The sequence below is a fragment of the Rhipicephalus sanguineus genome, chromosome 2, assembly GCF_013339695.2.
Source record: "Rhipicephalus sanguineus isolate Rsan-2018 chromosome 2, BIME_Rsan_1.4, whole genome shotgun sequence".
NCBI lineage: Eukaryota > Metazoa > Arthropoda > Arachnida > Ixodida > Ixodidae > Rhipicephalus > Rhipicephalus sanguineus.
Window position 1 is genome coordinate 195,212,331 of NC_051177.1, and position 72,089 is coordinate 195,284,419.

Consider the following 72,089-nt stretch of genomic DNA (forward strand, 5'->3'; position numbering starts at 1 on the left):
ATGCACTGTATGACTTAAGTGCCACGCTCATGACGCGCTCGCGGCCGTTTCGCTAGCTTGATATACACCAAAATTAGTATCGCGTGACGTGACTGTGTGACAAACACAAATAACAGGTGGTAACATGAAAATCATGACACGCATGTCATGCACTGTATGACTTAAGTGCCACGCTCATGACGCGCTGGCGGCCGTTTCGCTAGCTTGATATACACCAAAATTAGTATCGCGTGACGTGACTGCGTGACGAAAACAAATAACGGGTGGTACCATGAAAATCATGACACGCATGTCATGCACAGCATGACTTACGTGCCACGCTCATGGCGCGCTCGCGGCCGTTTCGCTAGCTTGATATACACCAAAATTGGTATCGCGCGACGTGACTGTGTGACAAACACAAATAACAGGTGGTAACATGAAAATCATGACACGCATGTCATGCACTGTATGACTTAAGTGCCACGCTCAAGACGCGCTGGCGGCCGTTTCGCTAGCTTGATATACACCAAAATTAGTATCGCGTGACGTGACTGTGTGACAAACACAAATAACAGGTGGTAACATGAAAATCATGACACGCATGTCATGCACTGTATGACCTAAGTGCCACGCTCATGACGCGCTCGCGGCCGTTTCGCTAGCTTGATATACACCAAAATTAGTATCGCGTGACGTGACTGTGTGACAAACACAAATAACAGGTGGTAACATGAAAATCATGACACGCATGTCATGCACTGTATGACTTAAGTGCCACGCTCATGACGCGCTCGCGGCCGTTTCGCTAGCTTGATATACACCAAAACTGGTATCGCGCGACGTGACTGTGTGACAAACACAAATAACAGGTGGTAACATGAAACTCATGACACGTATGTCATGCACAGTATGACTTAAGTGCCACGCTCATGACGCGCTCGCGGCCGTTTCGCTAGCTTGATATACACCAAAATTAGTATCGCGTGACGTGACTGTGTGACAAACACAAATAACACACTCTAAGACAAAATCGAGTATTTGGGGAGTATTTCTGCCACACAACAATAATCGTCATCTGGCTTGCTCGCGTTTCCTTTCTTGAAAACCCAGCTCTCGTCACTTTCCTGTCAAGAATGCTATGTCACGCTGATAACGCGCGCGCCGTTCGTGACCGGGAAGTGCCGCGACCGCGGTGATAACGCGAGAAAAGCACGCGAGGTGGATGACGATTGTTGTTGTGTGGCAGAAACACTCCCAAAATACTCGATTTTGTCTTAGAGTGCAGGTGGTAACATGAAAATCATGACACGCATGTCATGCACTGTATGACCTAAGTGCCACGCTCATGACGCGCTCGCGGCCGTTTCGCTAGCTTGATATACACCAAAATTAGTATCGCGTGACGTGACTGTGTGACAAACACAAATAACAGGTGGTAACATGAAAATCATGACACGCATGTCATGCACTGTATGACTTAAGTGCCACGCTCATGACGCGCTCGCGGCCGTTTCGCTAGCTTGATATACACCAAAACTGGTATCGCGCGACGTGACTGTGTGACGAACACAAATAACAGGTGGTAACATGAAACTCATGACACGTATGTCATGCACAGTATGACTTAAGTGCCACGCTCATGACGCGCTCGCGGCCGTTTCGCTAGCTTGATATACACCAAAATTAGTATCGCGCGACGTGACTGTGTGACGAACACAAATAACAGGTGGTAACATGAAACTCATGACACGTATGTCATGCACAGTATGACTTAAGTGCCACGCTCATGACGCGCTCGCGGCCGTTTCGCTAGCTTGATATACACCAAAATTAGTATCGCGTGACGTGACTGTGTGACAAACACAAATAACAGGTGGTAACATGAAAATCATGACACGCATGTCATGCACTGTATGACTTAAGTGCCACGCTCATGACGCGCTCGCGGCCGTTTCGCTAGCTTGATATACACCAAAATTAGTATCGCGTGACGTGACTGTGTGACAAACACAAATAACAGGTGGTAACATGAAAATCATGACACGCATGTCATGCACTGTATGACCTAAGTGCCACGCTCATGACGCGCTCGCGGCCGTTTCGCTAGCTTGATATACACCAAAATTAGTATCGCGTGACGTGACTGTGTGACAAACACAAATAACAGGTGGTAACATGAAAATCATGACACGCATGTCATGCACTGTATGACTTAAGTGCCACGCTCATGACGCGCTCGCGGCCGTTTCGCTAGCTTGATATACACCAAAACTGGTATCGCGCGACGTGACTGTGTGACGAACACAAATAACAGGTGGTAACATGAAAATCATGACACGCATGTCATGCACTGTATGACTTAAGTGCCACGCTCATGACGCGCTCGCGGCCGTTTCGCTAGCTTGATATACACCAAAACTGGTATCGCGCGACGTGACTGTGTGACGAACACAAATAACAGGTGGTAACATGAAACTCATGACACGTATGTCATGCACAGTATGACTTAAGTGCCACGCTCATGACGCGCTCGCGGCCGTTTCGCTAGCTTGATATACACCAAAATTAGTATCGCGTGACGTGACTGTGTGACAAACACAAATAACAGGTGGTAACATGAAAATCATGACACGCATGTCATGCACTGTATGACTTAAGTGCCACGCTCATGACGCGCTCGCGGCCGTTTCGCTAGCTTGATATACACCAAAATTAGTATCGCGTGACGTGACTGTGTGACAAACACAAATAACAGGTGGTAACATGAAAATCATGACACGCATGTCATGCACTGTATGACTTAAGTGCCACGCTCATGACGCGCTGGCGGCCGTTTCGCTAGCTTGATATACACCAAAATTAGTATCGCGTGACGTGACTGCGTGACGAAAACAAATAACGGGTGGTACCATGAAAATCATGACACGCATGTCATGCACAGCATGACTTACGTGCCACGCTCATGGCGCGCTCGCGGCCGTTTCGCTAGCTTGATATACACCAAAATTGGTATCGCGCGACGTGACTGTGTGACAAACACAAATAACAGGTGGTAACATGAAAATCATGACACGCATGTCATGCACTGTATGACTTAAGTGCCACGCTCAAGACGCGCTGGCGGCCGTTTCGCTAGCTTGATATACACCAAAATTAGTATCGCGTGACGTGACTGTGTGACAAACACAAATAACAGGTGGTAACATGAAAATCATGACACGCATGTCATGCACTGTATGACCTAAGTGCCACGCTCATGACGCGCTCGCGGCCGTTTCGCTAGCTTGATATACACCAAAATTAGTATCGCGTGACGTGACTGTGTGACAAACACAAATAACAGGTGGTAACATGAAAATCATGACACGCATGTCATGCACTGTATGACTTAAGTGCCACGCTCATGACGCGCTCGCGGCCGTTTCGCTAGCTTGATATACACCAAAACTGGTATCGCGCGACGTGACTGTGTGACAAACACAAATAACAGGTGGTAACATGAAACTCATGACACGTATGTCATGCACAGTATGACTTAAGTGCCACGCTCATGACGCGCTCGCGGCCGTTTCGCTAGCTTGATATACACCAAAATTAGTATCGCGTGACGTGACTGTGTGACAAACACAAATAACAGGTGGTAACATGAAAATCATGACACGCATGTCATGCACTGTATGACTTAAGTGCCACGCTCATGACGCGCTGGCGGCCGTTTCGCTAGCTTGATATACACCAAAATTAGTATCGCGTGACGTGACTGTGTGACAAACACAAATAACAGGTGGTAACATGAAAATCATGACACGCATGTCATGCACTGTATGACTTAAGTGCCACGCTCATGACGCGCTCGCGGCCGTTTCGCTAGCTTGATATACACCAAAATTAATATCGCGTGACGTGACTGCGTGACAAACACAAATAACAGGTGGTAACATGGAAATCATGACACGCATGTCATGCACTGTATGACTTAAGTGCCACGCTCATGACGCGCTCGCGGCCGTTTCGCTAGCTTGATATACACCAATATTAGTATCGCGTGACGTGACTGCGTGACGAAAACAAATAACAGGTGGTACCATGAAAATCATGACACGCATGTCATGCACAGCATGACTTACGTGCCACGCTCATGGCGCGCTCGCGGCCGTTTCGCTAGCTTAATATACACCAAAATTGGTATCGCGCGACGTGACTGTGTGACGAACACAAATAACAGGTGGTACCATGAAAATCATGACACGCATGTCATGCACAGCATGACTTACGTGCCACGCCCATGGCGTGCTGGCGGCCGTTTCGCTAGCTTGATATACACCAAAATTGGTATCATGCGACGTAACTGTGTGACGAACATAAATAACAGGTGGTAACAGGAAAATCATGACATGCATGTCATGTAGGTATATCATTTAGATGCCACGCTCATGGTGCACTCCCGGTCATTTTGTTTACTGGATATATACCTAAATTGGTATGGCATGACAAGAGTTCGTTACGAACATAAATAGCAGGTCACGCATCGTATATATGTAGCAGAATATACGTTTCATTAGCACGGCATATACCAGGTTATACACGCATGCATGTATGACAATCTCGCGATATATAGCGAACTAGTTGTCACGACATGAATGACTTCATAAGCCTCAATGACAAACAAGACGATCTATGCAGCTGTTTACTGGCTGCTTCGCATTATCTCGATTCCCACGCTGCGTGGGATCTGCCGCTATTTTTACATTGTTGTTGCGCTATTTAAGCCTATCATTACGACACCTTCTGGTCTGGCCTATATATTTCTTACCACAAGAAAGGGAAATCCTGTAAACAACATCACTCCTGCAAAGAAATGGATGACCTTGTGTTTCTTAGCGCACGCATTAGATTTCATATTGCTATTATTGCGATGGCACAGGCTAAGAAGTTTACGAGGGCCTGAAAAAACACTTTTACTTTGTGCGGTGTACAAACATTGTGTGCTCAGATAAACAAACTTTTGTTGGTAGTTTGCGCTCTGTGCGTCATCGTCGTCTTTCTTTAGTCCCTGTTCTGCTTGCGCAATTCAACACTACGGCTTAGCAGCCTCGCTCTTAAAAAAAGCAAACTGAATCCTGTGCTGTCTCTCTTCTGTTATTATTGCGCTCCCTGTTGAAACTTAACTCCTGCTGCACTTGTTAGTAGCATGCGCCAACAAAACAAATATTTTGCTACTTAAAACGCTTTGCTGGCGATTCCATATTCGGGCAACATCACCTAGATTATTGGCTCGGGTCCCTGTCGGGCTCGATCTGCAGTCGGGCCGGGCCGGGCCGGGCCGGGTAGGTGAGATTTTTTTCTCGGGTTCGGGCCAGGCCCGGGTCTCGCTTTGAGTCACCGGGCCGGGTTCGGGCGCGTAAACTTCAACGAGTGCCGGGCCCAGACAGGGCCCTGGCCGACTAACACGGCCCGTTCAGTGCTCTAGCTCGGTCGCATCTGCAATGGCTTTAAGTTGCGGCTGCGCTGGTTCACGCGTTCGGCGCTCATTGATTTTTTAGGGGCGAAGCTCCTTAAGGCGGCACCCGTTCGTCCCTCGTAGTCGTAGTAGTAGTCGTAGTGCGTAACCATTCTTACGCTTTGACCTCCAAGGTGGTGCCGGTGGGAGATTTTTCCTGTGCGTTGTTGAACAATAAAAAATTCGCAGCGTGCGCGTTAACTAAATGCCGAATTCTTCTGTCTCTCATTCCCCATTAGCAGCCATTGGCATGTTCCAGTAGGAAACGTTAGTAGAAGTAGAAGTGTAAGTGTTAGCTAAAAGCCGACTTCTTCTGTCTCTCATTCCCATTAGCAGCCATTGTTTACCTCCAAGGTAGTGCCTGGTGAGATTTCTCCTGTGCGTGATTAAACAATAAAAATTTTGTTCAAAACGCCGTTGATTGATGAAATAAACCAACGAAAGACGCCAGATGTTTTGTAAAAGCAAAACGAAAGAACGCCAGATGTTTCTAAAGCAAAATGAAAAGACGCCAGCTGCTTAACGAAAGACGCCACATGTTTTCTAAAGCAATGGTTTTCTAAACAATGAAAATTCACAGCGTACATGTAAAATTAAAGTGAGCTGCAAGTCGTCATAACTCATCGAATCTTTAGTATAAACGCGCCCGATCTCACGTCGGTGATGATGTACTGGGCAGAATTCACGGAAGATTCACGGTTTACCGATGAACCTCCGCAGCTTCGCCCACTCATCATCATTCACTCCGTGGATATGCTGTGATTTTTTGTTTCTCGGTTCAACTTTCTTTGTTTTATCGCGCAGCACACTGCTTTCTCTGACGCCTTTAGATGACTAGCGCAAAATTACTTCTTTCTGCGGCGTTGTATTACCCCAAACGGTTCCCATGTTTGCAGCCGCATATCGAGCACTGCGTAATGAAGCGCGATAAAAAAAAAAGCAATGCGTGCCGGGCGCGCGAGTCAGCCCAGCCGCAGCCACCACGTAAAACGATGGTACAGATACGACAGAGAAGAGAGAGCGACACCCAGTCGACATTCAGTCGACGAGCACCGTAAGCGCATCAGGCAAAGCTGCATGACAGTAAGCGTATAGGATGGGATGCGCATGCGCGCCGCTGCTCTTGGCGTCCTCTCGACCACAAGGACCACGCCGGCAGATAGCACGTCGATGCAATTTGGCACGGGCTCCCGTGATCCGTATACTTTTGCTCACGGTTGTACCTAATGATAAAACATAGGAAAACGAATTGCGATATCTTCTTATCATAATGATTAGTTGTAGTTGTGAAAGTAACAATCTATGGCGTAAACTATAGCTGCATTGATGACCACGCCTGTGGTCTTTAGAGTTCGCGCATGTTGTTTAAATGGCGCCTCTACGATGCAACACGATTTCACCGTCGACGCATGTAACCGCACAGCCTGTAGAGCATAGTACGAATGTTCATTCGAAGAAGCCGCATTTTCTTTCCGGGTTCATTGGCGATCCGCGAGCACAGTGGAAGGCTTCGGAGAAGTGCGGCGAGTTCTTGAGCAGCATGTTGCAGTCGGTGGATAGATCTCGCACAGGCTTCGCGACGTGGCACATGGCATGGCACAACATCAAGAAGAAGACCTGCGTGCGGTCGCAGTAATTAGTGAGTCTTGTATAAACAGATAGTATGTAAGCCCGTTTTCTGTTTTGTTCTTGAATAAGAGAACTGCGTTAAAGTCTTCATTGTAAAATAGCGGGCGACCTCGTTTCGGTGGACGATAATAGGAGGTCGTTGACTAGCTAATTCAAGGCTAAAATTTATGGTAACCTTGAATGTACAGTCACGCCCAATGACTTGCAACACGAGAGCGCATGGCCTTCAGTTCAAAGACTGCGCATGGGTTCAACTTGTTTTCATTTCAGCAACTAAATAATATTTTCTTATTTGAAATCATCTCCGAGTACAAGAACAGCATTTAGTTATGAAAATAAGGGCTAGTGGAAGCCATGAGCAGTCTTTGAACTCGCGAGGCCACGCGCTTCCGTGTTGCAAGTCATATTGAGCGCGACTGTACACGTAATATATAACGCAATTGATGAAATTTATGCTTTTCTTGATTATGCGAAGATTTCATATAAAAAAGGCTATGACTTCTCGATTTAGCTACTGGTCACCATAGGAAAGATGACAAGTTTTATGCAAAGATATGTCGAGTTAGGGACACTTCATCAGACTACGATTGCAACTGATCGGATAATGTAAATGGGCGTCGTTGCGAACATCGAACCTCATCTGTAGTTACGAATGGTACCCTGTTCGACTTTGCTTTCATTCAAGGTAGGATGATTGAAGTCATCCGTTGACTTTACTATGTAATCGAAGTTGTTACTAACCCTGTTCTGCTCATCTGGTACTGACATTTTAGTCTTTTCTACACGGAGCTTCCTTTTTGCTGTTTTGATGCCGCCCCTCATTTTTAAAGACGACAGTCTTTCTTGGGATACTTAAACGGAGAAATTTTGGTCTGTCTTTCTGTCTGTCTTTCTGTTTGTCGGCACGTCACTCGATTCAGCCATCCGGCCAAAGTTTAAGCCCATGCCTAAAGACCACCGAACTTGAACTGGTGTATGCGATCATACTTTCAGCGTGGTCGATTAAAAAACAAATATTACGCATATCTGAGGCGCAACATCATTACCTAGGTATTATGCAGTGTGTTTTTCACTCCCTTCACTTTTGACGTCATCATTCCCTATATTAGTTACTTTCTTCTGGTCTATCTTTTTTGACAGTTCAGCGAATTCTACATGATCAGTTGAATTAGACACTTTCATGTTTTGTGGTTTCTCCTTTAGGTATTTTGTGGCTTGGGAGAGCTTGCCTGGTTGCTGCCTTTGTCGTTTAGCTCCAACTTCAATTGCTGCTGCAGAAATGTCCGAAAATGAGTGTCGTTACGGTTTCGTTTATTGTCCCACTCTATTCTCCCATCCCGAAGCTCCGAATGTGTTCGCTGAGTGAATCATGAACTAATTCATTAAACCTATTTGTAGGTAATGCGGCACGTACGTCTAACGATAGGCACATGGCCGCGTGAAAGGGCGAGATATGAGCTATAACTTTATCTGTTATTCAAAGTGTATTCGAAGTCAGTGTCCATCGATTGCACCTACCTGAGCTTCCGTCAGGTTCCTGCTTATTGGACGGCGACTGTAATCGATGTCGTCGCCTGCGGCAAACGCCGAGTACGCAACTTCCAGCGCAGCGACGTGGGAGACGAGGTAATCTTCGGTACCGTTGCCAAGGCACTGAACCCTGTTCTGGAACTCATCCGAGTCGTAGGGTGCCATCCAGGAACCTTCCACAACGCTTTCGTTAGCTGTAATGGAGAGACCCGTCGGATCTTGCGCCTTCATTATCTGCGAGGCGAACAAGAACCCTACGCCACCATAAAACATGGCTCTCGTCCCGTACGAGTAATAAACGGGGCGAGAGAAAGTTGTAATGGCCACGTCAATTGAGTTTGAAAGGTAGTCGTAAATGAATGAGCGGGAAGATATGACGCTGTGCATACCACGACTGCTCTCTTGAAAAGGAGTGTCCGGTACACGACGCATGCACTCATGTCCTTCGATCCATATCTGCACAAAGGACCTCCCACTGTTGGGAAAGCATCTGTAGAACCTTTCGACTTCTTCTTGGGGGAGGTCCGGTGGCCACAGTCTGAAGCGCATGGACATGTACTTCTGCAGGGCTGTCGCTTTGCTTGATTCGCTTAACCAGGACGTGTTCACCTTCCTCGTGACTTGTCGCACGACGCTCTCCAGGCCAGTGTTGACAAGAAGGCGGTCGCGATATGTCAGACGTGAAGTGGAGTACAAGTAAGCTAGGAGTGGCCTGTAGACGTCTTCGACGTACATAGCGCAGTAGAGTGGAATGTAACGTGCAGCGTGGACTTCACCCCAAAGGGCTATCTCCAAGGGCGCTTTGTCCAACACGACGATGTGGGTCTGAACGAACTCCCAAGACATTTGACGGAGCAAGACTTCATCATCGTACTTTGTGAATAGTTCACCGATTGCCTCAAGATAGTAGCGGTCTTCTACAAACGCTTCGTCTTCGCCAGTGAATGAGAATCGTTCGTTAACGTGAGAGTTGAGCTGGTCCAACCACAGTGACGAATTCAGTCTTCCCGTGTAATCGCCGATGCGAGAGAGTGGAATGAGAAGCGGCACCTTCGATTTCCGTTTCATGGCGTCGAGCAGGAGATTCACAACCATCGTCTGTAGCGAGCAGCTTTCGAAGATGTCTTTTTCCGTGAGAGGGATGGTTTGGTTGTCGTAGAGCGCCTTGAAATGCATCTTCCAGTAATCCATGTAGGCGTTGTGCTTTAGCACGTGAAAATGGTTTCTGGCGAAGAAGGCGAGTGTATCTTCGTTTCCCGGTGTTATCAGCAACCTCTTTCTGCGACGCTTCTCCGTCTGCGAATCGTTACCCGCATCCACTCTAAGCGTTAGCCAGAAGGTGTCGTGCCAGTTTAAGGATAAGTCGATCAGCACGCCGAGCGCGCTAGGTATAACAGGCGGTGGCTCCGGCCACGACAGGTTGAGCTCAGAAAGAAATCCACGAAAGCGCTTGACGTCAGAGAGGTCCGTCGAACGATCTGCCACGCACGCCTCGAACAGCGCCTGCGGCTTCTTTCCCACCTCGCTGGTGCTCGCTGCCTGATCTAAAAATTCTGCGAAGGACCGTATCCACTTGATCATGATCTCGGCCATCGCTGTACTGGCGATCTGGCCGTAGCCGTAAGGGGGCTGCCACGAAGAACAGACATGGGTGTAAAAGTCATTGCAGGGGTCCACGGAAAGATTGCGGCGGAAGTCTAAGTACAAGGCATATTCGCGGCAATCATCCGTGAGACAGAGCAGTGCTTTCTCGCTGCCGGCGCGCACTTTGTCTCGCGAGAAGAACCAGGCTATGGTGAGCAGCAGGCCAAGGACAACGACGAAGACGAACAGGAAAACCCTCTTCTTCAGCCTTAAGTTATCCCAGAAGACAGAGTCTTTCTTAGAAAATGGACAAGGCTTGTCCACCTGCAGAGATGAAAATTATCGACTAAGGTTACGTGGCGAATTTAGCTGTGACAACTCTCTTTAGAAAAAACCGCCGCAACAAATTTGCCTACAACGAAAGAGTTTAGGCGTCTCGAGGACTGATTTATTAATTGAACACGGAGGTACACTCGCGTTCAATATGACTTGCAAGACGGGAGCGCGTGGCCTAGCTCACGAGCTGAAAGTTCACCCATGGACTACACTAGGTCTTAACTTTACTTGGGGTGATCCCAAATTAGAAAGTATAATTTGGTCGTAGAAACTAAGGTAAGTTGTTGCCATGCGCTATTTTTGAGCTCGTGACGCCACGCGCTTCCGTGCTGTAAGACATATTGAACGCGACTGTATAGCGGCGCCGCCACTACTATGCCACTCTGTTTCGGATTGCAGAAGAAGCGACCGTTGACTAAACACCAAGGACTGTTCGCCACATTGTAGGCCCGAATTTCACAGTGTACATCAGGCCCGTAGCCAGGTGCCGGGGTAGGAGGGGGGGGGGGGGGGGGGGGGGGAGGGGGCTAGCTCCCTTCCCCCCGAAATTCTGATGGTTTTGCAATACAGAAAATAATGAAAATAGGTGCTTTTCTAAATTAGTCAACGCCTTCATCAAGTGCCCCCCCCCTCCTTCCGGAAAAAAAATTCCTGCCTACGGGCCTGGTGTACAATGTAGCTACGGTGCCCCCCATTTCAACGAAGAGACTACTAGCGAGCCGAATGGCCGAACACGCTTTTCAGTTAGAGGGAATGATATCTTTTCGCCGGCTTTTCTTCTTATCTAACCGCACGTCCTACCTTGCACGGTGAACTTCAGATGTGTATGTAGTGGAGAATAGTAATATGATCAGGCTTACAGTAATCGGAGGTCATTCAACACACACTGTCACTAACAACTACGAAAAATGTCGATGTCGATGTCTAAATACACCCCCTTTCAAAGAAGGTGGCGGCAAATATTGGCCTAGCCTGTTTGTTCTGCATACTTTCACCATATCGCACTCCGCATATCTCCGGTATATCTCCTAACTCTACCTATGCCTGTTACGGCCTGATCTCGATCCATCTCTCCTTTGCATTTTTTTCAAGCAATATAGCAAACGTGTCTTGCTTAGCTCGACCTTTGACAGCTTAATGCTCCCATTAGCTTTGAAACCCATTGTTTCTAAAATGCTTCTGGTGAGGTGAATATACTGGCACATTTACAAGAACGTACCGAGATGTGTTCCTTTTTTTTAATACAGCAGATGCAAACACAACAATTTGATGCAAATATGCGCTCCTGTATGCCCTCGCCCTCGGGCAGGTGGCTTTGTCCTGCAAAAATCAAGGCCTTGCTTTTTTGTGTCAAGTGGTCAGTGATGCGTATCATGACATGTCTCGACAATGTACATATCGGAATGGTACTGATGTCAGTAGCTCTATTGAGTACACGCGCCTACAGTACTAGCCGAGTTCAACTCGGCAATTACAATACGTGCACAAAAGCATGCAATCAATTAAGAAGTTGATAACAGCTCTCACTTAATACTGGACGTGCTGAATGTTACCGTGAATGTTATGCAGTTTCTCAAATAGAATTATTCAAACTCTGAAGGCACGTCATAGCGGGTTCGGGGCTCGGCCTACTACGGTTAGGAAGCCTATGGTATCAAACAAGAAATTCGAAAATGTCTTTCCACCCGCAGTTCCGCCTCCTGCGGCCAGCCGTTCTACATTTAGGCATGTAGTTAGCAGGCACTGCACAGATGACGACTCGTAAAGAGAAGCAGGCAAGAGCGTCATCCTGTCAATACTTCGTTCATTTCAAAGAACGAAAGAAGAAGAATTGTTCGAGGGGCTCGTTTCTTTGTACCTAATGAATCCGTCAAACAATTAAGCCAAGGAAAGCGTAGAAAACATTATGTGATATTTTAAACCATGGTGCTATAATTATGACATAAATGGATGTGAACTAGACTAGTCGAAGAAACACCTTTGCCGTCAGTGGGTCCCTAACGCACACCCTTCGAATTACGCACAAGTAATGTTGTGCAGTATGTAATGCAACATGGTGGTCCTTGGAAATATCACCATGTTGTTAACAAGAACCCAACCGATTTCGCATTGAGTAGTCGTCGGTTTTTACTTTTATGCATTCAAGCGAGAGCCAATCGGTTCCTGTCCCCGTCACTTAGTAGCGCGAAAAGATGTCCCTGCGTTCAATTCAAGAGAAGCCTGCGCCCTGACGCTGAATTGACGGGAGTGTTCCTGGAAACTGACCAAACTGTGACACCACAGTGGTTCTTGTCTCTACATTCGTCTATCCTGCGCGTTTCCCACAACGCTGAGCTGTGTACTTACCCAGGAGCTCGGACTCGTCTGCGGACTGAAGTAAGTCCGCCCCCGTTCCAGAGGCGCGCGTTGCCGCTGCGGTGACGCTCGCCAAAAGTACGGCTTCGGAGGGCGCTGGTCCAACTTTTGTCCTGGATAACTACCTTCGGATAGCCACCTCGAGTTCGTCGTGTGCAAGTTCGATGGTGCCCCTTCTTGGGCTCCAAAGGCATTTCGTGCCACCCCGCGTCTAGTAGAGGCAATTGTCGTATTGGTTTCCTTCGCCAGCGGAAGAGCGTGATCAGAGTGCCATTTCTCCCATGGCTCAGGAGTCTTTCCGGCCGTCTGCATGAGGGGAACGTTGGTGGGTGAATGCGAGCGTCCATCGGGCGATCGGGACAATGCACGCGATCCCGTTGAGCAGTAAATGTTCGCCGGCTGTTTCGCACCAAGTGATGAGTTTTCTTGCTTACTGGATGGCGAGCTACATGCGGTGTTACGAGGAGTCAGATGACTACGCATCACTGGCGGCGGCGAACGGCTTTTGATTGCTCTTTTCGTTTTCTCGACGGTGGTGTTCTCGTGGATCCTGTCATGGACAGCCGATGTGGGCTCTTTCGGCACCTGAGGCTGAACGACGTGATTCTTCAAAGGGCGGCTCGACAACAGTGATGCGGCCTCTCTCGAGCGTGACTTGTCGTGGATAAGACTACGTTCCGTGGATTGGGACATACATTGGGTCGGGATGTCAAACGTCTCGGAGGCCGAGCATCTTGGCTCCTGCGGTTCTTTCCGGAACGAAGTGTCGGGCGGTGCTCCAGTCGCTCCGCGGTTGCGCTCTCTGCTGGTTCCCTGACGACCACGGGCGTGGCCGACGCTCGAAAAGTCTGTACGATTATCGTCCGTCATCTTCGATGCGAAGTTCTCTTGGTATGCGATCCTGCTTCCCGGTCTGTTTCTGTTTCTGTGGCGTTTGCTTGGAAGGCGTTGGACGTAGCGGTTCTGCAGGAGCGGATGTGGCGTCTGGTTCGTTGGTATTCGTGCGGCTTCTCGTTGGGCCCTTCTTCTTCTTCTTATCTTCAGCCATTGACTCATACCCAATACAGGGGATTGGCCGAGTGGTCAGTGGAATTTTCTGTCGAGTTCTTTACAGTAACACTAGTCTGCAAAAGGTAAATAGTATGTTAAATTGAATTGCGTAGCATCAGGCACGTCGGTTGTCATTAATTAAAGTGGTGCCCCGGCTACGGATAGCATACCAAAATCGCTGCTACAGTGGAGAGTATTCTAATATAATGTTTTACCACCTTTGATTATAAGTGGGCAAATTGTAAATCATGACTCAGGGGACGGATTGCAACTCATGATTACAAAATTGGACAAGGAAAGCAGAACGGTTGGTCTGAAAATTAATATGCAGAAAACTAAAGTAACGTACGACAGTCTCGGACCGCGGAGCCGAACCATGAGACTGAAGACACTAGGAGAATAATAATGTGGTGGAGCACATTCGGCAGGCATTCTCAAATCATGAATGGTAGTTTACCACTGTCCCTCAAGTGGAAGGCATATAATAGCTGCATCTTGCCGGCACTTACCTACGGAGTAGAAACCTGGAGACTTACAAAGAAGGCTCAACACAAATTGAGGACGACGTAGCAAGCAATGAAAAAGAAAATGATAGGTGTAACTCATACTACTGAAACGGCGCCACAAGGGAAGACGAATGCACATGAGAAAAAAGGAGGACACGAAAACACAAGCGCCGTGATAGGTGTAACCTTAAGGGACAAGAAGAAAAAATGGACATGCGCAGGGCATGTAGTGCGTAGGCAAGATAACCGCTGGTCTTTAAGAGTAACTGACTGGATTCCAAGAGAAAGCAAACGTGCGAGGGGAGACAGAAAGTTAGGTGGGCAGATGAGATTAAGAAGTTCGCGGGTACAATGTGGTCGCTGCAAGCACAGGACCAGGTTTCCTGGTGGAACATGGCAGAGACCTTTGCATTGCAGTAGGCGCAGTCGGGCTGATGATGATGATTACAAGTGGACTACTGAATGATAAAATTGATGCAGAGATATGTTGAAAAACGGGCTACCATCCAGCCCAGAATTGCACAGCGTTGTGTACCTTCGCATTTGAAGAAAAAGCCTCAGGGCAATCATAAAACGGCCATAGGCGTGCGCACGGGGGAGGAGGGGCAAGGGGAGGGGGGAGGGCGGCCTTCGCTCTATTCACCTAAGAACGGGACGCAAAGTCTGCCCCATATACCTTTACTCAGTCGAGCTTGTCCCGTGTTTGCTTGAAGAGTAGGGTCATGGCCACGAATGTTCTTGACGATAATGCCCCTGATGTTGGCCCCTGATGTTGCATCCAATACCTCTTTACTTCCCATCTTTGTTTAAAGTGCAGGGGAATGGCCATGCAAGTTTCTGACAATAATGGCGGCCGGCCCCTGATGTTTCATTCCAAGAACCGTTTACTTCCCATCTATACTGCCGGAAAGCCAGGGACCAAAGACAGGCAGGCCATTCTGATGAGCTCGTCATCGTTACGATCTTCATTTTTTTTTCATTCGATTTTCTGATAGAATTCGATCCCGCGACCTTTGGGTGAGCAGTCGAGCACCATAACCATTAGATCACCGTGGCGGGTGCTCCTTTACAAAGTTTTCAATTTGATCAAGATGCGTCTTTTTGCCGCGGCATGCACCGTTTTCTTTTTTGCGTTATACATACGTCGGTGTATGACGCCCGTGCACTCCCTTCTTCATATTTAGTGGACCAGTAATGAGTATTGGGGTTCGCCCAATTTTTGTGGCACATAGGTTTCTGCTACACTCTAAGAAAAAAAAAGAGTTCTTTGACTCCTTTCAGATAGTCCTGACTTGCCACGCGTACGACTCTCTTTAAAGAGGCACGTCAACTCTCTTTAGAGATCATTGTACTCTCGACGTGGAGTCGTGTGACCTACGAGAGAGTTCACGTGCCTCTTTAAAGAGAGTCATATACATGGCAAGTCAGGACTCTCCGAAAGGATTCACACATACACTTTTATTGTGATAGCAGTTATATGGACACTCTCGGCTGGTTTTTGCCGTCGGCGTCGCCGTCATGTCCCGTAAATATATGTATGTATGTATGTATGTATGTATGTATGTATGTATGTATGTATGTACGTATATAAAAGCCATAAAGAAAAATAATTTAGAAAATACTTTTCGACGCGCGGAATCCAAAGAGCGACCTCTCGCTCCGCAGCGCACAGGGTTAGACGGCTAGGGCATGAAGACTACCGTCTTTCAGCATGGTAACGGCGAGCTAGTTATATATACCATTTACTTGAGCGAGATGGCGCGAAGTGCGCGAGGGGCACGCTTTAAAGGTCGTCGCTCCGCTTGTTGCGATGTGCGCGCGCGCTTACTGCCACGCGAGAGGCGCGAGGTACATTTTGCCCTACAAGGCGTGGTCGCCTGCGTGCGCGCTTATTTCGTGACGGGTGGTTTGTATGTCTTGTGCTTTCACCGCGACGTCCGCGCCAAAGTTACAGAGCGTACGAAGGTCACTTCGCTCGCTGCAGCGGCCGCGTTTGCGAAAGAAGCCCGATGTTCAAACAGAAAGAAGTAACAACTGTTACAGCTGTTAGTTCGCGCTGCTCTTGTGTATACCTGTGGGTTCGTTTCGTGCCTCCTTCTTTATGTTTGAGTAGCGTGCTTTAAGTGTCGAGCTGTGACACTTGATAGTTCGCGATCGTCCTGTGTGTGTTCTTTTCGTGCGTCATTTGCGTTTGAGCGACGCGGTGGAAATTTCGGGCTGCTTTCCGCTCTTCACGTTACATTCCAATTTGTTGCTATCGCATTCACTGAGTCGCCGTTGCGGCGAAACTGTGACTTTTTTAAACACGACAGTGTTTTATGTCGGGGTCCGCCAAGACTTTCATGACGTCCGCGGTCCGTGACGATAGGTGACAGGCGCTCGAACCACTGCGCCACGGTAACCATACAGTAGGTGCCAAGAACGCGCCTTTTATCTCTCAGACTTTCCTCTCAGTGCTCTTGGTTTGCGGGGTGGTGTCGCCGTCTGGGAACGGTAGAGTGAAGTAATGCATGGCCTCGATTAGCTCCGGCAATGCGTCGTTGCACCGTTGCTACCGCCGTCCGATTGGGCGCGTTTCCAAAGAAAGCGTGATTTTGTCAACGCTTTACACCGCGAGGTGGTGGATTTAGCCCAAGCCTCGCTCATAACATCCATCCATATTAAAGAATAGCTCTGCGACGCTCTCCTGGCTGTCACACCGCGTTCCCCGCTCGAACAGAGAGGAATCACGGACAGACTAGAGGGGAGAGACGACACGCGTCGCGTTTCCCGTCACGTTTCTAGCCCGGTCGTGGTGTGATCTTTCTATTAACTCTTTAACATTCCACGGGATGGCGACCTTAGCCCAAGCTGAGTAAAAAAGCTCAGAGTCCAATAACCGACTGTCTTCTGGCTGTCACACGGCTTCCTCTGATTACGCTCTCCCTGTGCGAATGGAACGGCCTTAGCAACACTAGCAACGGCGCGTTGCCGGCGCCAGTTTCGGAGGCCACGAGTAATGCATCATGTCACTAACGAGCACCGACTGCTAGCATTTCGGTAGTCTCAGCGCGGCGGAGGCTTTCGCTGCAATATTGTAGAAAATTCCATGGTCGGTGAAATGCGACGTCCTCGGTGATTCGATTCGGTGACGACGCAGTTACGCGATCCGCCCTTCGTGTCAGCGTGCGACGCTTCCTCGCCAATGTAGGGCCGCTTCCAAATGGGCTAACGGTGCTTCTCCGCCGTCTACAGCTTCGCGTGCACTGGCACCGGCTACTAGGGAGCGCACACCTTGCCGTTTCTCTCCTCAAATGGCGACGCTTTGAAAGTGTGCATGCCGAGTTAGTGTTTGTTATGTGTATGGTGAAGCCATGTTTGCGCGGGATTCATCATATGCTGTGTCCAGGTGCATGTTAAGCACTATAGCTACCACAAAGGTTTAATCTTGTTCATGGATGTTAGTCGTCGGGATGGAGATGAGCCACCAGGCGTAGCTGCCAATGAGTGACCGGCAGCTACAGTCGATGGCTGACTATAGCTGCCAAACACTAACAGACATTGTGCAAGCTCTCGTATTATGATAAACATTCAACTACTTCTGCGAGGACACATTTCACTTTCGTGCTATACTGATTCCTTTGACGGAAGCTTCAACCATGTTGTTGTTTTTTTCTCTTAGAGTGTAGCTAACATACGGTATGCCCTAGCAATACACAGCTTCGGCGTAAAGCAACATCTATCGCTGTGCTCCTTCACTCGGTTACGACGATGGAGGATGATGCTCAACTCTGGAACGGACGCCTAAGAAGTTCGCTCTAAAACAACAACAAACCTGGAAACAACCTTCTTCTGCGGCGGTTTCTCGGCCATCGGCGCTATAACTAAAGAATATATAGCAGGGCGAGTCCGAATTAATCGATAACTGGAAGCCCCTGTAGCACGGTAATTATGACAAATGAGTTCTGTGGAAATTCAGAATGCACAAGAAGTTTCATTAAAAGGAAAAATTAACATACACGCGAGAGTTCCAAGACGTCACAAGACCCACCGTCTTGGCTTGGTGGTTAAGGCGCTCTCAAGCACGAGGTCGCTGGTTCAAACACCTGCATGATTCAAACATGCTGCTACGACATGGCGCTCTACAGGCCCTCATCACTGACCGAGGAACAGCTTTTACTGCGAGCGTTATTCAAGTCCTTCTTCACCACAGCCAGACAATTCACCCTAGGCCAACTGCGTACCACCCGCAGAGAAATGGTCTCACCGAGCGTCTGAAGAAAAGCCTCGCCGACATGCTGGCAATTTACATACTTCGACGTCGAACACAAGATATGGGATGTAATCCTTCCGTATGTTACCTTCGCTTACAACACGGCCGTGCAAGGAACAATGTTTTAAGCGTGAACATTGGACAGGATTTTGTCTGGCTGGGAAGGAACTTATGGTTGAAACAGAGCGACACCAACCAAGGTACTGATTAAAAGTGAAAACTATTTTTTTACTTTGCAAAAACAAAAATTACCGCAGCTTGCACTAAGTCGCGCAAGGCTGGGTCACCGCAGAGCTGGTGTACATCTAGCTGGTCCTGGCTTGGCTAGGCTTTTATCCTCTCACCTCTCTCTTTCCCAACCCTTGCTATACAATACTAAAAGTTGCCAGTTCCGCTTATAATAAGCGGATTTGGGCTTCTTTTTTCGCCGAGTCACTTGTAGAATGTTGCAGTCGCTTGTCGCATTTTTTGGGCTTATTTGCATTCTTCCAGCATACATAGATATATTAATGATCATCACGTTCACCAAAGCGCGTTTGTCGTTCACTAATAGCGAATTTGTCGATGACTTCGAGTGGCTGAGCGTTGAAGTCAAACATGCGTTGGGGGAATCAACAAGTAAAGTTAATCATGCACTGGCAACCGTGCATTCAACCGAATGGAGACTACCCTGGAGACAATGTTAAAAAGTAAATATGTGCTTTCGTTCATAGTTGCGCATATTTTTCGCTGTACAAAATAGTTCAAGCGATCTTTTTCAACTCCCCTTTGTATTTGAGCGACAATTTTTATTTAAATTAAATTATTTTCAAGAAGGCGAAAATCCATTAAATTTGCGCTTCTTTTTGGCTTGCTTCGCGAAGTTCTGGGCTTCTTTTGTGGCGATTATTTCCTTGTTAGCTCGGCAGCATCTGGCACCTCTGACTATTGGCGGCGAGATCGAGCAGAGTCGGCACCTAGCGGCGAGCGGAAGAAACCCCGCGGTGTGGATGACTCCTTGCGTCGTCTGCTAGCCACACCGTGTTCGCATGTGTGCGTACGTCATGCACGTCCTCGGATTACAGCTTATTCCGTTGTGCTAGCACAGTATGAAATGCTTGTACGTATGCCTACAAAATATACATAAGCATTTCGAATTAAGAGACTTGTATGCACTCTAATAAGTGAGAACACGCCCGTGTCGGTACGGCGCTAGGTCTAACCATCGTACCGTGAATTCGCCAAATATATTTCAATGTGGTTACCGATTTCTCGTTCAAGCACGTCACATAGTTCATTCGGCGTCGTCCTAAACAAAAAAAAGTACTAAATGTCGAGGTGTGAATGCAGAGTTTTAGTGACACCATCTCGTGATGTGTTGGCGATTTGGAAATCCCTGAGATACCGCAAAGCATGAACTATCGTCTGCAGAGGATGGTAAGCGGTAAAAAGACCTGAAGCCACGCATTTCTACAGCAACACGCGTATTCATGCAAACAGAAAAGCAGTGTGCACAAAGTTCTACTTCATCTAATTACGCAGAAATACAGGTTCTCTTTCTTTGTAGCCGCTAGAGCAAGAAGTAAATGCTTCAATGGCTCAGTCGCGCCACACAGTTTACATTGTGGTATAGGCAAAACGCAATTTAAACACGTGCAAATAAAGCAAGAAAAAACATCAAGCACGGGGCAAAACACAAATGTGACCGAAGGCCAGTACCCCATTGATTGGCAGACTGCACTTCTCTCACAAATAGGTACGTTAGGACGGTTGCGTGCACTGATATGTGGCAATGCAGGGCACATACATCACCATTAGGCTGCAGTCAACGCGCTTTACTCGCCAACAATCGACTCAAACCGCATACGGCGAAGCGTTGCTGCTGCGTACATTTGTATACGCGCCGCCGACCGCCTATCCACACAAACGCGGCTATGGTGCTGCCACCTACAGCCCGATCTCGCGGCAAATACTATACATGGCTATGCTTGCTTTTTTTTTCTATCTTTTCGTGTGCCTGTTTTTTTCTATCTCTTTCTCTGTCTATTTCTTTCTCTGCCTTTCTGTCTTTTTCTCTCTTCCTTCCCTTTACTTCTCTCTTTCCGTACGTGTCTTTCTCTCTCTCTCTCTCGCCTTCTATCTTTGTCTCTCTTTGCACCCATTCTTTCTCTTCGCTTTCCGTCTATCTCGTCCTTTCTCACTCTCTCTTTCTGTACTCATTCTACCATCCTCCTTTTCCTCCTCCTCACCTTGACATATCTCCTCATCACCCTCACTTCCCTTTCCCACCACCTTGCTGTACTATAATATACAAGGCTATGCTCTGCTCTGCCAGCGTGCCTGTGTATCCGAGTGGTTGGGACGCTCGCATTCGGATCGTGGGTACGCGATTTCGAATCTCGCCTCGGCAAAAATTTTTGTTTCGCCGAGAAATCTTCTCTTAATTGTTCCTCCTTTCTATTTCTTTTATTCTCTCTCTCTTTCCCCTTTTCTTTCTTTCTTTCATTCTTTCTTTGACTCTCTGTACTCATTCTCTCACCCATCAAGTTATTTCATCCCTCGGCAGAAAAATCAGCGCACGTCTTCTGATGATGATGATGATGATGCTCCTTGGATGATGGCACCTACTCACTCAGGGGGATCGGCGAAGAGTCGGGCGGATCATAAAGTCTGAAAATTTTAAGAGCTAATAGACGTTACTGTATCAATTAGAATTAAGCGTTTTTTTAATGAATTTAAGTTTTTGATTGGACCATGTTGCATAGCCTCCTAAATGGCCAAATTGTTTATGTCATTATGACAATTTAAATATTATTAGCGGTTGGTGTGTCGATTAAGACGATTTGACTCGCATATGAATTTCTCGATAGCACTGCATATATTCCCGTCCGAGTGCCCCAGCACAGAAGCCCCAAATGATAACAGTATAGTTGAAGTAACTGGCAGATCAAGGTGCCGCATTACAATTTCGATGGTTCGTTTTCTGAGAGAGGAAAAACGTCGGCATTCCAGCAAGAAATGTTCGATTGTTTCTGCCTCATTGCAAAAGGAACATGTAGGAGAGATCGCCAGACCAGCTCTGTGCATGTATAAGTTAAGAGCTGGGATCCTACAGCGCAATCTTGTCATTGCTACTTCTATCTGCCTTGTTTTACACCATTTTCTGCTCCAAGGGAACTGAAGGTGTTGAAAATCTGGTGATGAAGCGAGACTAGGAGTAAGCACGGAGGAAGAGAAAGACGATAATGAAGAGGACGAACATGGCGCATGCCGGTTCATGATGATGATAATTTTCTATCTACGACACACGGCCAACCTCGACCATAACAGCTGTGCTGTAAGGTGTGACTGAGGGCCACCAGAAAACACTGCTTTCTAGTGGGCGGGCCACCAGAGAGCAGTGTCACCAGAAAGTATGCCCGCCATCGATGCTCACGCTGCGAGTCAGTTTCTAATGCTGACACACAGCGCGCCTTCTCGTGTGGACTTCTCAAAAACAGAGATCTGCAAAAAAGTGAAGCTGGACTTGCCACCTTCAACGAAATATCACTACTTGAAGCTGGACTACTAATCGTTTTCGGTCCGCGACTTCAAGCACGACAAAGCTAATTTTCTCGGAAGTTTCTCTTTCTTTTAAATTCCGAAAGTTTGTCCACGGCATGCACAAATAAATATAAAAATGGAGGCCTGTTTCCGCAATATCTATTAAGAGTACTCTATGGTTGGGCCCATAGAGCCACGAATCATAGTCCGGTGGTCTCGTTGTATGAAGGCCCACTGCTTTTTAGGTAGCACCGTCGTATCTGGTTCAGGCCAGGGCATGTCCAAATAAGTGGTTGAGGATAGCCGCTGACGCTTCTGCTGTACGATATGGGCAGGTATCCCCAAACGGTCCAGGGAGATGTTGCGGCCAGGCATATGTGACCGATGGAGTAAGTGCCGTCCCCACACGAAGTCTCCGCAACACCACCTCCTCCTGGCGGGTAAGGCCGCCTTGGGAGGTTTGAACAACACGGTGAAATTAAATCTCGCATGGTGCGGCGAATCTCCTTGCGGTAGAGGAAATCACCCCGAGGATCACTTGGGAAAGGTGCTTCCAGAGTGGGTGGCAGCTCACTGTGGGTGGCGGTGTCATTTTAATTGAGCAGAAATAGTGTCCAGTGGAATACACTGTATCCGCAGCTGACCGGGAATCTGTGCAGTTATGCGGTGTATTTCGTTTGCGAAAGGGTGGGCGTTGTACACCATGCGGACCTCCTTTATGGCAGAGCTAGCGTCGGTGTGCATTATTGTAAGCGATGTCGATGACGCGGAAGCTGCACTCTCCAAGTTTATTGCGTCTCGTAGTGCTCGAAGTGCACTGACCGATGGGACCGGATTTCCGATACATACGATTGGTACATAAGTTTTGGTGCCCTGCCACCATGATGGACGTAATCACCTGCTTGTCTTCTTGGAAGTGAAACCATGAATGACACACCTTGGTCATTTTTAAGAATTTAAATAAGAAATATTTTTAGGGGCGAAGCTCCTTGAGGTGTGGGCCTGTCCCTCCTTTGTAATGTATCCACTCCATGTGATAAAGATGACGACTGATGACCATGAAGAATAAGCGCGTTCAAGTATAGTGGAATGTACCCACTACACGTGATAAGGATGACGATGACGCTGATGGCCATAAAGTATAAGCGCGTTCCATGACAATGCCGAATGATGACCGTGAAGAATAAGCGCGTTCCAGTATAGTGGAATGTACCCACTATACGTGATAACGATGACGCTGATGACCATGAAGTATAAGAGCGTTCCATGACGATGACGACTGATGACCATGAAGAATAAGCGCGTTCCAGTATAGTGGAATGTACCCACTACACGTGATAACGATGACGCTGATGACCATGAAGTATAAGCGCGTTCCATGACGATGACGACTGATGACCATGAAGAATAAGCGCGTTCCAGTATAGTGGAGTGTACCCACTACACGTGATAACGATGACGCTGATGACCATGAAGTATAAGCGCGTTCCATGATGATGACGACTGATGATCATGAAGAATAAGCGCGTTCAAGTATAGTGGAATGTACCCACTACACGTGATAAGGATGACGATGACGCTGATGACCATAAAGTATAAGCGCGTTCCATGACAATGACGAATGATGACCGTGAAGAATAAGCGCGTTCCAGTATAGTGGAATGTACCCACTACACGTGATAACGATGACGCTGATGACCATGAAGTATAAGAGCGTTCCATGACGATGACGACTGATGATCATGAAGAATAAGCGCGTTCCAGTATAGTGGAATGTACCCACTACACGTGATAACGATGACGCTGATGACCATGAAGTATAAGCGCGTTCCATGACGATGACGACTGATGACCATGAAGGATAAGCGCGTTCCAGTATAGTGGAATGTACCCACTACACGTGATAACGATGACGCTGATGACCATGAAGTATAAGCGCGTTCCATGACGATGACGACTGATGACCATGAAGAATAAGCGCGTTCCAGTATAGTGGAATGTACCCACTACACGTGATAACGATGACGCTGATGACCATGAAGTATAAGCGCGTTCCATGACGATGAGGACTGATGACCATGAAGAATAAGCGCGTTCCAGTATAGTGGAATGTACCCACTACACGTGATAACGATGACGCTGATGACCATGAAGTATAAGCGCGTTCCATGATGATGACGACTGATGATCATGAAGAATAAGCGCGTTCAAGTATAGTGGAATGTACCCACTACACGTGATAAGGATGACGATGACGCTGATGACCATAAAGTATAAGCGCGTTCCATGACAATGACGAATGATGACCGTGAAGAATAAGCGCGTTCCAGTATAGTGGAATGTACCCACTACACGTGATAACGATGACGCTGATGACCATGAAGTATAAGCGCGTTCCATGACGATGACGACTGATGACCATGAAGAATAAGCGCGTTCCAGTATAGTGGAATGTACCCACTACACGTGATAACGATGACGCTGATGACCATGAAGTATAAGCGCGTTCCATGACGATGACGACTGATGACCACGAAGAATAAGCGCGTTCCAGTATAGTGGAATGTACCCACTACACGTGATAATGATGACGCTGATGACCATGAAGTATAAGCGCGTTCCATGACGATGACGACTGATGACCATGAAGAATAAGCGCGTTCCAGTATAGTGGATTGTACCCACTACACGTGATAACGATGACGCTGATGACCATGAAGTATAAGCGCGTTCCATGACGATGACGACTGATGACCATGAAGGATAAGCGCGTTCCAGTATAGTGGAATGTACCCACTACACGTGATAACGATGACGATGACGCTGATGACCATGAAGTATAAGCGCGTTCCAGACCACACATTCTCTCTCTGCCATGGACGAAAACGATCGTGAACGCGCTCTCTCCCTCGAAAGGCAAGACGTTAACGCCGACAACAAACGTTCCCCTGAGGTTAACGTCATATATGAGGACCCCCGCGTTTGTGTGTCAGGTGTTTGTATGATGTTTTAGCAGGACTGTTTGTTGGCCTAGTTGGTACTTGCTTAGTGACATCTTTTAGCCGCGAAAGAGCACATACACAAAGCAAAGAAACACGCAACGACATGACGGGCGGCCGTCCGTCCTGTCGTTGCGTGTTTCTTTGCTTTGTGTACGTGCTCTTTCGCGGCTAAAAGATGTCACTAAGTTTGTATGATGATCGAGTGGGCAAAATTTACGGGGATTGACGCTTTACCAGATTACCTCCGTAGTTTCGCCCACTCATCATCATTCACTTCGTGGATATGAGTGATTTTTTTATTTGTGCACGTATGATCGCACCTCAGACACACTGCACTACGTGACGCACCCAAGAGCCCGCAACACGGGTGCACATATTTTGTACGTGCTCAGAGTGCCGTGACTTTCTTAGAAAGTAGCTGCATGTTTTTTATTGCGATGGCAAATATATGGACACTCTCGACGGATTTTTGCTGTCACCGTCATTTCCCGTATATGAATATTTATGTATATATAAATAAAAGCCACAAATAAAAATAACTCAGAAGAAAATTTTCCGAGGCGATCGACCGGGGATTCGAACCTGCGACCCCTCGCTCCGCAACGCGTTGCCTTAGAAAATTAAGCCATGTGTCATTCGTTCTCCAGGATACTAACGGCAGAATACAAACGCACGCGTTGTTGGGTGGAACACACTGGACGCCACACGTGGTGAAATTAAAATTATGCGAGACGCGGGCCATGCTGCATCGTTGCCCGCGCTGCGTTTGCGTCGTATCGCTGCGACTCACGCCAGTTTTCAATTTTGGGGTTGTATTGCCGGGCCACTCGTGGTCAGTCGGCCAAGGGAGAAAAAGCGTCACGTGGCTCGTGGTCGTGCGAGCTAGACCAACGCTTTGGATATTGTGGACTTATGCCACTGGAGGGAAGAAACGAGACGGCTGAACCAGAATCACAGTATAATATATGTTACACTGGGACCAGAATCCGGAGGCTAAAATTACAGCGCAAACGCACAAGACACCCACGAAGAAAATAAACGTACGACACAAGCACTGACTAACAACTTGTTTATTCTTTCATACGCCAATGCATACATAAACCCAAGGCAACCTTACCGCACATGTGCACACAATAGCTCTAAACCAAAAGCGTGTAATAGGGATGATAGTGTATTAGATACGCGAAGACATTAAATCATATTCAGATGGGTGCAGGGACAAAGAAGTAAAGAAGAAGGACGAAGTGCGTTTGCGCTGTAATTTAGCCTCAGAAATATGTGCCAGCTTGACACAAATGATGTTTTATTTTAGTGACCAGAATCGACGCCGGCAGGGAACGCGAGCCGTGGCTTCGCGTGCCATTGCCAAGCGCCGTCTTTATTTTCTTCTCTTGAGGTCGTGCTCTCTCCGGTTTTGTTAGGGTGCCTCGATGCGCGCCCGTCCGCTTAGGATGCTGCCACCTTTAGTACCAGTTCCGCCATTGTAGCGCATACATCGTCCTCGCCAAGCTGTTGTGCTCACGTGCGCGAAGTGCTGCTGCGTTCGTGCGGCTTTATTCTACGTGGTATGCCTGGATGTTGCGTCCCTCAGTAAGCGGGCCCCTTCCCGTCAGAATGAAACCGTTATGCAGCGGGAGTGAGAATGGCGGCCGCCGTAGCGGACGACGCAGATGTCTTCACTCTAACGGAGGAGCGGGCATCGAGGCACTCTAGGTTTTGTTCTCCGCTCAAAGGAAGGCGCAGCAGGGTGTTGGTACAGCGCTAGCGCAAGAGTCCGAGAGTAGCTTCTGTTCTGCGCATGCGTCCTGGCGTCTCGCAAATATCTTGGGTCCCAATTCTAAAACTCTCTAGTGTTTCGCCGGAGTTGGGATGTGCTCCTCCGACTTGTACTTTGACATGCAGGGCGTGGTCGCCCGTGCTCGTGCGATTATCTCTTGAGAAGGAGTTTTGTGCGTCGTGTGCTTTCACCGCTATGTTTGCGTTGAAGCTATACGCCTAGTGCGCGCCGACGGAAGCGCCATAGGCGGCGAACTCAATCATTGCTATCGGGAAAGCAAGCAGACGGCCGCCGTGGTTTCCTACGTCGTTGTACGTGTGTTTCCGCGTTGTTCACGTTTCCGTAGTGAAATAAGCAACGTTCGTCGTATGTGTGGTGGCCGAAACTTCAAGGGATGTCGAATAACAATTGCTGTGGAGTGGAGTGCTCAAACACCTACAAAAACGCGCCCGGAACACGGTTTTACTCACTTACCGCAAGGCCTCCTGAGCAAGAGCGACGGGAGCAATGGATCGCCGCTGTTCGTTTGCAAAGACGAGCCGCTTCGTCATTGTGCGGGTTAACACGTCGCTTCTTGTTCGAATGCTTTCGTTCTGCCATATCGCTGCTCGCTGGATGCACTCGATCATGTTGACACTGGTAGACGACCAATGTTATCAGCCTGAGCATGCGTTGGTTCGGTTCGACCGCCGTGCAGTGCACTTCGCTCAAACGTTCTATATTTTAGAAGTGTTGTAGTTCGGTCGAGTTGGTCATCCATGAACTTAGCTTGTACTAGCGCGGTACATGTACCGCGCTATTACAAGCTAAGTTCTATATTTATTATTTACAGAAACAGAAATGCAGCAATGGTTGACTTCAGAAAGAACAAGAAGTGATTGAGACGTCACCTTTGTAAACAAAACAAAGCGGATGTTCACCACGAGCTGCACCTCAGAGCTGGATCTTGTTACGCTGGTCTGCGCGACGCACCTTTGATATTCACCGGCATGACGATTCACTCCACGCGGACGTTCGTTCTCCTCCGCAGTCGGTCATCACATGTCTTCTCGGCAACCCTCTTCAAAACTTGTCACTGTCATCTCTTGATACTTAACTCACAGCACTAGATCATCAAACAACACGTCTTCTGCGGTAGAGCGAACGATGCTATCACTAGAACGACATAACTTTTCGCCGACTAACTCCTCACTGACTGACTCTGGCCCCGCGCGCTTGCTGCGCTTGCATTGCCTGTATCGGCTAGCCAGGCCCCGGAAAGTCTCAAGTTCCAGCGATCGCCGCAGAGGGCGAAAAAATCGACCGCGGCGAGTTCCAGCTTCAAACACCGGGAGTGGATCTACTAACCTCTGCGTTAGGACAACATGGCGACGTTGTGGTGGCCGCCATTCGCGCTATTTGACTTTTTATGTAGGGGCGCCCTCGTCGGGCCCAAACTTCAAATTAAAATATTCTTGAAATAAGGAAGTTTAGTTGTTTGCTTACTGTTACACTTCAATAACCAAATTGCTGTTTATACGAAGTGGCCTTACCTTGCCAGGTACCACGTCATCAATCTTTTGTAATAATTTTTGCTCCAACAAACTCGTAGTTGTCAGCAGCCTATCGGCATCATTATCTTCATTTCAAAATATACCGCGGCGCAACGACAGGTAACGGTTCGCGGTGCATTGGGATGGGTCTCGCGCTGTTTCGTTTCGCTGTAAATGTTTCGAGCCACTGCCGGCCGACACACTCGCTTCTGTTCTGTTCGTTTTGACTCGTTAAAATCCCTTCGCGAAGTGCATTCAGCTGACTTCAGGGGAACGAAGGGACCGCTGAAGCTTTCACCGGATGACACTCGTTTCAAGCCCGAGAATACAAGGACCGGTGAGTAAAAACCATTGCTTCAGTTTTTTTTAACCAATGGCTTTGTGCGGGTGTCACACGGAGGCGACGCACTGCAATATTCAATTTTTCAACGTCATACTCTGTCGTTGAGAAAACGTGCGTTCCTTGCGGCGTTGCTTCACGTGGGAGCGGGTTGCTGAGTTTTATCGTTCGGTTAACATTAACCAGGCCACTGCAATAAATAAAGGGAGGCAATTGCATCATCAACGCCTCGCATGTATCTTCGTAACTAGCCCGTATATCAGTGCAAAAAACATATGAGTTATAGTTTGCCGGATCGCATTTGAAAAAGAAGCCAGGTTTAGAGGTCTCATTTCTCCTGCTTTTAGTTTAGGTTACCTTTACTACACATTTAGTGTAACAAAAGCTTCACATAATTATGAGTGTACTTTCACTTTAGTGTGATAAAAAACCGTCACTATAATCAGAAATATTTTTTTTCTGCTGTAGCCTCCTGGCCTGACAAGGAAACAGCTGTGTGCAATGAGCAAGGCACCTGTTACATGACACGCCTTGTAAAGAAGCTAGCCCGAGTGATACAACATGCATTATGAGGTACGTTTACATATGTGTATAACAAACCGCTGTTTTTGTTCACTATGCTCATATGTTTACTTTTGCAAAATTTAATAATTCATTGATTATGCTTATCAATATCTGGTGATGTCATTACTTGTTTTTCCAGGATTGCCAGGCAACGACAGGGTGACTACCCCCGAATGTCCACTCTGCAAGTGCGGCGAAACATGTGAACGTCTGCTGCTACAACAGGTCATCTTGAACCTCACGCTTGCAATGCTGTATTTGTGAATGGTTTACCAGGCATCTCATGGAGCTGTGCCTACAATCGTCTGCAAGTATTAGCTGTCTACTGTGTCATGCAATCTACACCGCAATAGCGTTGAAATTGAGCACTAGCTCCGTGCATTAGTTACGTTACCTGGCACTGCTGAGCTCAACAACGCAGGTTTTATACCCAGCCACGGTGGTCACGTTTCATTGGGGGCGAAATGCAAAGACACTCGTGTGCTTAGATCTACGTCTGAAGTTCAGGGAAAGACAGAAGCTTGAAGAGACGAAAAATTTGTGAACAAGAGGTGTCGCTGGAGCAAATGTTTCGACAAGCAGTCTTGTCTTCTTGAAGGCTACAACTGCGTTTGTTAAACTCCAGTCAGTTAGAATCAATCTAGAGTTGCCCACTACTGTATGACTCATAATCATATCATGGTTTGCATGTGAATCATCAGAAATTATACATTTAATGGTAAATATATAGAAGTTTGTCTGGGTGGGCAAGATAAGAATAGAAAGACTCTCCAGCCACATTTAATCATTAGTCTTCTTAATTTAAAAAAAAACTAAGAGACCAAACGAGTCTCGAAACGTAGGGTCAGTTTTTTTTTAATTATAAATCACATTACAAAACGAACATCATGGCAGTGAGGGGAATTAACAGTTTTTCCATCTTTCCAACATCTAATAATATCTGGGGTTTAACGTCCCAAAACGACGATATGATTATGAGGGACGCCGTAGTGGAGGGCTCAGGAAATTTCGACCACCTCGGATCTAAGTACACGGGCCTCAAACATTTTTGCCTCCATCGAAAATGCAGCCACCGCGCAACATAAATGGAACATTTAGTTGTGCATTATGAGACAGTTTACAAACTATGCTCAAAACTGTTTTGCCTTAATTAACTGTGTTTAGATCATAGAAGTTTACAAAAAGATACGACAAAGCTTTACAAGGCTGTGCTCAATTACATTAGCCTTTGCACATATGTTCAATGGGCTCCTTCAAATTATTTACAGCTAATAAACAAATTATAAGTGTGACGAGCACTTCTTCCAGCACAGCTTCACCAAGCACGTTTACACTGTCGTGATGAGTGAGATTGTGTTCAGTGAGTATGGTAGTGTTTTCTTTTTTACATAGCAGAGAAACGTCCCAAATTTGTTTGAACACACCTACTTCTGCTGTTTGATTAAATTAACATGTCACAGTTGTAGCACCTACCACTATGAAGTGAAAGGCTGTGAACTACTGTCACGAAAAAAAACCTAGGAAATCGAAGAGGTAATTTAAAACACACATGAATTTGGACTTATCCACAGCCACACTACAAGATTTTACGTATTGTCACGGGGTCGTGACGTCGACGAAAGCAGCAGTCGGTGTGTCCAAGATGAAACTTTTTATTCGGCCAAACTTGTGGCCGGGAAACGAAAAATCAAACTACAGCAATACACACTGCACACTGATAGCGGCGAACAGGCGTCGGCCGTCGATAAACTGATCTGTGGCAAGGCGCGTCAGCATTAGTACCTGCGACATCGAACATTCGAGCATTATCACTGGTGGCTGCGTTAGTTCGACAATAAACTGAGCTGTTTGCAGTTGCACGCTCCAGCCTAACAGAAGATCCTAAAATAATCTGGAATGTTCCCAGACATTCTGGCACGGTTTGCGCAACTCAGTAACTACACGTGCAATTGGCCAATAACATAAAACATAGAAAGAAAGGTGCGCATGTGGCAGTATTTCAAGCCGGAGCTTCTAAAAGTAGCAGGGAGAATACATACTTGAGCTCTCAAGCCCAAATATATTGAAAAAGTAAATAACACAATAACAAGTATGCAATATATATATGACCTTTATTTATCCAGCATTGGCACAGGTTCACATCATGCCCCACAGCTTGATTTCGTGAGTCTGCTTGCAATAGAGTGCTCAAGTTCTATCGACATGTCTATGTGATACAGAGATTGTGCTTACGGCTGAGCAGTTGTTTAGTGTTCTGTGCGAACACCAACAAAGATGTACACTGCATGCCTAAAGCTTATTTTCTTAGAATTGTGCTTCTAGAATCTGTAAGCACTCGCGTTATATCTCTGTTTCTTTAGCATTCATCTATGCTGCATACTCAGCAGTCCGATTACTACTAGCGCCAGGAAATTCTAGCTGTAGAAACTGTGTAACTGAACTATATCGAGGAACAAAACGAGCCTGAAATATTTTCTTCCACCTATTACCAGAATACGTAATACCTATGGTATGGCTTCACGGCCGAGAATTTAGCCGAGAAATTCGTGCCTGCCCTGTAGACACAACGCGATATTCTTTATTTGTAACGCATTCAAGGTGACATCGCAGAGCGAGAAGGATGCAGAACTGTACGCATCCGCGATTGTTTACGTAAAAGATTAATCAAAACTACATTGCTCTTACTGCGCCAACTATCTGTCGGCGTAGCGCACGTTTCGTTTCCGACTCCACATCATGCACTCAAAGATCACAACCTGGCAAGCGCCGCATAACTAACGGAAGGATAAGACCCTTGTCCTAAATCTATGCTGTTAAAACTCGGACACTGCTACACAACGAGAGCAACGTTCTTTCAGCGATCTCGGTGTTCAGTTATATGCACATATTTGTCAGCTTTCAGACTGATTACACACGTACGGGTTGAAAGCTTTCGACGTGTATGAGTGACTTGTTTTGCTTGGACCTGACTGTATACATTGCTTGTACCAGCTTGGGCACTCACAATAAACGATGCAAACCTTACTTGATTGACGTTGTTTTTGCCAGTCGAGGCCAGTTTGGTCACCTGGCGATAAATATTACACACGCGAGCAGCGATTTAGCAACGACAAAGAACAAAATACCACAGGGAACAAAAAGCGCAGTAGCGCGACCAGGGCGAACCAACCGTAAAAACGCGTTTTTCTAATGATGATGATAGTACTTGCAGCGCCATCTCGCCTCGCTCTATTGCAGTTCAGTACGCCGCCGCTACCCTTATTTCCGTACTACAGTCAAAGGTACAGTTTCCGTTCTCTAAAGTGGTAGATATTCTCTGGGCTAGCGCCTGGGTTCGGGAAGGTGCGTATGATTCGTCTGTGCGTAGCGCAGCGAAAGCTAGAGAAAGGGCGAGATCCTCTCACCCATTCGTCTGCGGAATCAGACGGCGCCGCTGGCTCGGCTTTGCTTTTTCGAATATCCCGATCTTTCGCGTTCGTTGGCTGTGTCGGTGGCGTCTTCTGCGGAAAGGGTAAGAGGCGCGCGGGCGCGCTCCCGGCGCCTTTTCATACTTGTTTTTTCGATGCGCGCGCTCTGTCGCGCACGAACCGTCGGCGCCAGGCTTTCATGCCGTGGTTCGAAATCGGCGACGTGCGCTTAGTTAAGCGCTCGTTCGTGACAAACATCGTGCACAAGTCCACTTTCGTAGAGGCCCGCGCCTTTCCTGCAGCTGCCAGTGCAGAATTAGTTGTCTGGCACCCGCACGAAAGGGAAATAGCAGCCGCGAACCATTCATCTCCTCACAGCAAAGCTGTGCAAAGCGCTGTCGTCTGCTCGGCTTCCCGCACGTACTGTCGGCGGCGCCCGCTAGGTGGCTATCAGTGGCGCCTCTATAGGCGGTGCACAAGGCGTATAGACCGCACGAAGGTCACTTTGCTCGCTGCAGCGGCCGCGTTTGCGAAAGCAGGGAGCTGCTAGCTAGTTGAAGTAACAACTGTGACAGTTCGCGCTCATCATATGTATACCTGTGGGATCTTTTCGTGCATCCTGTGTTTGAGTAGCGCGCTGCAAGCATCGAGCTGTGACAGTTGTTAGTTCGCACTCGCCTTGTGTGTTTTCGTTTCCTGCGTCCTTTGTGTATGAGTATTGCGCAGCAAGTTTCTAGCTGCTTGCCGTTTTTCCTGTGACATTCCAATTTTTTGCTGTCGCATTCATTGCTTCACCCTTGAGGCGAAACCTTTTTTTGTTTTCAGAAATTAAGATTCATTATGATATGCATCTGTATACACTTACGTGGATGGTGAATCTGCACCATGGGAACGTGAACGGAGGCACAAGTCTCATTTTTACTGCGGCATTGCTGCGATTTCTGTTTGAGTAAAGAACAAGAGTGGTTTGGAGCATGCAGCATAATTTCTTATGTCGATTTATTCGCCTTCACCCTACGAGCTGTCTGGTTAGCTGAGCATCAGCATTTGCTGCTTTATGTGGGTACGGCGATCCACGTGCAATATTGCGAGATGCTTCGTTTGGTTTTGCTCTAAGTGGACCTTTGAGAAGAGCAAAGTCATACAAAAGGGCAAATAAACTGGAGTGGGAATTGCGAGTAGCTCCATATTGATGAGTTTACCATGCATGATTATTTAAGAAGGTGATGAGGACCCTGTGTCACGGGCGAGAGAACGAGACACCACAGTCTTGGGAAAAGAAAACAAGCGATAACTTTTCTTGGGTTGAGAACATCAATGCAGGAGGATCGGACACGGAGGTGAGTCGCTGTCGCAGTCGCTGCGTTCCTGACATCTTCGAATGACTGCAAGGCCCTTCCCTTGACGCCTCCTCGACCCGCCTAATCTGCGCGAGAAAAATCAACGGAGGTTCACAGTCCATGGGGGCCCTTGCGTGATGCATTGGTCCGACATGCATCCCCTAAGATACCGAACATTTCTGAAAAAAAAAGGTGGAACAATCTGAAAGCGCGCCAGCGCACTTCGGCGTCAAAATAAGTTTTTCTGCTACGTGCGGTTTCTCTTTCAAGCAGCTTTCACGCGCTCCCGTCGCTTTCCAGCGGTCTTTTTTTCTCCCTTACATTGAACTTTCTATACTCGATGTTCTCCTAAAGTCAAAACATTTTCATCTCTTTTCCCGCCGATGTCATTACGCGTACTACCGTGCCCCTATTGAGACACCAAGGGGTAATTGTGTCGTGCTCGCAAAAAAAAATAAATAAATAAAAGCACGCAAGCTTGTCGCTACTTAACGCGTTCATGTAATTCGGGATAGTCAAAATGCCTCACAGTCGGGATCGGAAATAATGTCATGTCGCTCTGCTGTCACGACTACGTATCACCATGGCAACCGACTGGTTTTTTTTTTTTTTTTTTTTTTTGTGACCGTGCAGCTCGAGTGGCATCACTGCTATCAGTGGCGCCTAAAACTGGTCGTTTAGTTGTAACTGCTTTCGCTTAATGAATACTAAAAATCATCTGGTGCTTGATAGCACTCCGATATCAAAAATGAGGACAAAAAATACTTAGGATAGAAAGCATGTGTAAAAATAAGCGTACAACGAAGCGTTACTTTGCCATTAAACGCGGCTCTAAAGCAAACTAACTGGCTTTAAGGACAACTAGTTCGCAAGTTACATGGTTCAATAGGGAAAAGCTTAATGTTGTTACACAATATCATCATTAAGGTGTGCGGGCACTAGTACGACGAGAAAGTCGCAGTCAATGCTGAGTGGGTGATTAAAGAAGAATTTAAAAAAATACAAAGTAGAACAGACACGCAAAGGAAGAAATACAGGCTTGCGTTACCTGTTTTAGCGGCGAAGACTTCGGCTGTGAAGTTCAGGGGGCAGCAGTAGACGTGGTCCATAAGCTTGTGAGCGGGGACCACGTGCTCCGCACTGAATGGACATTTTGTGAAATTTTTGTCGGCGTGAGCCTGAGAAAGACACAGAATGGGCTCCAGTAAGGCAGACATAGTAGAACCTCTACGTGAGCGAAATAGTGTGGCTACATTCTTTTGCAACAAACCTTTTGATTAGCAGATACATCGAATAATAATAATAATAGTTGCTGGGCTTTTACTTGCCAAAACCACGATATGATTATGAGGTACGCCGTAATGAGGGGCTGCGGATTAGCTTTGACCACCTGCGTTTATTTAACGTACACATAAATCTAGGCACACGGGTGTTCTTTGCATTTCGCCCCCTCGAACCGTGGCCGTCGTGGCCGGGAATCCAACCCATGCCCTCGATCTTACCAGCGTGACATCCTACGTGCTAAACTACGGCGACGGGCGATACATGAAAGGCTTTGACAAATCGTCTTCAGTGGTTGAAGTTACATAGTGTTTGGGATATTAAAGTCAAGACTGTAATATTCGAGTAAACGCTTTACTGAATGAGGATTCATAAAAAAGAGGTCTTAAAATTCAAGACTCTTGGAGCAAGAGCCCAAGGTTTGTGCAGTCATCCCTTACAAAAATACATTTAGACAGTCTATAAACTGTCTAAACTTATTTTTAGAGAGCCTATAGACTGTCTAAATATATTTTTGTAAGGGATGGCCGGACAGCAGAGGCGCGCCGGACTGGAGAGCCTCACTGCAAGTGCCGTATCTAAGTAACACACAAGAACTACAGTGCTATGTAAATAGCAATTTCTGAAAGCGAACTGAATTTACGCATATCGAGTAGGCCGCTGTTATCATTACTATGAGATCATTACTACAAAATCATTTTAGCATTCCCAACGTTTACGAGTTTTGAGAAAAACTTCACGGCGCTATTACATGCGGTTCGTTGATATTTGTAGGTTAGAAATAAATGAAAATTGGGAAATTAAAATTTACGTCAAGGTAACCTGTCAGAGTTGGAAGCCAACCCTTTTCTATTCTAATTAGTTGTGCACTTCCCTATGTCATTACACAGCGAGCCTGTAGACATTGAGAGCCTTGGTGTCACTATGCAACATATCAGGGTACATTAGCTGGTTTTCTGCTCACAAGTCGCTGTATTTGACAAAGATGGTTAAAAAGACCTCCCGGCCACATCTTATGTCATGGCTGTGAGCGGCTCTGGTTAATGCCATTGGTAATATTAGGGTACGATACGTAAATTATCAAGAAATTGAACTTGAGGATTCATTTCGAGGTAATAGAGTACCGCGTGCATTATGAGCAAGCATGAGTCATACATTTGTTATATTTTCTTGAAAGCAGTTTTGGAATACACTGTACGATAATAGAGAATACAGTATAACTTCAGGTGGTTCTTTCGATAATGGCCGATGAGCTTTAAAATTCAAGACTCTTAGAGCAAGAGCCCAAGGTTTGTGCAGTCATGGCCGAACAGCAGAGGCGCGCCGGACTGGAGAGCCTCACCAGTCCGGCCATGGTTCAATATATGGCCCACGGTAATGTTTTTCAACAAGAACAGGGTTAATGGACCACAGATTCAGCGGTTAAATTGCTTTAGGCTAGCACCCACCTTTCGACATTTGAGCAAGTGAATCAGGAAGCGACTACGCTTCACCTTGTGGACGGGGTTGTACGGACAGCTCCGCAGAAGTTCCTCTTGTGCTTGGTTCATGGCTGCCATCTGGAAAGAAGTATCAAAATGACAACATAAGCGTATTTCTGGTTGAGCGTCTGGTTGGTGTTTTGGGGAGGTGCGCACGGAGAAAGATTGTTATTGGACACTTTCTTTCTAAGCCTCTTCTTCCAATCTGGAGGCATGTGCCTAGGCACTGCCCGCGCCGTTGCACATTGACCTTAAAGCACCGCATAGCTGCAACGCATAGAAACATAAACGCATTTCACGAAGCATGCAATGGGGTGAAATCAAACGAGTAGGTTTTCCCACTTGCCCAGGGCAAGGCGTGGGGGAGGCAGACCGTGTCGACCGAGTGAGGGGGGCGGGGGGTGAAGGAAAAAGCGTTGAAAGGCAAACTCCACAGTTGTGGGAGGTATAGTATTGTCACGTTGAGGTGACGGTCTTTGTCCGTAAGCACGGAGACGAGGCGACTTTAAAAAACACAAATAAACTTTATTTAGGCGAACTTGTGCCCATAAGAAAACTTCCGTCAAAAAGACTATTCGGCGGTAGCGAAGCGATGTGTGGTCCGACGTCGGCGCAAGGAATGCCCGTACTCTCGCCGAAGCAGTATCTTATAACCGCGCGACGCCAAACACTTGGACACGAATGCACCGTATCGCGCACATCAGCCAATGACGTGGTCCCGCTCTTTTATCAAATGCATGCCCGGTGCGCTAGCGACGGAGCGACGCGCTAACGACGTGCTGCTGTAGATAAGTTGCTGAGCAAAGAAGCGGCCACCAACATAAACGCACGTGGCAGTATGAATGACACTTGTCTAGAGCAGTCGAGTGCGTGGCTGCGGACGCTGTCGTCGTCTGCAGCTGCTACCTCGCATTGGCAACAAGGTACTGTTTAGGCATTAATGAAAGCGCACTGACCTAGCATGCGGTATGACTATGTTTGGTATCGTTACGGCGTCGGTCTCTGCATATTTTTGGGAAAAAAAACACTGGCGGCTGAAGAGCCAGACTGGCCACTCTAGACAACTGTGATCGCAGCGCCCGCGTCTCCGGTGGTCTTGGGCGTGCAGTGGTCGTGGTGACGTGCAGGGTTTAATCACGTGATCTCACGTTGCTCTGGCGAAGGGAAACGGACGGTTGAACGCGTTGCTTTCAACCGTGATTTCTGGCGTTTTCCCCTTTGAGCAGCGTTGTTTTGCTCTCACTTCATGTGTGTGGACACCTGTAGGGTCTACACAATCTGGGAAAGTGCAGTCAAAGTTATCGGCGCCATAGCGTGAGCCTAATACGAGCTTTCACTTTCACCGTTACCCTGCATTAAGTGTAATACCGCTGACACCTGACATTCCTTTATTATTATTTCCAGCTCATGTGTTTACTTGCTTGTAGAGGATGTCTTTAGAATGAGCCCACCCACTGTCACTTCTTATTTGCGTTGCGCTACAGGTGACAACATGGCCAGCTTCAGACACTGATTTACCTTCTATTATTCTTGGAGTTTCACGTCCCAAAACCGCGACATGATTATATGAGGGGCGTCGTAGTGGAGAGCTCCGGAAATTTTGAACATCTCCATGGGGTCGAAATTAAGCTTCAGGCCCGTGTACGTAAATTCAAGTATCCGAGCCTCAAGCGTTGATTCACCTTCTAACAGCAGCCGCGAAGTGTCGTACTGCTTATCAACGAAGTTGTAAAGGCTGGACACTAGCATTTTCGCTGAAACATAATATTGCGAACACAGCTATCTAATTTAATTGGAATCAGTTCATGCTCATGAAGCGCAAAAAAAACCCCAAAACACTGGGACGAAGCAGAGATATACATAGGACAAACGCTTGTCCGGTGTGTATCTCTGTTTCGTCCCGTGTTTTTCGCGCTCCATAAGCAGGAAATTGCCATCTAGACCACAGTAAGCTACCCTTTGCAACCTAACAGTGCATTTAAATGCGCAAAGTAATGCGGGAGGATAGCACAGGGTGCACTTACCTTCGCAATTGAGCCCTATCAGGACCGCATTTTTCGATCGAGATTGGCCCCATTGTGCCAACTGCAGAACGCGTAGTAAATCATACGAAGTTTTCCCGATGTGGCTCGATGGCAAGCGAAAATCTACCATGTGCAAAGCGTAGGAAATTCGCGCAATAAGGAGCAACATATAAATATTGAAATCGTGCCGCAGACAAACATGTGCTTGCGTAATATGTTATGTTGCTACGACTCTGAATGAGGCGCACGCGTGCATATAGCTCTTGTGCGTTTGCCTCCAATAATTTGAGAAAGGTTGCGGCTGAATACAGTATAGTAACCATGTTTGGTTGCTTCCCACAAAGCGGACGAAGCGCTCGCAGTCGTGCTTTATACTGTAGTACTATGTGTACGAAACAGGAATGCAAATTTGCTCATGCCATTTTTTTCTCGTGTAAACCGCGAACCGTCTTAAGATGCGAACTCAGAATGAATGAAGTTACATGGTGGTCACGTTGCACGCATTTCTTGCAGCGAAAATATGTTTCTTTACGTCAAGCACACGCTAAAGCCCATTAGATGATTAGTTTCGACACAAAATGGTTCTTCACTTTTTACAAAAGCAGTGCGGTCGGCCCCTGTGGCTTCCATATCGGCGGCCGCAGCAGACGCCACCGGCAGTTTAGGTGCAGTCGTTTTCAATAACGTAATATTCTTTTGAAGCAGTTATTTCGCGCTTCGTACAGTCAGTGACGACGCGACGGATGTATTTCACTAATTTAGTCAAAGTGACGTACAACAATAATCACAAAAAAGGAGACGCGAAAGCAGCTGCGACTGAGCGGGAGAAGGATGGCGGAGCAATCCAACCTTGCACGTCACACGGACGCCACCGCGTGGCGGCGCCACGGTATGTCCTCCAGGGTTACCAGATTGGGCTATTAATAGCCAAATTGGGCTACTTTTTGTTCTTGTTGGCGTCGAATTTATCTCTTTGGCTATGTGGCTATTTTTGGGCTACATTGCTATCGACTAGGCAAGCATTCCAAAAAGCTACAAAATGTAGATTATTTTAGTATCAGGGACCCCAAACGGCTTACGCACGCACGCTCTTGCGTTCGTTTGTACCTCCAGCCTTACAAGTGCCGGCGACCCCCAGCAGCTGCACCCACAGAGAATACAAAGGAAAGCAGGAGCGTGCGTACACGAGCGTCTGTGGTTCCCCGCCACTAAAACTCTCTAGTAACTCTAATGCACCTTGTCATCGCGAAGGCCCCCTGGCCGCCGCCATAAGCCCCTTTGGGCTGTTGTTAACATGCCTGACCCCCCCAAATGCAGTACCGAGGCACGACGTCAGCTTTTGTACTCCCGTGCAGAAGCCAAGAAAGGTGGTGATCGTTCTCTCTGTTAAAAAGCTCTATACAAAGAACGCCAAGGCTTACATGCGCATGCCGCTAATAGGTCCCGCCATCAAAACATTCCAGTGTGTTGCACCTGCACCTGGAGGGTCCCTGCACCTGGAGACGTAGCCCAAGAAAGGGCTTCACGTGTCGTCAGTTTGAAACCGTGTCGATGGCTCACGTTTTCTGTAGACTTTCTTGACTTCTACTACCGTAAAATGCCGACCAAGCAACCCCCCTTCCCCCACCACACAGTGAAAGATAATAAGAAAGATGCGGAGGGGGCCCTCTTGCTCAGTCCCAGACCAAATTGCAAGATAGCAGCGGGAGTGCATCTAAGTAGAATGCACACCTGCGTTTACTATGAAATGCTTTGTTGAATACGCGTGCATTTACAGTTTTTACTGAATTGGAGGATGTCCGTCTGACATTTCACGTGTCATGACAAGAGTGGAAAGACGTTCTTCAAGTACCCCAACAATTTGCGACAACCCGGAATGCGACCCCGAGACATAACAATGTACAAGTACTAAGAAATCGTGCACATATCTCAAGACTCTCAGGAACCGCTGCTGCAGGATTATGTGGCGGGGAATAGGTTGAAAGAAAAAAAAAACCTCAAGAGGGAGGGAGGCGAAGGGGGGGGGGGGGTGGCGCATACATTTGCTGATTTTGGCTATTTTTGGGCTACTTCAAATTTTCCCGTTGGGCTATGTTTGGGCTACCTCGGAGTCCAGTTTGGCGGTTTGAGGCTCACACTATCTGGTAACCCTGATGTCCTCGCACCCAATAGCGTTACGCCAAGGTAAAAAGTTAGAAGCGTATATACGCAGGGTTCATTCCAGCTAAGTATAGGATCCCTAGAACGAGAAGCAGCTGGTAATTGGGGCTGCTAAAGCCTAGGTGGACGGGGCGTCGCTCCTCGTGCCCGTTGACAAACTTGGTTTGGGTAGGGGTAAGCGCACCCTTACCGCCCTCACCGATTTGAACTAACACTGCAGTGTGAAGTCGGTGAATAGTTTCACACGCGTACTATTTATCCCAGTATTTAAGAGCTGATACCCAGCACTGGGCGATAGATACTATAGTTAACATTGTCTATCAGGATGGATGGTTATAACACTCTTTAACAGCTAACTTACATTATCCCTTGTGGTATTACGTGAGTAAGAACACCGCATGCATTGCATGATATCGTGCTAGTTAAGCTTCTTCATGACTACTCTGATGTGACTAACAATCGCAACGTAGCCTTGTCATTTATGCATTTGATATCATAATACTGAAAAGTGCTTTTATTTCTGTTTTGCCGTCCGCACTATACTCCATCTCAGAAGTTCCCTTCAGCAATGTGAAGGCTACAGGGCTCCTTAACCATTAGGAAAGGCGATTAGCCCCTCCACATGTATTCATCCGCGTCGCGTCGTCTGCTCATCGGCTCCCTGGCGTCTTCGCGCGCGTAGAACGAGTAAAGCGAACAGACGGCATCGCTGAAAAAAAAATGGCTGCACCTACCGCAGCTGGTGTCTTCTGCTTCGAATTTATCGAGTCATCATCGTGCGCTGTGACACGTAAGTTACGAACTGACGCTTGTTTTGCTTCAGATGAATGTGCTGACGCTTCCACAGCAATGTATTCGCGACTATATTGCGCTAATTTCATGAACCGTTATCAAATTCTCGGCGCGTTAGGCTTAGAAGGCGTGGCTAAACAAACAGCTGATCTCGCAAATATCTGCAAAATGTGCCTCATGCTTTGTACTCAGCATTAGATGGCTCAAAGCGATGGCTAATTTCACCATTTATTTGTTGCTGCCAGCGCAGTGGGCGAATAGCAGTCACAAGTTCGGATCGTAGAGGGCGGTCCCGTCTACATGGACGCTGCCATGTTGATTTGTAGCCACAGTTACCGGCGGTTACTGATACAACAACTAAAGGCACACGACATCAATGCGAAGAATAATAAACATCACGCGTAGATGTGGCGTAACACGTGCCAAACAAGCTCAAATGTCTCAACCCTGCAAACTGTAAGGTAACTATGTCTGGAACTATGTTTTGCTGCGCAAGCGTGTGACTTGCTTACACCCCGTAGCCTTGGTAGTGCTGAACGGTTATAGCGGTGAGATGGAGTATAGTTACTTTGTTTTCGCGCAACGTTTTCGGACGCAAGCCTGCGTCTGCGTTTGAAAATTCAAAACGCCAGTGTGCGTTGTCCCGCGACGCATGGCGAAGCTAATGAACCAACGCGAGCGTCCTCAGTCAGTCTGATAGCAACCATTCGGCCCCGATGCTGTTCGCCCTCGCCGAGTTCTTTCGATTGCTTGTCTGGCACCAGTTCGCCCAATAGACTCTCACTTTTCGTCTGTCCGAACATCGGTCAGCTCGCCGTCACCTAGCTACGTTACAACATACATGACAAGCCTGTCATACGCGTTTTTATATCACCTAAAGGCATAGCGTTTCTTACTATAGGCACCCGGCAATGCAGTTTCCAAGATACGATGGCAGCGCCAGAAAACACAGCCTAGCGAGTGGACGCAGCAAAATCGAGGGTTTATCCTCCGCATCCTCTATGTTCAGGAAAGCTCCTTGACTTGAACGTGACTTGCCACCGCCTCAATGCAGTGCATTTGAAACGCGTTTGTAGCGTTTGTGCTGCCTTGGCACAGCCTGAAAAGAGCGCGTTCTAAACGCGTTTGTGCTGCATTGAAGGCGGTGGCAACATCCCTGAGGTGATTACGAACGCACGTAGGAAGCGTTCGTTGAAAGAGGCGCCCAAAAGGAAGACACTTGAGCGCGTCGATGCGTCCAGCGAGCGTTTCATTTTCTTGGTATCCCTGGCGGCTGGTGCCCTCAACACTTAGGCGTTCGATAAGAGCTCCATCGCGCCCTCTGGTCAGTGACGGGTGCCTATAATATCCAGAGGGTAATCTGGCGCTAGTATCTATGCGGGGCTCCTTGAGCGGCGCTTCAACCGCCATGGGGATGATGGGAAGTATAGGCTACAGATTTGCTTCGCATGCATTTCGTTCTTGAGATTCGCGATGCTTGTTTGCCGAGCTTTAAACGAAATGATATGAAGTTATTCTAAATGAATATTTGCTTCTTTCTTCCCTATGTAGAACTTATTGCAGATTGTTTGCGTGACCGTGACACTGAAGTGAAGCCTGGACAAATTCAACCACCAGGGTATACATTGCTCTTCAATTGCGTTCCAGATATGGCATTACCAAATAATGCACAGCTCTTGAAAACAAACATGCTTGTTTATCCTTCGAAAGTACGCATAATCTACTTATGGAAATGGATACTGTATCGAGTAAGCAACAGATAACGTATCATCTGCTGCGACGCGAGGCGCGTCTGGCCCAATGCATGTCCCGTTCCGCTGTAAAGCCGAGTCGGGAGCGGGACGGTGCGTCTACTTCGCTTCGCCGTCGCTTTCCAGCAGAGTTGACCTATTTTGTGGAGCGCGTCTTGGCAAGACGCGCTTATCAAAACAGCGCGAACTCTCTGCAGTTTGCTGCACTGGCATGGGACTCTACACATATGTGCGGAGCGGTGGATGAACGACGAGGCTAAAACTGTCAAATACAACGTGTAAAGCCGCAACGTCACCGGAAACCAAAGGACCTATAGCGGTATTCAGCCGCTTTCAACAACAAAGGCACCGCTTGAATGCTTTGCTCCGCACCGCACCATCCACGCTAGAGGACACGGTACGCATTGCGGACGGATACAGCTGCTGCACGCGGAACGAAACTAGAAAAAGAGCTGTAACCGAATTACTGTACTTCCTGTCGTTCCCATCGTGGTTGAACGATCGCAGCGCCATATTCCCCTCCAGTTTTTATAGTATGAAACTCTCTGGTTAAAGGGACTGACAACCGATTTTCACGGACGTAGTTTTTCACTGCGCAATAGAAAGCTCACTCGCGGTATTATTTACACCTTCACCGCTCGGTAACAAAAGGGTGTGGGTGTTTTTTCGTAAGCAGAATTTTTTGATCTCAAAGGGCTCCAGAAGGCTCTAGTCCCTCGTGCAGCAACGCTGGGTAGTGATAGCGATTCGGATAGCCTTCGTTGCAAATTGTGAAAGGCCCACCATCCTTCTGTTTTCATATGAGTAAGTGCAACTCTGGCTAATACCTTAATTGCAGCCATTTTAATCCGGCTGGTTAACCACTGTTTTAAAAATGGCTGACAAGTTGGAAAGGTAGTTAACAACTTTTTCCTACTGTGTATTCAAATATAAATAACATGGCTGATCCCTCTGTCATAGGTACCGCCACGGAGGAGGGGGTATAGTGAACTAGAACATTGGGTATGAAGCGCCACGACGGGGCACTTGAAATAGCCGGAAAGTAATAGAACTAAACGTGGCCAACGCCTCCTAACAAAGCAGGCGATGACGTGGAATAAGCCTAAAAAACGCACTCAAAGCGATATGCATTTTTTTTCTTTTTTAAGCGATGAAACATTGTAATACACAGCCCCCCCTCTCTCTCCCCCCCCCCCCACCCCCCCCAAAAAAAAGAAAAGCGAGAAAACGCAGTTTTCATACTGCGAGCATTAGAACGCTCGTCGCGTCTCAATCGGGAGGAATTAAAGCGCTTGCCTTTTTCGTGTGGACGCTCACGGCGCCGAGGACGCAGAACTGCACAGGGATGGAGGGAATCAAAGTATGCTGAACTGACAAGAGCTGCGTGGGACTGCGAAGAGCGACTTGTGAGGCGAAATCTGAACCAAAGAACGCCGATGGCGATCCGCGTGCTGCGTGTCAAGGGCAGAACATATGTTGGTGATGATGATGGTTATGCCCTCAGCAACGAAAATGGAGACTGTAGAGAGAGAGATGAAAAAAGGAAGGCCGGGAGGTTAACCAGATATTAGCATCCGGTTTGCTACCCAGCACTGGGGAGGGGAAATAGGGGCAAGAAAGAGGGTCTAGAGAGAGAGAGAGAGAGAGGGAGAGGGGAAAAAAGAGGAGAAAAAACATATCCACGGAGTGAATGATGATGAGTGGGCGAAGCTGCGGAGGTTCATCGGTAAACCGTGAATCTTCCGTGAATTCTGCCCAGTACATCATCACCGACGTGAGATCGGGCGCGTTTATACTAAAGGTTCGATGAGTTATGACGACTTGCAGCTCACTTTAATTTTACATGTACGCTGTGAATTTTCATTGTTTAGAAAACCATTGCTTTAGAAAACATGTGGCGTCTTTCGTTAAGCATCTGGCGTCTTTTCGCTTTGCTTTAGAAACATCTGGCGTTCTTTCGTTTTGCTTTTACAAAACATCTGGCGTCTTTCGTAGGTTTATTTCATCAATCAACGGCGTTTTGAACAAAATTTTATTGCTTAATCACGCACAGGAGAAATCTCACCAGGCACTACCTTGGAGGTAAACAATGGCTGCTAATGGGAATGAGAGACAGAAGAAGTCGGCTTTTAGCTAACACTTACACTTCTACTTCTACTAACGTTTCCTACTGGAACATGCCAATGGCTGCTAATGGGGAATGAGAGACAGAAGAATTCGGCTTTTAGTTAACGCGCACGCTGCGAATTTTTTATTGTTCAACAACGCACAGGAAAAATCTCCCACCGGCACCACCTTGGAGGTCAAAGCGTAAGACTTGTTACGCACTACTACTACGACTACGACTACGAGGGACGAACGGGTGCCGCCTTAAGGAGCTTCGCCCCTAAAAAACACGCACGTACACAGATTCGGCTGTCACCAAGCAGGATAATCCTCATTGGCTGTCACATGTGTTGGCACATCGGCAGCGCCTCGGCGAGAGGCGCGGTTCTCTGGTGTGGCCAGTCGATGAAGAAGAGAGGGTTTAATGCAGTAGGGTCGAAGTCTGGGTTTCAGAGAGAGAGAGTTTAACTACGGAAACGGTGCTAATCTTCGGTGCCTCCGTTTTGGGATATTGCCACAGGGACGTATTTAATGCGGTTTGCAGTTTTATTCAAACCACTAAACGTATCCCGCTTTAAATCTCTGCACTAATAAATACTTGTGAAGTATTTTTTAAAATGCCTTAAAATGTAACCCATAGATTCCAAGTTGCTCGGGTCAAGTAAACGCAACTGTCTGGTCTGCCCGAAATTTTCAGAATTTCATTATTTATTAGCTGTTGTTTCCTTTTTCTTCTTTTCTTTTGTTCTCTCTCTCTCTCTCTCTGTAATTTGTTAACATTTGGTAATTATTTATTTCTGTCTATCAATATAATAATAACCAGCATTGTAGTTCTCAAAGGTTACAATACGTTTTCTTGGCCAATACCCTAGAGTGGGTATGTGCCACAGCCTTGAGGAGGATACAAACAAACACACAAACGGACAAAGACTCTCGTACACGTTCGCCTACGGCCTTTGTTTATATGATTTTATATTTCTATTGATTTTTTAACACGAAAGTGTTTTATGCCGGGGTCCACCAAGACTTCAGTGACGTATTTCCGTCACGGAAATGACGTCGAAAAAATGTACACGATAAGATGGCAAAGAGAAAAAGGTACCGTCAACGGGCATCGAACCCACGACCGCTCAGTCCGCAACAACAGATGCCGGGCACGCTATCCACTGCGCCACGGTCACTTTTTTTGTATTGCCTTGCATACCAAGACTATTTACATACTCACAAAAAAAGGGTAGAGCTATACAATTACAAAGTGAACTGCGCCACGGTCACAGACTCTGGAGGCTTTACAAACGCGCCTTTTATATCTACCACTCTCCCGGTCGGCGGGTTGGTGTTGACCTCTGGGAGTGGTAAGATAAAGTAATTCGTCATTGCTGCGGCCTCCGCGACTAGCACCTGCAACGCGTTACGCGTCCGTCCCGTTCGGCGCGTTTTCAATAGAAGTTGAATTTTGTCAATGCCTTAACACACCGCGAGGTGGCGATCTTTGCCCAAGCGTCGTAAAAGCGTCGGCCTCGCTCAGCATCACGCTAATACAAACCAAGAATAGCTCTGCGACGCGCGCCTGCCTCACCTGGCTGTAACCCCGCGTTCCCCGTTGTCGCGCTCGCCCCGAGAAAAATCGCGGCTGGGCTACCGAGGCGGCACGACGCGCTTTGCGTTTTCCTCTAGTCCGGCCGTGGTGTTCAATCACATTTTAACATGCCGCGGGATTGCGACCAAGTTCTGCGTCCAACATGCGACGCTCTTCTGGCTCTCACACCGCGTTCTGTGATTACGCTTTCACCGTTAACTACAACAGCTACCACAAGGGTTTGTTTAATCATTTAACATGACGTTGGTCGTAGGGATGAAGATGTACCACCAATCATCAAAGTGGGTTCATACACGTTAAACGGTGCCATTAGCTGCCAGACATCAATATACATTGTGCAAACTCTCTTACATCAATGTACAGTAGGCATTCAGGTACTTCTGTAAGGGCACGTTTTACTTTCGTGTTATTCCGATTCCTATGACGGAGGGATCAACCATGTTTTTTTTTTCATTTTACTTCTTTCCTCTTAAATAGAAAAAATCTACGCTTTACTTTAACAATTAGATTTTAAAAACAATCCAGTTCTTGGCCAATCTCCCAGCGTGGGTGTGTGCCAAAGTTATAGGATCTACTCTACTTTGTCCAGGCCCTCCGAGGTTCGGTTCGGCGCGATCTGTTACGGGGGGTCGGTCGCGGTTCCGGCGGCAGTGTTTTTGTGATTTTTCTTTTGACTTTCCACCTTTTCTGACCTTGTTACTGTGAGTACCTGATGTCTCTCTCTTCTCCAGGCAGGCAGGTAGGCAGGTGATGCAGGCAAAGACATTATTATGATCCGGAGTATGGCCTCTCTTCCCACTAATGACATGCCTATAGAGGCTTTTTTTTGTGCAATGGTATCCACAGCATTCCAGTTGCACTAGTGCCGACCAATGGGGGATTAATTCGTGTGAAGAATCCGAAGGTAATTCAGGAGGAACTGCGGAAAAGCGACCTCTCACTACCAGAGTATCACCGATGTTCGACAACTTGGCAGGGGCGGCATTCTGTGTTGCTCTCCGGACCAGGCCTGTGTATCTGACCTGTTAAAGTGCGCAACGTTTGCATCCCATCCGGTGAACCCATTTATTCCTGCTCATCTCGCTGTAGTTAAAGGCTTAGTTTGCGGAGTTGACTCGAGCCTGTGCGCTTCAGGGGTCTTGGAAATGTTTGCTGCTGCCGGGGCCATATCAATGTATCGAAGTCCAAGAGTCTCTGATAATCAGAGTCCCCACAGAGTCAGTCATTGAGACATTTGCCGGTATAAATAGGTCTACAGAGATTAAGGCATGACCGTTAATATATAGAGTTGAGTCACTTGCTCCCCGTTCACTGCAATGCGTTCAGTGTTGGCGATATTGCTACGCCCAGTTCTTGTTTTATTTTGATGTATTCGGGTTTGGTGTATTCATGTGGGAGGTGGTCATTAAGGGTAACTGACTGGATTCCAAGAGATAGCAAACGCGTGAGGGGGAGACAGAAAATTAGGTGGGTAGATGAGATTAAGAAGTTTGCAGGTACAACGTGGCAGCAGAAAGCACAGGACCGGGTCGATTGGCGGAACATGGGAGAGGCCTTTGCCCTGCAGTGGGCGTAGACAGGCTGATGATGATGATGATGATAATTCGGGTTTGACCAGCAAGGACGGTTATCAACGCTCGACGCTGTCCGCGAAGCAGTGTTCGAGAAGCTTCGCGATTGTAGTAGATCGTTTTGTTAAGACTGCGCGCCGCACGCGAATGTTCCAGCTCTGTCGAGAGATAACGCCGCCACCAGCGATATCGCTAGAAAGTTCGATAGCGCCTGTATAAAAGCCGACGCGCTTGACCGCTTGTCAGTTGATCGACGGTCGACGCTCTGTTCGCCGCTATCAGTGTATTGCTGTAGTTTGACTTTCAGTTTCCCGGCCACAAGTTCGGCCAAATAAAGAGTTTCATCTTGACTACGCCAGCTGTTGTCTTCGTCGACGCCACGACCCCGTGACAATATGATCACTCCTTTGAGGGATGTCGATCATCTCCTCGATGCCGCCTATGCGGAGAAGACCATGACACTAAAACATGTGCTTCTCAGAGCGAAAGATGTTGTCTTCGACAAGGTTCCCACCCTGCCGATCATTCAAACTGCCTAGCGAGAGCTCAAGAGCTTCAAATTTTAGAAATTATAGAAAGGAAGCGATGCTCACGCCGCGAAGCTCGAGCTATAGTATTAGAAAGATCCTGCGGATACGCTGAAGCTGCTGCTCGTCATTCGCAACCTATGGATACAACTATAGGCGAGGTTGTAGCCGCTGCTGTTGAAAAGGCGATGTCGAAAGCACTGAGCGCACTTTTTGCAAATCTTTTCGAGACAATTGGGCAAGTTATGACAGATCATATGACACAAACCTTGCAAGTTGCAGGGCTAGCTGCAATTTATACAGGTGTCATGCACAACCATGAGGAAATAACAGAGGAACCTGCGATAGAAGCCGTATCTGGCAATTTTGATGACACTGAGCCTACAACATCTCGTTTCGAACAGGAGGGTGGTAGTACCTCGGAGACCACTTCCCAAAGCGTAGAAAGCATGGATTTGGACATTAGAGCCAGTAAACGTCGGGCTGCCTCTTACTTCCCGAAATCCGTTCTTTTACAGAGACTGGAGGAAGGAAGATTTCTTAAAAGGCAGGATTTACCAGAAAGCTGCTGAAACTGCCGCTTTACAGTCTACATAGATACATTAAAAGTACTGCAGTGGAATTGCCGATCAGTTTGTTTCAGCAGCAACTGATTTATTACACCTTTGTGCTGAACTTTCTCCTGATTTATTTCTTTTACAAGAAACCTGGCTTTCTGCAGAAACATGTTTTAATGTAAATAACTGTCATTGCTTTCGTTTGGATCTCCGCTCTTGTAGAGGGGGTTTAGCGTGTTTTATCTCTAAAAACATCTGTCATAAAGCGAAGATTACCAATATCTACATAAAGTGAAATTTTGGCACTAGACGTAAATATTCCTGGCTATACACCATTTTCCATATCCAATGCATATTTTCTTACAGGCGTTCTGAATAGTAATTCTCTGAATTCCGCACTAGCACCATGCAGAAAGAACATAATCATAGCAGGAGATTACAACTCACACGACATATCGTGGGGTTACCGATCCGATGTCTGTGGTAAACGGCTGCTAGAAAGGACCGGCATGGATGGTCGCCATTGTGTAAATTCCGGAACCCCAACTAACGTATCTTGCCTATCGCGTTCTGTGATAGACCTGACCTTTTCAAGATCCGGTTGCATCGTTTCGTCTTGGTCTTCCATTACATCGGCCACAAGCACTGATCACCAACCAATATTTTTTTAAATAGTGTGCCCACTTACGCAAATAAGCAAACAACTTTGCAATTATGTCAATTACAACAAATTTAAAGATTCATTACGGTCACTCTTAAATAGACAGGACTAAGCGACCAGGTAAAGGCACCTTGTTTCTGTCAACCGTTACGAGATAGTATGAAAAAAGCTAAATTCAGTGGGCAGTCAACCAAAGGCGGCGCTAATGCACCATGGTGGAATCCTGACTGTGATCGCGACTATACGCGACGTAAAGCAGCTTGGAAGAAATTGCTTTACAACCAGTGTCCACGTAACTGGAAAGATTATAAATATACTGCTGCTACATTTAAACAGACGACTGACAAAGCCAAATAAGATTATAACTCCAAACGTTACAGTTATATGTCAGAGACAAAGAATAAGAAAGCGTTACTTAGGTTTTTGCGACACAGAAATATTGTTCCGCCACCAATAAATTTAGAATCAGCTTGTTTATCAGCCGCAGAATTGGTTCAGTCACTGGAAACAGTTGCGAAAGGATTGGAGTGTCGCTTTACATCGGTGTTACCCTACCATTTGCCTGTTACACAAAAAGCTAATGAGTATAAAGGCAGTGACCTTAGAAGAAATAACGGAAGTAGTAAAGTCACTGTCAGCCTCAGCACCGGGCCCAGATAATATAATTACAGCCATGATTAAAATTATCTTCGATTTATCTCCCAACGATCTCTGTAACTTCCCAAGTTTTTCTATAGAAAATGCCTGGACTCACCGAGATTGAAAAGTTGCTAAAGTAGTACCGCTGCTTAAAAAACAGGGCGATGGTTATGCAACAGATAACAATCGGCCTATGTCCCTCACGTTGAATCTCGTAAAACTAATAGAGCGATTATTATATAGACATCTTGAAGGATGGATTGAAGGAAATCATATACTGAGTGAATCTCAAATTGGATTCCGACCTGGACGCTCTATATGGTGTGCTCATGTTGCCTTGAAAAGTAGAATTAAACTCGGTCGGCACACAAAAAAAAACAGCACGTCGCCCTAGTGACCTTAGATATTGCTAAGTCATATGACCTACAGCGTGGAACATGCCATCTTGATAAGTAAACTCCCAAGTGTTAACGTTGCTGAGTATATAATTGCATGGATACAAAATTTTCTAAGCGGACGCACATTTTATTGCTCGCAGATCGGGTTATCTTCTCAAAATACAAACAAAGAAGGGGAGTTCCTCAAGGGTCAGTTCTCTCGCCCATTTTATTCAATATATTACTCAGTTATATTCCTTCGCACAACGATGTGCAAGTGTTTGTATACGCGGATGACATCGCATTCTTTGCATCTTCCAGTCATATACATCCGCTGTACAACATTCTATAGTCATATTTGAATGAGATCGAAATATGGCTTAATGACCTGAATTTGCCTCTGAATGTTAACAAAAGTGCTCTTCTTGCTTTTTCATTGACTCTTCCTGTGCGAATCGTTCTTATGTAGGGCCAGTCCCTTATTCTACAGGTAGATTCATTAAAATATTTGGGTATAATATACACGGCTAATCTTAATTGGAGCTCGCACATTGAGTATATTGCAGCTAAAGGTTTACGTGCAATTGGATTATTAATGCCATAGTCTTATTTGCAAGTTTGTTCATATAACTGTCTCAAAACCCCCTATGTAATGCCCGAATGGGCCTTTAGGGTATATGAATAATAAAAAAAAAATCTGCAGCATTCGTTTTGGAATGAGCAGAGAAAGATTCTTCATGATCTATTGCATGTATGTCTGCCAATATTAGAGTTTCAATGCATTTTGTTCTGTGGGGGGCCCGTTTATAAATTACGCCCTCTTCTGACTATGGAACTTGAGGCGTTACGTTTATGTCTCGGTCTTCCAAAGTTTGTAGCTAATAATATACTTTACCATGAAACATACCTGCCATCTCTTCAAACGAGCTCTAGAATTTTAACAGTTCAAGCATTTCTAAACATATATGCCTCCCAACGCAGACGCTCCCAATGTGTATTTCTTAGAGAGTCGTCCACATTTTTTTTAAATGTGAGTGGTCTCGAACACAGTGGTCTCGATCGACTACATCGTCGTCAAATAATTTCCGTGCAAAAGTTCTTGGAGCCATTACAAGTAACATCTCGTGACATAATCTACCCAAACGCACTCAATCACACAGCAGTAATAGAATTTGATGACATATTTCCTAAAAATGCTAAGCTATTTCTCATTACATATTTAACCGCGTTGCTGTAAGACCACCTTAAAAGCGTACGGATAAGTTCAGTAATAGCCACAGATGCTTCAGTTACTGATGAGAAGGCAGAAGTGGGAGTATTTAGCAGCACTAAATTGGTCATTTTTCTTTCGCTTGTCCGACTTCACACCAATATTCCAGGCAGAATTAATCGCATTTATTCTTGCCTTGCGGAAAATCCCAGCACATATCTCTCCAGAAGTTATATTAACGGATTCCTTGTCTGTGCGCGCGGCTTTAACAGTGCCACTGTTCTCGAGCTGCCTAACAGAACTTTGCTCATATATGCCCAATCACTTACCGTGCCGGCACGTCCGTCTGGTTTGGATTCCAGGCCACACTGGATTGACATCAAATGAAGCGGCGGACACACTGGCGGCAGCATCCCTTAAAGGACATATCATAAATGTTCTAAGGCCGTCCTCTAATAGCACGGTCGCACGATTCCGAAATTTTTCGCTGCAAGAGTAACGTACTAAATCTTCTGTCCTAAACAATGCAATTTTTCAGCACCTTAGGTTTCCGTGGAATAGCACATGGTGTAGCACACGGCAGTTGGAAGTAACGTTAACTAAACTGCGATGCAGAATACCGTCACCAAATTTTAGGGGCGAAGCTTCTTAAGGCGGCACCCGTTCGTCCCTCGTAGTCGTAGTAGTAGTGCGTAACCAGTCTTACGCTTTGACCTCCAAGGTGGTGCCGGTGGGAGATTTTTCCTGTGCGTTGTTGAACAATAAAAAATTCGCAGCGTGCGCGTTAACTAAAAGCCGAATTCTTCTGTCTCTCATTCCCCATTAGCAGCCATTGGCATGTTCCAGTAGGAAACGTTAGTAGAAGTAGAAGTGTAAGTGTTAGCTAAAAGCCGACTTCTTCTGTCTCTCATTCCCATTAGCAGCCATTGTTTACCTCCAAGGTAGTGCCTGGTGAGATTTCTCCTGTGCGTGATTAAACAATAAAAATTTTGTTCAAAACGCCGTTGATTGACGAAATAAACCAACGAAAGACGCCAGATGTTTCTAAAGCAAAACGAAAAGACGCCAGCTGCTTAACGAAAGACGCCAGATGTTTTCTAAAGCAATGGTTTTCTAAACAATGAAAATTCACAGCGTACATGTAAAAATTAAAGTGAGCTGCAAGTCGTCATATCTCATCGAACCTTTAGTATAAACGCGCCCGATCTCACGTCGGTGATGATGTACTGGGCAGAATTCACGGAAGATTCACGGTTTACCGATGAACCTCCGCAGCTTCGCCCACTCATCATCATTCACTCCGTGGATATGCTGTGATTTTTTTATTTGCACAGGCCTCGTTTCGCTCCCTCCCCTCAATGTCAGTATTGTAATCAAGCAGAAACAATAGAGCACTACTTCACAGAATGACGCAGATACGAAAATATAAGGCAAAAATTTCTGAGTGAGTGAGTGAGAACTTTATTGTGATCTGAACGTGACTGGAGGTCCCGCTAGCTCAGCCAGGTGGCTCCACCCAGGAAGGTGCCGGAAGCTGGAGCCTCTTGGCGATGTCCCTTGCCCTCTGGACTGCCAGGAGTTGGTTGCTGAGCTGCACGCTGCGCATGGCAGCCTCCCAGGACACAGGGTAATGCTGATCCCGAATTAAAGGGGCACAACCAGAGCTGAATAGCACATAGCTGAATAGCACATAGCTGAATAGCCAGAGCATATGTTCGAAATATACCTTTTTCAAGCAATCCCAGAACCCCCCGCAGGCGCGCGAAGCACTATGGGAAAAGAGTGTACGGCGAGCCCGCCGGCTGTTCCGTCGCTCGCTGCTCGTTGGCGCCGTGGGAGCACCAAACGGAAAAAACGTGTCGCCACTGGTTGACTATTATTAAATCCCAAATACTACACATGTCTGAACGCACCTGCATGTATTTCAGCGCATGAAATGCGAAAGGAATGACGCAGTCAGTGTAGGTATTACCGAGCAGACATATACCGGATGTAGCAGTTAAGCGGCATGCAAGTTATCACGTGCCGATACATGCAGTCAAAATGTGTTATCGTGAGCAATGTGAGCTGGAACACCGAATTCGTATTTATTCAATGATTACTTGTTCACAAGCCGCTATAGCATATAATGTCATAGCGGCTCATGATCAGGTTTAAGCAAACTGTAGAGAGCTGTTACAGTGTTCAGGTATACAGATGATTACTTGATTTTAATTGACAAGTCACGCGCTGTACAAAGAAGTGAGCATATTCTAAACGTGTTTAAGGAAAAAGGGATGGGACTAGAATTCACTTGCGAGATGCCTTGCTCTGATAATTTGCACTTTTTTTATATATGCTTTTAAGTTTCACTGCGGAGCATGTTTGTGGGCAGTTGTGATGAGTGAGTGCGCGAACAATGCGAGCGTCGTGTATTCTGTGTGTGTCTTGGTGTTGGTGGCGCAAGGGCTCCAAACGCGGTGGGTGACGCTATAGAAGCACCGCGCAACGGACACGTGCGACACATCAAAAAGGAAGACGTCGGCGGGGCATGGCACGTGTGGCCACCGCCAATAGGAAGATGGCACGGGAGACGGGTGAGAAAAGGAAGAGGAGATAGAAGGCAGTCAGTCTGACTCGGACAGCCCGGACGAGACGCTGGTATCAGGGTCTGTGCCGTCGGGTTTCGGACTCGAGCACAAAGGGCCCGACAGCGTCTGCCTCCAGACGTCCTCGGAGACGGGCAATCCTGGAAATTGGTCGTTCACATCGTGCGAGCAGCGGATCCGGGCAGCTGAGCCACCGTGGAGCGCAGAAATCACCGTCCCGGCTGCCGAGAGGACTCCTGCTGCCAGTTGCTAGCCACGGGACGAACCTGGGTGCGTGCCGCCAGATTCCACGCTCGGTACGTTGGCAGGAATGTGGCCAGCCGCTTTGCCAAGGCCGCCCCCTTCTGTAACCTCTGCGCCGACTAGACCCATCGTCCGCTCCACGAGCGCCGTCGCCGTCAACGTGTCAGCGACGACTCCGCCGGCCGAGCCACAACCAGCGACTCAAAACTGGTGACTTGTTTCTTTCGAACGTCCCCTGAAACTTAAATACGTTTGATAGCACCGGACACCATGATGTTAGTTTAAGCATAGCTTGACTTTATTTGGTGTTGTGTGTTTTTTTCCTTTTCTCTTCTTTCCTTTGTGTGCTATAAAGTTATTTTTTTGTGTGTGTGCACTAAAAAAATGGCTCCTTCCTTTCCCGGTCAGAGGCCTTGCCTCAACTGAAAGAAACCGCAACCCACAAAACCTGCATAACAGCAGTATAGCCCGCGTTCAGCGAAGTCGCTGTTTAATTTCGCGTCTGCGCATTCGAATATTGTTAAACGAGGAATTGTGATGTCATGATTACGCACGGCATCCAAAAAAAAGAAAACTTGCGCACATAAGATGAGCAGTAGTTCAGTAGATGAGCAGCTGCAAAGTGATCAAAGATGCGGGATATCCTGCGTATCGTTGTATCGGTCTGCGAAAATCTGTTCGCATGGCAAAGAAAGATTAACACAGACGTCCTCCATTCGTAAATAATGAAGAAACTAGAAATATTGCAGTTATTCCACATATGTATAAGAAGTCACATGCCCTGAAGAACGTAGGAAAGCGATGTAGGGGGGAAGGGTGTGTTTGCCGCCACAAATAAACTTAGTCGCATTAAGGTCGCAGGGGTCTGCGGTGAGCAAAGAAAAATAACCGCAAATTTCTCTTTCTTGTGTCCACATGTACATCGGCCAGACTGGTCGATGTATTAAATCGAAATTCATTGAATGGAGCCGTCTCATCTAGTATCGCTATGTCAGTCATGAAAATGTAATCCCATCTTCGAAAGCACAGTAATTTTGTACCATCAACCTAATCAGACAACGCGAGAAATTTCGGAGGCACATCATGTCACCAATATCGCCACACTTAGTGTCAGTCAACCTTCTCAGTCGTTACAAGACAAGGAATTCAACTTTATTAATCGTCTGTAAGCACGCGCCTTGGTTGTTTGACTTTTTGTGCCTCTTTATGACATGCGCGACGCACTCCCATTTTTGTATATATGCTTTTTTTCATGCGTGCAATAAACTTTCAGTTGTGTGTGAGCACTGGTTTGTGCATTTCCTTAATTTTACTGCTTCTTTCTTTTTTCCCTCTAAGTATTATTCCAACCTGAAGTTATAGTACCAACGAAGGTTAGTAGGCACTTATCGTTCGTTACACATATGGTGCGAGCGGCGCAATGAATGTATCTCATTTCCCCAAATGCCGACTACACTTTCTAGTGTACTCTTTAAATATCAGAGCCTCACCATAGAGAAAGAAAAAAAAGTTAAGAGTGGACACTCCCATAGACCCCAGCGGCCCAATCGACCCTAGCGCACCTGGTGGTTGGTGAGAGCAAGTGGCCTGCGCTTCCTGTTTCGGTTTCACTGGCGCGATTTTTGAATTACTGTGCGTAACCACGTTTCGCTATGTCGAAAGTTACTTATTTCTTCGCCCAAATGGCAAAGCTATTATTTGTCGTTTTCAATTTACGATTCCCTATTTTGTATAGTTCAATGATTCGTGCGAATTGATGTCGTGACGTAATTTTTTTTATTAAGTTATAATAAAAGAGATGCAGGAAATCATAATTCACTACGGCTTCATTTATCGCGCTCGTGTTTTCTATTAGAACAAGCGCTCAGTCTACATATCAATCAAAGACACAGAGTATCCACAATGTTTTTATTACAAGGCAAGGTAGAGGCTGAGCATATAAAAGCACATAATGAGAACAGCACCGCACAGACATGCAAGGTAGACAACAAATGCCTCTCGGCTTACAAATAAATTGTAACAAATACAGAGAGAACACAGACAACGCACACATCGCTAGAGCTCGCAGAAGCTGGTGAAGTATGACACACTGGGCCGTAAGGATCTCTGGCAAAAACACAGCGCACAAAGTTGAAGAAGGAAGAAGTTAAATACACATAACAATGAAGTCGCGAGTCGCGACCACTGACCTCCATTAAAAAGGCTGGACGGCGCATCCTCGCTCTGCGAGGCGGGCGCTTGTGAAGCCACCGGAAGGTGCCCTGTTTGTCCCGGAAGCCGGCGTCTTCTGTGCGTCTCAGTCGCGCAATTCAAATATTCTCGGGTGGCAGCTGTTGTTGTGATCGTTTTTATTTTTTATTTTTTCAAACTCTGCGATTACGCCTCACTTTAGACGCCGACGAACGCTACACAAAAGATGACAGACGCCGTGCCGACACCGTCCGAATACGGCGGAGTGCTGCAACGTACAAAATGCGTAAAAAGTAATGCAACTTTGAGGTACTTGCGCGTGAAATGTTTTCCCTGGCGACTTTTCCGGTCGATTCGTACAGTTTACTGCGCTACAAGCAGGTATTTCTTTAAAAAAAGAAGAGAAAAGCTCTTTTCCGGGACAAAAACGGCGGCTTCCGGTGGCTTCACGCCCGCGTGCTCGATGCGCCATCCGGCTCCTCCTAGTGGAGATCAGTGGTCGCGACTGCGTTTCACCGAAATAATGCACTGAAAAAAAAGAGCGTACAGAAACCACACGACCAGGATTTATTCGTGGTCCGAGGCTTCGGGAAACGCACCGTGAAGCATGCGAGGACCAGCCAAGGAGGTTAAAAAAAATTGCTGGAGTGGCGATTGTTGCGCAAGAGTGAAGCCGTGCCCACCAAAAGATGGCGGCTGCGGCCGCCATCTTAGTAGGGGCACGATAAATCATCGGCGTTTGGCGAAGGAAAGCGAGCGTTTTCCACGCACGCCAGACGACTTTATTATGGCAACTTTTACGGGTCAGATACTGCTCCAAGCGTGTCTTTGTGTTACTAGTTTTCATCAGTAAGCCTCAAAGTTGTGGCAAATTTTATTGCAGATCAATCGCCAATACTCCACTCAACGGGTTACTTTTGTCGGCAACAACTATCTTTTATTTTATAATTACCGTAGTATTTGTACTAACAGATCAAAGCCATTTCATCTATTAGTAGGCACCACCAGAAAACAGCATGTTTCCGAGCTCTTTGGTGGGCAAAAACTGGCTTCACTTGCGCTGGCAAGGCGTTGCAAGAGCTTCCACTCCAGAATTTTTTTTAAACCTCCTTGGGACCAGCGAACGCTCCTCAATATTTAGCACCGAGCTCAGCGCACAGACGCTCGCATCGGTGGCAGACGCAGCTGGACGCAGCACGCGTCGCCTCGGCTTGACGCATACGTTGCACAATGTTCACGTCTAGCTGCCGCATAGAGCCGCAAACTGATTTTTAGCGAACCTCGCCGTCCATACAACCTTCAGAAAAAGGTTGAAACTGCGCGAATAAGACACCAGGCAAGAAACAGAAACACGCACACACACGAAGAGCAACGCGTGTGTGTGTGCGGGTTTCTATGTTACATGGTGTCTTATTTGCACAGTTGTCACCTCTTTCTGAATAAATGACCCAACTAGCCCAACAACAACGTCATTCTACAAGCTTTGCTTGCAGACGTGCCTCACCTGTTGTCTCACACACGAGAACACCGACGCAGCCGACGTGGACGAAACCTTCCCGCTGTCATGCATGGGTTTGTCGCTTTGAGATGGTGTTTATGACAGTACGGCTGAATAAAAATAACCAAGTAAGGTGTGCTGAGTAAATTGTTTTTATGTATAAAGAACCTGTCAACTTTGGGCGCATAATTATTATTTTGTAAGAACAATTTTGTTGGATTGATGACAACTTTTTCTTTTTTCGCGCTTGCGTCCTCTGGCGTTTGGTGAGAGCACTAGTTCGTTACGTAGTCCTGACGTACTTCCTGAGGCCAGATTTCGCGGAGTGTCCTCTCTTAACTTCTTTCTTTCTTTATCGCCTCACACTGTACTCGTCGACAGTGTCGATGGACGTTGATTCCAAATGCATCCACGAATCATAGACCGTTCGTATACTTCATAGGCAACCGAGTTGTCTTTTTGTTTTTTGTTTTTTTTTTTCATTTATGCCGTAAGGCGCACTGGCGCCAAAAAAAATCAATAAATGAAAGGTGACGCTTCTAAGCCGCTCAACAGGTCCAACAGTGGGACAAATGGAAATCGTCGAGAGGCCGTCGCAGCTAAACACTGAAGTTCGTGATTAAATTGTGCAGTAACATGTTGCACCTTGCCAAGGTCACTGTGTCTAAGAAGTACTGGCACGGCGCAAGCGGACAGCTACAGCGCGAGGCCCGCGCGCTCGCCGCGGCGTACACACATTTCCCATGAGCGCTTGCGCGCCCGTTGGTGGCGCTCGTGGAGAAAAAGAACTAGGAGGCTCACCAGTAAATATACGGCTAGCAGTGCGGGCGATATGGCAACAAGGAGCATTAAGCGGAAGGTCAGAGAGGCGGAGAGGAATTATTGGATGGCAGCGATGGAAAAGAAGCCGGCTCTGAGTAACTACCGAAAGGGAAAAAACGAAATAAGGAGGGAAAGGTTTTATGATAATTCAAGGGGAACCGCTTTACTGTTTGAAGCAAGGTCGGGCTGCCTTAGAACGCGTAGTTATAAAGCGAGATTCAGTAACGAAGAAGAACAATGTACATGCTGCGGGGGAACTAAGGAAACGATGGAACATGTACTGATTGAATGTGGCGATATTCACCCAGGTATACGTGTGGGCACGAATCTACACGAAGCCTTGGGTTTTAGGGACAACAATGGAAAGCTGAACACGTCCGCGATAGAAATAAGTAAAAGACGGTTAGAGTATTGGTGGCAGAAAAGTAGAGATAAAGAACAAAAATAAATAATGGGGGAAAAATAAGGTCATTCTGCCTTAAGAGGCAGAGAGATAGACCGTCAATTTATATTTTTTTGGTATAATAACATAGATTTAATCAATGTAGATAAGGTATTAGGCCAACATGAAACAAGAAAGCTTTTTTTCTTTTTTTTTTCTTCGAGCCTGGTGGCAGACATGTCACCGCCCCGTTATAAAGGGGACGCTCATAGCATCCATCCAGGTCTATTGCAGTGCACGTGATTACAGCGCTGACAGTGAGGTGAAAAGTCTGGATCGATTCTGTTTAGCATGGCTGGGGTGATGTACGTTTTTGTCTGTAGTTGTAGTGTGACCGCTTGCGCTTTATTCAAAACCAGCTTTTCAAAAACTTGGCCTTGAGCTTTCCACATCGGCATTACTCTCCCTGGGGGCGTCAGCACTGTGGCAATGCTACCGGGGCATATATGATGCCGTATTCAATTATATGAAAGAAACGAAGAGACTGCTATGTTAATATTATATTAGATATATATCATTTCATTCACTTAGTTAAATTGTCTGTTTTTATTTATTTATTTATTTATTTATTTATTTATTTATTTATTTATTTATTTATTTATTTATTTATTTATTTATGTTACTTAACACTCGTTTAATTAACATTTCATAAAGAAATCAAAAGTACCTCTAACGTTTTTGCTTTCATATAAGTTATCTTTTCCGCATATTCCGTTTATTTTTTTCTTCTCTTTTTTTTCGCAAGTTCTACTGCCGCACGCTTCGCGGCCGATCCCCCGTAGTGGGTTGAGCCATTCCCCTAGGCCCCAATCAAGAAACCAAATGTGTGGCATAGTGTTGCCTGTGTAACATGTAAGTTATAATTTATGTTTCAAGTAAACTACATCCTTCGACTACGTCTTGCGACATGGTGTAGGCATGTCCATCTAACCTGACGGTCCCCCCAATCACGTCCCCTTCCCCGCCTACCCGAGAGAGCTGGGAGGCAGCCCTGCTCGGCCTTGGATGGCCAAAGAGCCCTCGTGGCCAGGGTGCGTGCCGCCGCGGAAGCCGTGGAAACCCTTTTTCTTCGTGGTCCAAGGAAGATGAAAATGTTAAAATGCCGTCCAGTTATGGTGACCGATGTGTCATTTGTGGATACATAGTTTGTGGATTTGTGCTTTTGTGGATACCTAAGATACATAGTTTCATCGGGCAACTTTTGGGTAAGGGAACATGCGTTGACCCAGGCACGGATGGCGCCTTCATCATGGAAGCCAATCGAAACGCGCTTCAGGAGAGACCAGTGACTCCTGCCGAAATGCTAACTCTCTTTCTCTTCATCTACCTTCCAAAATGGGTCAAATGGACACCCGAAGAAAGTCACGCTGCCGTGACCCTCTTTTGACTTTTTTTTTTCTTAGAGTATAGGCAAGGGGGGCCCGCCTCCCTCCCCCCCCCCCCTCCCGAAATTCGTCCAGCCTTCTATATTCCCGGGCAACTTTTTTTTTCCTTTTTACCATGGAAATACTTTCTTTCGAACAATTAGGCCTTGCCCCCCCCCCCCCCCCCCTCGGAAAGAAATCCTGGCTACGTGCCTGCGCTGACCTATACCTCAAACAAATGAAAGACTTAAGCAACACTACAGTTCAGTTATGCCGTTTAGGTATTGCGTAAGGCCCTGTAACCTAATTATCACAAGCCAAACATCACGCTCTAAAACTGTCCTGCAGGCCGTCGAGTATACTATAATTCTATCCCTTTGGGCTATGAAGCGATTGAATATTACTTGTCCTTTGGCTCAAGGGGGAACATACCGTTCCATCATTTTAGCACAACTGCCATTTTTGACGCTGTACGCAGCAATATTACTTAAATGAGTGACAAACAGTCGTATGACTCGCATTAGTCACTGCGAAACGGCACTCGCTGAAATCCTGCGCTAATGTGCTGTGCAGTGAAGGTGAGCCAAGGGCAAACTTCGCACAAGATTGTGGTTGTTAAGTTCGAAAATTCTTTTCTCGCTTAAAACAAAAATAACACTTTTCAAACTTTCTGTATAGTATACCAACAACTTGGAACGCTACATTGCGACAGTGAAGCCGTAAAATGGGTCGAAATGGGGCAGTGGTGTTACGGAAACAGCATTGCCGTACTGAAAAAGAACAATCACGTGTTTGAATTCGCAGTTACATTGGTTCGCATATACGGGCGGCGTCTCACAATATAGTCAGTGGATTGAGTAGCAAGTGTATTGCGTTAATTAGTGCTATGTACGTACCACTTCCCGTTTTTATCATACGCATATTGTCATTACCCTGTCTTTATGCCCCATTTCGCGAAAAAACAACACGTAAGTGCTGTTAAAGCTCTCAGGTTTGCAGCCTCCAATTATTTAGGAATTAGTATGAAAAAACGTGCGGCAACTCAATTTGGTGAAATCAGGGGGCTGCGCCGGAGCTCAGAGAAGAATCAGTTCTTCAAGGATTCTGGTCAAACGCATTTACCCGTTCAGTAAATGTTCGCAAAAGAAAAAGGAAATGGCATACACTGAAGATTTTCCTGCAGTTACTATCGGTGGTTTGCCGCTCTGCCCATTACGAGCGAGCACGAACGACCGATGAGTTCGAGGGCTCGCGTTCGATTCCTGGGCACGGCGGCGGCGTTTCCACGGGGGCGAAATGCAAAGAGCGCCCGTGTGCTTAGGTTTGAGTGCACGTTAAAGAGCACGAAGTGGTCTAGAATAATACGGAGCCCCTTACTACAGCGTTTCTCATAACCATGTCGCGGCTTTGGCACGTCAAACACCAGCAATTATTAAAGGGCCCCTGAACCACCCAGTGGTCGAAATTTAGTTGTGGTGTTGCAGTTCTGCACCAGTCTACAACGAACACGTAGCTGTGAGAATTTTTTGAAACGGTGCCGTAATAGCGGAGTTACACGCGTTTTATGATACAAAACGCGCCCTCGCTAGTTTCCCTCTTTCCTTCGCTCGTCTCTTCTCCTGGCCGAGTGCTACTCCTCACCTTGCGAGGAGGAAGATCAGCAAGCGTGTCTACCTGCGAGTGGACAAACAGTTCTCGTAGATGACGAGCAGACGACATGTTGACGTCACGGTGAACGCTGAGGGGATGAGGAATGCCGAAAGGCATGGAGAGGAGGAGAAAGGAAAAAAAGAAAGAAATTGTTTCTTGGACTTTGTGGGGCGCCCGTTGCTCGTAGCGCTGCCGCGTTTGGCGTTGTTGATCGCGGCGGCATTCTGAACTCGATTCGCACGTTTACTTGAAATGTAGAAAAAAATTACACGATCTCCCGCTAAAGGGGACCATGAGGCCATGCGAAGCCGGAGCACTTGCGCGATCGCGTTCTGTTGGCGTTCGTTGGGCATGCTACCGACCTCGGGCATGCTACCAACCTCCCGTCGTGGAACGCGAAGAGGAACACTACGCGCGTCGTGTCTTCCCTCTAGCCTGGCCGTTAATTTTCACAGGGCGAGCGGGGAACGCGGTCGAAATGGGCGCGAGAGGGAGGCAGCGTAGAAGAAGAGAGAGACAGGGGGGGACGCGCATGCGCTGGCGCTCATCGCGGCGCTGCGCAGGAGAGAATTTCGGCATGTCGAGCCCGCATTTCAGAGGAGTCAACCGAAGCAAGCGCTGGACTGGACGCGCGCAGCGCTCTACCACTTGAAGGAGAGGAGACTAGAGGAGGAGAGTAGCGCATGCGCCGCGAGAGCACAAACGAGAACGCAAGAGAAGCGCAAGCAGCTGCTGGTAGAGAAGTGAAGAGAGTAACGCGCAGCTGTTGGAAAGAGGGAAGGAGGAGAGTTGCGCATGCGTAGTGTGAGTGCGGACTACCAGGCCGCGGGACATACCCCCGAGCAAGAGATGCTTCGCATCTAAAATTTATCGGAGTTGGTTTGGGGCCCTTTAAGGACTACCGTTCCGTCATTGTTACCAGGACCAAGACGGTGCGAGAGAACGTAGCCAGTAATGTCACGCTGCTTTTTTTATGTCTGACTTCAACGTCAGTATCAAGCCTCAGCTTCATCTAAAAACTTCTGAAAGCAAATGTAGTGCCCCGCAAAGACTCCCTCGGTGACAGTCAAAGTTATTCCTCCCGACGCGATGCAGCCATGTCGCTCGCCGTTTGATGTTTTATTTTCTTTGTGAGACAACAAAAAAAACATGTCGCCGTTTGCAATGTCGGCATCGCCTTGCGAGGCCGCCTTAAAAAAGGTAAAGAGCCTTGTTTCACGTACAGCACACATGTACGCCGGTGGTTGTACGCTCACTCATCGCGCCGTCTTCCGGCGAAGGAAATTCACGGAGGTTATCGGAGATTATTGGTCACATGTCCAGCCTGGACCAATAGGGGTGCAGAAAAAAGCGAAGAGATCAGGCGAGAGGAGGGCGGGATTGTGGTTCAAGTTTCCTTTTATTACAGTTTATTTACCATTTTATATAATTTACTTCGTAGTAACTCACAGCTTCTGAAGAAGAAGAAGTAACTTTACTTCAGCGAAGGGGGTAAAGGGTAATTCAAGAGCTAATTCGCTGATGCCTTAGGTCCAGGGCTCGATTGGCTTTCGCGGCCCGGCGAACCTGATCTAGGAGCGCGAATTGCGTTTCCGGGACCCAGCTGGGCTATGCGCCTCCCACTGCTCCTTTTTTGAACTCTATGCTATGGTTTAGAAGTTTATCTAAACCTGCTGGTTTTTCTTCACACCCCAATTAGCGTTGGCCTGCCGCCATACCACGGACAGACGTCCTGGCACAGCGTAGGATGGATTTCATGCATTCTTGATAGATTTGTAAACAAGTTCACTTGGATCTTTAGAAGTTCTGCGGCATCCTCGCAGTCTAAGAATTTGTGAGGAGCGCCATATGTCTGTCGTGTGCCCCGCTGGTGAGCGAGAATATCTTTTGGCTTTGTTAACTGAGGCTCGTTATCGAGGGGCAGTTGCTCCGCTCGTGAAGATGCGAGAATGAGCAACTCTTCCGGAAACATGCCATTGGAATGCGCATTCTATTGACTCATTTTCCACGAATGTGGCCCGCCCCACGAGTCGCCGTAAAATTTCACTGCTACTCTCTGGAGCGTAACGACGTTCAATCTGGGCTTTTGGCGTCACGCTCATTAAGGCCATAAGGTTACACTCGCTTCCAAGAACGTCCTTCCAAGATCTTTCTACCCCCATTGCACCAGTGAATGTACCGAGCAGGACTAAAGTCCCTAGATTTTTCCGTCTTAAGGAAAAATCTAGGGACTTTAGGCAGGACGGGTGCCAAGTTTCTCTGAATGGCCTTATTCGGCACGCTCACTTTCTTTCGGAGGCTTGCTCGCCGATACTTCGGCGAGAATAACTTGCTACACGCACCACCAATTCTTTTGTTTGATATAGCCGCTAAGGGTGAGTTGTGTTGGTTTCTTTTGGGGCACACCGAGCGGCGAAAGGCGCGAGTTACACTCAACGGCTTATGATGCTTCGTTACTGCTAATGGAGGACGACCGGCATGTGCGCACGTCGCTAAACTGGTCCTTGTGTAAATTGCTCAGGATTCGCACCTTGTGCCCAATAAAGAGTTTTGAACAGTGGCGACGTAAACAACAGCTGGTCAACAAAAGTTTACGTAGGCAAACTGGAGGTAGTTAAGCAACTCTGCCAATGCAGGTAAACCAGAGAATTTCCAATTGAGGACCCATAATTTTCTTCTCTACGAGTTAAATTACAGCGCGATTATCAGGTAGTGATCAATAGCCTGCCGCTGAAACCAGTGCGATTTCAGTTCGGGAATGCTAGCCTCTTAGTGACCATAACAATCACAGTTCATCACAATTAACCTCTTAGCAAAACCTTTGCGAACCTCGTTTGAGACCAGAATCCTCCCGGAAAACCATTGCAAACCCAGACCGACAGCCTTCTCTAGAACAAATTCAGGAGCACTAGCTTTCTGGTCGCACAATTAGCAGACCATCTAGATTTTAACCGGGAGCACTTCAGTCCACACCGTACCAGTTGAAATCAACAGTAAAATTGTTACCTAGGCAGCTGTGAGACCCAGGAATTGGGATGACGTTAACATCATCCGCAGGCCTATTGAAAAATGACAACGGAATACTGAATTTATTCAGTTCGGTCCGCAGGTTCCCACGGTCAGAAGGCTCATTGGAAGTCCATGCAACCGCGGTACATGTTGTGGCAGTCGTGGCCACGGATGCCCATCATGGCCGAGTCAAAGTATTCCATGTGCTTGTCAATGGCCATTCTGCGAGAGATGAAAACCAGTCGGCTGCAGGTTACTGACACAGGAATAAGACAACAGTTCCTCACAATTACCAGGAGAGATATCAGGCGCTGCAAGATGTTGCACGCATGGCTATGCTGGGATTTATTTCAAAGCCAGTATGTTACACGATTCCTGAAGTGCGCAGTAGAAACAAGCTTGACACTTCTTAAAAACAAGATGCTGAAACTCACTGAACATTGAATCCCAACTATCACTGTAAGCGCACTACCTTCATCCCTATAGTTTAACAACGCTCTAAAACTTAACCCAATTCAACCTGCAAAAAATATCCCACGAGTGAAACAGTGTTTAATACAGCAGCTGCAAGTGTCAAACGCTCCTTCTACGCGAAAGCGTACACATGCCCTATCTGCGAAATGGGCGTCGTGGAGCGTGTCCGCGCAAAGCAATTCCATATGGAGCCACAGCTCAGGAGAAACAAGACGAAACATCGCGGAGACAACGCTCGTGAGTCAACAGCAGCATGCGTAGGTGGAGAAAACAAATGCTCAACTTTTTACAGCAGAGTTCTTATGCTCCAGGTTTGCCGTCTGTCGTAGACAGAAAATTATCATCATCATGAACCGGCAGGCGCTCGATGATCGCCCAAGCACGCTGTACAGATGGTTAAGTGAAGCTGAAACGGGCGGCCCCTAATGGCCATGTATAATAGCCATGTCATAGGGGCGGGAAAAAGAGGGGTGAGAGGGTAAAAGCTTAGCCAAGCCCACCAGCTATGACCCAGCCTTGCGCGACTTTGGGCAAGCTGCGCTAAATTTTATTTATTGTCTGAAGACCCAAATAATCATCAAAGTTCCACTACGTCTCACGCAGCTACTTCTCACGCGTCGCAAAGAAAGTCCGCCGAATACGAGAGAAGTCACGTGACGGAGCGCTTGCGCAGTACTACCGTGCTGCTCTCAAGCGTAAACCCGTAAACCCAGTAAGCCAAGTCGCCTACAGTGTCTTATGAGCGATTTATTGCCTCAGCAGCACTCGGCCAGCAGCATGCGTTCGCACTATCTTCCGACAAAGGCTGGAGGGTAAGATGCCGGCCACCATCAAAACTCCCTTTTCCCCGCGACCCCAGTAAAGCTCCAGGCGGCCTTGCTCACCGATGGCACGGTTGAGAGCAGCACGACAGCAGTGCGCAAGTGCTCCGTCACGTGGCGTTTTACACCGAAGCTAGGATGTGGAAAAAAACTCTGTCTCCGAGATGTTGACAAAAACACACAATCCGTGCGGTATCGTGCCTCCGCCGAGAGGTTGTGTGACCACGCCGCGCGCCTGTCTAGAGGGCCAGCGGCAACAAAAACTTGGGTCCGACCGACGCCACCGGGCTGGAATGACTGACGAAGATCGGGCCATTGACGCTGAGCGCAAGTGCACTCCCCACCAGGATCCTCACTATCGCGAAGCCGAAAATGCCAATTAGCGAGTTGGTTACAACCCAAACGAGCGCTTCCCGGGAGCCTCGGCAATATTTCCACGGGAGTTGGTCAACAATCCGCTTGGGTACCCGTGCCGCGTGTGTGATCGTCTTTGGTTCGCTGGACACCTTCCTACCATCTCCGGCTTGCGTGAGCAACTGCAGCGCGACTGTGCGGCGGCGACGATCCGGCCATGTGTGTCATGCGACTGCCCCGAACAAGTGTCGGTGTGCGGAACGTGTCACGACTCGTTCCTTAAAAGGAAGCTGAAACACTTAAAAAAAATTCACAGCATATCCGCGTGGTGAATGATGATGAGTGGGGCGAAGCTCAGGAGGGAATCATCGGTAAACCGTGAATCTTCTGTGTAACGCCCCATCAATCATCATACAAAGAGTGAGAAACACTGTGTGTATATTACAGACATCAAACTTTTATTTTTCTTAATTAGATGATGCTTGGCTTGCGTTGTTCCTTCATTATCACGGCTTTATGGTCCGTGAAATGAAGGGATAGCGGTTCCTGTACGGGTTGCAACTGTAAATTTGAAAATACCAGGTCTATACACGTCCCTCGGATGGTCAAGGGTCGGTCCGACGGATCTCGCTACTCGCTTTGGTGAAGGGAGTCGGTGTGGGTCCGGTGAGTTTCCGAGGTACACCAAGATGTATTTGCGGAAAGGACAATTCCTCGGCATACTCATCAAAGAGTAGAGAGATGGGGGTCTGTCCTTCACTGGGTGCCACGTGGAGGCTATGCGTACCCTCGATTAGGCCTAGTTCCGCTGCGGTTGCTGCCGCCGTTTCATCGCCGCTAGGAACGCCGCCATTAGCGCCGCCATTAGCACCGTCGTCAAAGAGCATAGTATGAGTCATGGTGTTGAGTGCAATCACTGCCTGCATCGGATCTTCCAGGTCTGTACCTCCAGCGCCGGCTCGATCTCGTCGTCATCCACGTCACCGTCATCGTCCATGTGCACGTGGCGACTCCAATCCATTTTGATATTGGGGTACTTGTATAGCGGAGACTGCTCCAGGTGTTTGAGCCACTCGTGCACGTGACGTTTCTTCACGAGTCCCTTCTTATACGATGGTTTACAAACGAGCCGGCGCTTGAGATGAACGTCGATGGCCGCATCGTCCGGAACGTTCCGCGGCAGGCACTGAACCGTGTTGGGGTCGTTTATCGGAACGTTCACCACTTGCCCCTTGATGCCGTATTGACCGCTGCCATGCGTCAAACGCCTGATGCTTATGAACGGTAACCGAGGAGCGATCAGGCGTTCTTCGACCGGGTTGAGCGGGGGCAAGTGCTCGGGTTTTGCCGGGTATCTGTAGCCATACGTGACGCTCATCGGAGGCACCTTCCCTGCCACCAACGACCCCTTGCAGCTGGAGCAGATCTTGTACTCACTATGATCGCTGATGGCAGGGAACTCGCGCTGCAGCACGGCGATGCCATTGGCGCGAGCCTGGTCCTCCTTGATGGAAGATATTGTGACTAGATTGTTCGAGAACCACAATCTGTCGCACACACCACAACTATGGCCGAAACTGGGGCTCTTCGATTTTCGGACTTCTGGCAGTTCTCTGGCAGCCAGAGATAGCCAGAGGGTCAGCCAGCAAGTTCCGGTCGGGACAGGAAGCAGCGTCTTGGTCACATGTGTGGGAAGCCCAAGACAACCCGAAGCTGCCCCAAGATTACAAAATCGAACGCTGGGACAGCCAGCGTAAACGTAAACAAACGCTACCGTCGTGACAGCAAACGAAACTTTGCGCCGCGTGCGCGTTGGTTTTTCTGCATTGCCCGCTTGAAAATATGTGGCTAGGTTTGCTGAAGAGCTGAAGTGATATTCTCGAGCATACGGATTTGGGATACGATCACGTACGTTCGCAAAATCGTGCGCAACTCGCCCCGTCCGCGAACAATTAAAACAGCCAGCTGGCGCACGGCGCCACGAAAGCGCTGCAAGGTGAGCTACCGCGCCGCTAACGGCTTAACCAGCTCACGTCTGCTTAGTGCGTGTAACAGTCGCTGCACAACACGACGCGAAAATCTCGCGAAAGTGATCGTGTCCCCAAAAGAGCTCGAGGATCTATCGCGTACTACGTCGCACACACGCGTTGACCAGCTTGCGTTTTGTCATAACTTCAGACATGCGGCGGTATGGGTACCACGAGTGCGCGTTATATCTAAGATAAACTTCTGTGTGACGCGTCTTCGACTTGTTTTGGCAGATGTTGCCTGAGCCTCTTTTCCAGTCCTAAGCGGCACTCAAAAAATCTTATGTACTAGCTCAGCTTTTATTTGAGCTACTAGGTGATAACCGCGTACATACTGCATGGAATTATTACTAAGAGGTGGAAAAAGACAAAGCCGACGATGAAATAAGCAACAAAAGGATGTATACATTTCTGAATTCATCTTCGTTTTTTCACATCGACGCGTCGTAGCATAACATAATACCATACCTCATATAAGGTGGCCCGTAGATCGAAGTACGCTCGCACGCCGTTCGCGACCAACGAGGATCACACAAAAAACAATGTCGCGATCGCTTTTATTCGATCAGTGCATTTTATCAACATCGAAGACCTAGCTGAAATAAGTTCTGACGGGGTTCACGCACGCAAACATACGACGGAGCGAAATAGGTAGTTCGATCACAATCGTCTCAGCTAAATGCACATAAAGCGCACACGACACCACACTCGAATACTACTACGAAAAAATAAACTCGAAAGGGGTCTCCATGAGTTCGTACGAACGTGTACATAACTTTTGGGACATGTGCACGACGCAGTTAGAATGGTTAGAACGCGACAGTTCGCCGCGTTGTTCACGGAAGGAAACTTCACGGGACACATAAGAAAAGCAATAAACATTAGCTCCAAGTGCTCGCCGCCACTCGTAATCGCGTCATCTCGCACGGCGGAACGGCGCCGAGCGGCCCGAGCGAAAGGACAAGCAAAGGTGTAGTCCGCAAGCGCCCGCATTGCAATCCGTCGAGTCCTCACAAAGATGGCGGCGAGCGCGTATCGTCTCTTTTCGGCGTCTGCTAGCCCGAAACCTTCCAGAGAGCTTCCACGACTAAATTGTCCTGGAAGGTTCTGGCGACCCTCGGGCTCCCCGCGGGTCGCCAGAACCGTCCAACCCGAGAAAAACGAACGCCAACCGGAAGTGCACCGCGGGGGGGTCGGAGCAACCCGAGAAAAACGAGCGCGCTCTGGCTGGCTCTGGCAGCCAGCGGGTAGCCAGAAGTGGAAAATCGAAGAGCCCCACTGTTGTCAAGGAAGTGCCGCTGGAAGCGCGCGTCGGCGCCTTCGGGCAGAGCCCGCCTGATGCGTTTTGCAGCCACTTCACGTGCTCGCACAGCCTCGGGCTCTGCCTGCCGGTACGCGCGCTTTCTTGCCGCTTCACTGTCCTTCACATTTTGAAGATCCGATTCGCGCCGCAGCCGTGCAGCTTCGGCCTCGCGGGCTCAAACGGCGGGGTCTTCTCCTCGCAGCCGTGCAGCTTGTCGAGCAGCTTCGGCCTCGCGGGCTCGAACGGCGGGATCTGCTTCGCGGCGTCGACGTGCAACTTCGTCCTCGCGGACTCTCACCTCAGGATTCTGTCTGCGAGCGCGCGCTGCCGCCGCCTTCCGTGCCCTCCGTTCCGCAGCC

General features: G+C 47.4%; 2 protein-coding genes across 2 annotated transcripts in view; both read right to left on the reverse strand.

Moving 5' to 3' along the window:
- Nucleotides 1–6,928: 6,928 nt before the first annotated feature.
- On the reverse strand, nucleotides 6,929–37,044 carry LOC119382133 (membrane metallo-endopeptidase-like 1). Its single transcript, XM_049413020.1, has 4 exons — nucleotides 36,938–37,044; nucleotides 35,252–35,386; nucleotides 8,630–10,549; nucleotides 6,929–7,099 (listed from the first exon to the last, which is right to left on the reverse strand). Exons 1-4 carry the CDS (start codon nucleotides 37,037–37,039, stop codon nucleotides 6,929–6,931), a joined length of 2,328 nt encoding a protein of 775 aa, XP_049268977.1. The 5' UTR covers nucleotides 37,040–37,044.
- A 29,791-nt stretch (nucleotides 37,045–66,835) lies between these two features.
- Nucleotides 66,836–72,089, reverse strand: part of LOC119381426 (uncharacterized) — a 17,375-nt gene continuing 12,121 nt past the window's right edge. Inside the window, exon 3 of the mRNA XM_049413021.1 lies at nucleotides 66,836–66,973. Within this exon, the coding sequence (XP_049268978.1) occupies nucleotides 66,871–66,973 (103 nt within the window). The 3' untranslated portion in view covers nucleotides 66,836–66,870. The remainder of the gene's footprint in view (nucleotides 66,974–72,089) is intronic.

Coding starts and splice junctions, on each gene's coding strand:
- LOC119382133 (XM_049413020.1), bottom strand. CDS start 37,039: ATGAACCAAGCACAAGAGGAACTTCTGCGGAGCTGTCCGTACAACCCC. Junction 35,387..36,937: donor ACTTGCTCAAATGTCGAAAG/GTGGGTGCTAGC, acceptor TGTCTTTCTCAG/GCTCACGCCGACAAAAATTT. Junction 7,100..8,629: donor GGAACCTGACGGAAGCTCAG/GTAGGTGCAATC, acceptor GACCGCACGCAG/GTCTTCTTCTTGATGTTGTG.